The sequence below is a fragment of the Biomphalaria glabrata genome, chromosome 15, assembly GCF_947242115.1.
Source record: "Biomphalaria glabrata chromosome 15, xgBioGlab47.1, whole genome shotgun sequence".
NCBI lineage: Eukaryota > Metazoa > Mollusca > Gastropoda > Planorbidae > Biomphalaria > Biomphalaria glabrata.
Window position 1 is genome coordinate 21,649,599 of NC_074725.1, and position 63,852 is coordinate 21,713,450.

The 63,852-nt window shown below is 33.7% G+C and overlaps 3 protein-coding genes and 1 long non-coding RNA gene across 6 annotated transcripts; 2 read left to right on the top strand and 2 right to left on the bottom strand.

Moving 5' to 3' along the window:
* Positions 1–5,149: 5,149 nt before the first annotated feature.
* Positions 5,150–27,909, bottom strand: LOC106056488 (uncharacterized). Of its 2 annotated transcripts, XM_056012808.1 has the most exons (8): positions 27,717–27,871; positions 22,479–22,653; positions 19,102–19,352; positions 16,608–16,727; positions 16,058–16,225; positions 14,434–14,526; positions 9,753–9,812; positions 5,150–8,623 (listed from the first exon to the last, which is right to left on the bottom strand). In XM_056012808.1, exons 3-8 carry the CDS (start codon positions 19,333–19,335, stop codon positions 6,263–6,265), a joined length of 3,036 nt encoding a protein of 1,011 aa, XP_055868783.1. In that variant the 5' UTR covers positions 19,336–19,352; positions 22,479–22,653; positions 27,717–27,871; the 3' UTR covers positions 5,150–6,262. The 2 variants fall into 2 exon arrangements, with proteins under 2 accessions (XP_055868783.1, XP_055868782.1); XM_056012807.1 differs by lacking the exon at positions 22,479–22,653 and having other exon boundaries at positions 27,717–27,909.
* Positions 9,803–12,811, top strand: LOC106056489 (uncharacterized). Its single transcript, XR_008775060.1, has 4 exons — positions 9,803–10,268; positions 10,932–11,026; positions 11,596–11,671; positions 12,424–12,811. It is a non-coding gene; the product is annotated as an uncharacterized LOC106056489 (long non-coding RNA).
* A 134-nt stretch (positions 27,910–28,043) lies between the features above and the next one.
* LOC106071836 (peptidyl-prolyl cis-trans isomerase NIMA-interacting 4-like) lies at positions 28,044–31,595 on the top strand. Its single transcript, XM_013232019.2, has 3 exons — positions 28,044–28,793; positions 29,646–29,765; positions 31,274–31,595. The coding sequence occupies exons 1-3, from the start codon at positions 28,680–28,682 to the stop codon at positions 31,430–31,432; spliced, it is 393 nt and encodes a 130-aa protein (XP_013087473.1). The 5' UTR covers positions 28,044–28,679; the 3' UTR covers positions 31,433–31,595.
* A 546-nt stretch (positions 31,596–32,141) lies between these two features.
* LOC106071835 (lysosome-associated membrane glycoprotein 2-like) lies at positions 32,142–55,294 on the bottom strand. Of its 2 annotated transcripts, none has more exons than XM_013232018.2 (10): positions 55,136–55,294; positions 49,771–49,853; positions 45,578–45,690; positions 43,376–43,559; positions 40,346–40,525; positions 39,120–39,310; positions 35,945–36,161; positions 35,576–35,682; positions 35,358–35,433; positions 32,142–34,372 (listed from the first exon to the last, which is right to left on the bottom strand). In XM_013232018.2, exons 2-10 carry the CDS (start codon positions 49,805–49,807, stop codon positions 34,227–34,229), a joined length of 1,251 nt encoding a protein of 416 aa, XP_013087472.2. In that variant the 5' UTR covers positions 49,808–49,853; positions 55,136–55,294; the 3' UTR covers positions 32,142–34,226. The 2 variants fall into 2 exon arrangements, with proteins under 2 accessions (XP_013087472.2, XP_013087471.2); XM_013232017.2 differs by having other exon boundaries at positions 43,376–43,562.
* Between the last annotated feature and the right edge of the window lie 8,558 nt (positions 55,295–63,852).

The window sequence follows — 63,852 nt, forward strand, 5'->3', positions numbered from 1 at the left end:
TATGGTGTTGTTATGGTTTTATATCTCAGTGATACAATAAGGTGGGTTTCAACTCTAGCTGCTTGTGACAGCACTAAAGTAAGTGCTGCTTGTTAGATGACTGCACACTATGTCTGAGTGGTCTGATGAATAATTCAACCAGCTTTTACAATGTCAACTTAACCGGCTGCTATACAGTCATGAACTGAACCTGATCTTCATTGATTGTCATCAACACTGCAGGAGGTTGTTTTTTTTTTTTTTTTTTTTTTTGGGAGGGGGGGGGGGGGTCCTATGACACAAGGAAACTATTACTTCCAAAATAAACAAAATCATTAGGTAGGAGGATTTTTTTTTTTAAAGCTAATTTTAAAAGGATTAACATTACACGAACAACTGAAAACTTAGGTATATGGGAGATAACTTCTAGGTGTCTTTATTTTTTGTATACTACATCATTATTACTATTTGGGCCACCTGTTTTAATTCTTCATTTTCAGTTATTTAAAATAAAGAAAAAAAAAAAAATTCGAGTGGTCGGGCAATGTACACACAATCTACTTCAACAGGCCTAGTTACTCTACAATCAAGGCATGCCTAAAGACAGTGGCTAATAAGGAAGCAATAGCTCCAAGTACAGTGTCCCTAGAATGCAAAGCAGCTCTAACACCCTTGGGTGCAACAATGATAAATATTTTCTGATGTTCCCTTCAACATAAAACCACACATGGAGGGACCAATGGTGTGTTCAATTTTAATAACATTCCTTCATTAATATATAATTTATGTTAAAGTTTCCAATGTTTCTTTCAAAACTGGTATGCTCTAGAAGCCTTTTCTTAAACCATCCCAGTACAGGTAGCAATAAATCTTCTCAATCATGCATGTACACACTGGTCAATCAAAAGAGCAGAGTGCATCAAGGTAGACTATTTCTGCACTCAGGCTATTTAAAACTACCCAAAATTACATACACAAAATTTTATTGGGAAAATGAAATTATGAGATAGATACTTAAATTATTAAAAGAAATGACTATAATATTAACGGGCACACTTATTTAAGGGTATTGTTACTTAATCTTTTTTAAAGGTTTGATAAATCTTATGGAAATTCTTTTCGATTTATTCTGAAAGTGAAATGATCTGTGGAACAAATAAGTATCACAAATCAGAATCATCCTGAAGTTGTCAATAAGATTGAATCTGATGACATATTATACAGGATTGGAAAGATTGAAACTTAAGAGGTGATTGAGAGAATGTATACACCATAAGTATATAAGTAAACCCTACATCCCTTTATCTTATCTATATGATGGTTAGAAATCAAAACGCAATTTGACAATAAAAAGGCTTGGAAAAAAAAAAAAAGAAAGTCACTAGCGTCAGATCAAAATCATTCAACTATTACAGAAAAGACACATGCTAGGTATTACAATTTTAAAAATATAAAATAAACCTAAAATATCTCAATTAAACGCCTTTCAAACTCAAAACAGTAACCAGAACTAAAATATGTTGGCTCTATTATCAGCAATTTTTCTGACATTATTTTCATCCTTCTACCATGCACCCATCAGAGGTACATGTACCATGTAAGCCCAGAACAACATTAAGACATAATTGTCACAAGAACAGGGAAAAATGAGAATACAAGTAAAAGCACTGCAGTACTCTGTAGCAGTGTTTCCCAAACTGTGTTCTGTGGAACCCAAGCGTTCTGCCGGGCCTGAATGTGTTCCACAAACTACTACAATAATTAACTGCTAGGCCACCACATGAATTTAACTCTCTAAAAAAGAAAGCAAAAGTGTTCAGCTAAACACTCAGAATGTGTAAAGTGTTAGGTTAAGGAAAATGTTTGGGAAACACTGCCAGTGCCACATCCTGGTAGCGGTCGCACAATATATAATATATATAGTTGATAATATATATTTTGACAAAAAAAAAAAAGGATGCACTGGATCAAGTCTGAATTCAGCAAGGCTGTTAAGAATCACTGCTTACAACAACAACAACAACAAAACAATTAAAACTAATCCAGTAGTTGGTTGTATGTCTATATATACGGCCAGTCAATGTACAAGAATGAGTACCAAAAAAAAAAAAAAAGAGAATGTCCATTAACAATGCTTCTCACTTTAAAACATCAAATTTGATCCACTTTTGTGTATATAATATCCAAGGGCTGTGTCAAGAGATACACTTGACAGCTGGAGATGTTTGGAAGAGTCCACTTATTTTGGCTAACTCAAATGTTCACTTCATCATAAATGATCCTCTGTGTTAGTCAAGCTTTAGTTTCTAAAGCAAAATAAAATTTAAAAAAAAAAAAAAAAAAAGGAACAGACAAATATATCATTTGTACAATAATGAGGATATTGTATGTATATATCATTTTTCAACAATGACTTAAATACATCTTTTTTTCAATAATAAAAATGACATTGAAATAGTAATACTACAACTTCTCAGTTAAAATACCACAATATATATACCTATGTCAGCCTAAAAAAAAAAGTGTTTGTGCTACAGAAAACAAAAAAGATCATTTCTCTTTCTATCCCTAAAATGAAGAGTTAAAAAATAAAACAGCCCATATTTTTACATGTTACATTATACTGATTATTTTTCAAGGTATAGTTAGTTTAAAATTTGAAAAGAAAATCACACACAAATAAAAATGTTTATGAATATTTAAACATCTTACTCACAAATGAACACAATAAATATAATTAGACTATGTACATTGAAATATATATATAATTTTAGAAGTAACATTTCATTGACTTATTAGGAGAATACCTTTACATACACACTGACTTCCTTAACTACATACTAAAAATATGTACTGCATTTTAAATAAACACACCTCTTGCTGTTAAAACAGAAAGAGAGAGGGGGGGAGAGAGAGAGAGAACAAATAAATGAAGAAATGACAACAATATAGAAGACATTTTAGAGACAAGCTTCTAATAAACAAAAAAAAAAATATAACAGGAATTTTAGACAGATCTAATAGTTACTGCTTCATAGGAAGCTATAAAAGAGACATTGCGTAGTAATCAATCTATTTAAAACCCAATTACTACTACTGCCACAGAATACAGAATTTACTGTAGCTTACTAATGCAGCAGTTTAATCCGATAGAAAGTTTCCTATAAGAAACGATAACCTTGTCTCTGTCTGAATGAGAAAATTAGCAAGCCAAGTGAAAACCATATTTATGGCTCATAAATGTTTCAGAACATTTTTAAAATAGAACTGCTGACAGAGCAGTGTGCAAGGCTACATGGAAAATTTTAAAGATTGCTATAATTGTCACGGTATTAAAAGTAAAGGATATATTTGAAAAAAGAAATAAAAATAAAATTATTGTTCAACAGTTTTCTCTTTGATTAAAAATTAAACTTCTTTTTAAAACACAGAGTTGTGAATGGGTTTAAAAAAAACTTATTTATATATTTTTTTTAAGCAAAAATAAAATTATAAATTAGGTCTACTATTGCAATTGAATGTGCTATTTTGGGTAGACCCTAATGCAGTACAATGCAATAGAAAGTTAATGGCAGTACTTACAACTTTCCAAATAGAGACTATCCTGACACATTTATAATGAGTGAATAAAGTAAAGGACTTTTTTTTTTGTGTGAGTGAAAACTGAATACCGGTATCTATCTATCTATATATATACACACAATTTTTCTCTTCAAAAAATTTTAAAGAGCCAATCCTCCTAATTATATGGCCATTCATAGAGATAGAGTGTTTATGCTTCTGTTCTATTGTATTGAAAGTAAATATTTATATGCCTTTTTGTAACTTTTCATATTGATCAAAATTTCAATTTTTATTACAATTTATTTATATTTGATTCTCTCTGTTTGCTTATGAGTTAGCTATTACATTTCAACAACAGGAAATAGGAGCTACTGGGTAAAGAAAAATCAGACATTTTTCAGAAGTTTCAAATGAACAAGGTGAAATAAAGATTGGTAACAATCTATGTATATAATTCTCTTCATGGCTGAAGAGTTTGGACAAGAAGTAAAGGAAAGATGCACTCTTTTATTTCTAAAAGTCGGACTAGAGTTACCCTACGAAAAAAAAAGAGGGGGGGGGGGGGGGACAACAAGTAGTATTCACCCGTCACAAAATAGCAGGGCCGGACTTAACCGTTGTGACCAAGAAGTCCTGGAAAGATCACTCTTTTTCATTTCTACCCCACGTAGTTTTAGCAGCGAAAAAAGAGGGGGGGGGGGGGAGAACAAGTAATCTACTCTGTATTCACCCGTCACTAAATAGCAGGGCCAGACTTAACCATTGTGGGGCCCTATGCGAAACAGAATTCGCATGGCCCAGTTTGGGAAGGGATAGGGATTATAAGTGAAAATTAAGAGTTTATATTAGAAAATACATTCATCTTTGCATTTTATTCATTCTTTACTACGTAGAATTACTTTACGAGCCTTGAGTGTAGCGAAGTCATACAGTATATCATAAAAATTCTATTTCCTACATAGATCACGCTCAATAGCAAGAATAACCAAAAGTTTCAATCTATCCACGAGAATTGTTGACCTCAAGTAATTCTTCATTAGTTTGAGGCACGAGAAGCTTCTTTCACAAGATTCCAAAATTCAAGATAATGTTGTTTTTCTTATAACGCGTAGGATTGTCGTTTTCCATATTGAATGACATCCCAAAATGACAATTTTTTACTATATATTTCAGGAGATTTGTATGAGTTTTCTAATGATTTAAAAAATTTTCAGAGATTTCCAGGACTTTTTCTTATATTTTGCAATTTCAGGAGATTTCCAGGAGCTCCTGGTAAATCGACAGGAGGCAGCGGGAAATCTGTTATAAGTTATAAAATGGTTTCATTTAATAATTTATACACCAAGGATTAGTTCAGGTCCTATGAAAGTGCGGGACCCACTGCGGTCGCATAGGTTGCAGTGACCTAAGGCCGGCCCTGCAAAACAGCGGTGTATGCTACGCCGCCGGTCGACTAGTATTCTTTGAACAATCAACTAAGTGCACATATCAACTGAACTTTTTGTTTTTTCAAAAGCAAACATTTTCAATGTTTTTTTTCTTCTTATAAACAAGTATAGTAATAAAAATAAATAGAACTGAAATCCACTAAGTGGTGATAGATTGACCTGCTACAGGCAATGTTTATTATTTAGCTAAGTATATAGCCTACTCCCAGACTATTAAATTAAAGCTTTTTCTGAATCTATGACAAAAATCTTATATTATACTCTACAAATGTACCTATGGCAATTATAGCTCTTATTAAATATAAAAAACATTCTATATGGGGATTGTGCATGGCAATCAGCTAACATGTATCATTTACTAATTATTAGCAATCTGAAGGTAATGTTTTAGTAAGATTGAGAAGCTATAGCATTAGCTTTAAGTTCTATTATCATTCTGACAAAAAAAAAAAAGACTTGGTTTTAACATATAAAGAAGCTTAGCATTGGGGCATTAGGAATAAAAAGTGTTAAGGTAGGATCTACTAATGAGCTTTTACCATATATGTAACATAAATGGAAAAAACAACAATAAAAAAACAAAAAACTAGCAAACAAATTTTACCACAATAGTTGAAATGTTTACCTATAAAAGAATTTTAGTTGGTGTCGCTTTTTCCAATCAAAGAATAGTTAAACTTTATGTGTCCTTTATATATATATATATACATCTTTAATATGAAAACATTTTTTTTTACCAAGAGAACTAACAAGTGTCTGTTCTACAATAACCAAAAGTCACACATACAACAAATACACCAAATTATACATAAATATACACAGGATTGGAGAGGGTGAGAATAGGAATAACACAAATAAAAACCACAACATATTTTTTTAAAAGTCATTCAATAAATGCACAGTAAGTTGTAGACAACAACCAAAAGTATCCAGATTAGTATCCAGGAATAGATAAGAAGAAGTGCTGCTCCAAATGAGTTCACACACTTAGTTGAATGAATCCTAACAGAGCAGTGCAAGTGTGCAGACCTCATGCACTCGCTCTAGTCATTATGCAAAGTTGTTTGATTAAAGAAAAAAAAACACTTTAAAATCTGAAACAATAAATCCAGAGGGTTTTTATATGAAATGTATTGTCAGATATTAAAGTCAGCCTCCTTGTCCAGTTAAAGATCTGTTTGATTAATGTTTTCACAGAGCATATATCTTGGTACAAGTTTAAAATCAGGTAATTTAACTCAGAAGTACTTGTGCTTGGGTCTGCACATAAATTAGTGCATCATGATGCTATCAGTTGGCAGCTTGTCGATGATATTATTCACATCCACAATTTTGTGGATCCAATTGTAAATCCTCCTCAGGGCATCATTGATCCTGTCCACACAGTTTTTCCACACCAGCCTCTCCAGCCGTGGGTTATCTACCACACTGGGTGGGTACTTCATTACCAGATAGTGAATGGCTGCCATCTTGGCAGGGTCCAGGGCTTTATTCTTGTTTTCCATCTTCTTACCGTTAATGTAGAAAACACCAGAAACGTTTCGGTCGTACACCTCACCCAGGGTGAAAATGCGAAAAACAAGCTCTTTAGCCAAACGCTCTCTACGCCCTTGACAAGCAGACTCTGCTTCTTTGAGGACTGTAGAGCATATGCTGATTTCAGATGTGCCGATGCTGCGAACCAAAGGTTTGCGAGTTGAAGACATGGCAGATATGATTTGGTCTGAACTCATATTCTTCTGAAAATCCTCAACCAAAATTTCCCAGAAGCGAGGATCCAATATGACAGTTTTGGGGTTAGAGGATGTATTCGAGAATCGAGCATTAGGTTCTTTACTGCTGCCAGGGCCCAGCTCAAACTTTTGGTTCTCATTTCCTTCATCATAGACAGTGACGGCTATTCCACTCTGGCTATCCACTATTGGGACATTTATGTCAGAAGTTTGGGCATTGCCCAGAACTACAGGCATCATATCCTGCTCATTGGGCAGCTCCTGGACTGTGCTAGAAGCCGTTTCTGGTGTTTCACTAGGACTAGGTGCTTCCATCATTGCTTGGCCTGGCACCATAGAGACAGTACCAACAGGGATGAAGAGATCAGAGTTGGAGTCACTCCTCTTCAGTTCCTCTGTGGCAGTATATTCAGAGATGGTGAGGTAGTTAGACAAGGCAGCTTTTAGGCTGGCTTTTGTCACTGCAGCATTGGTGATGGTAGTGCTTGGCATCTGTGCCATTGACGTTCCAGGGATGATAGGCTTGGGCTTATTCATTGGCTTAATGTTTTTGTTAACTGCAGCTTGAACAGATGAGATGGCAATTGGATGGGGAAAGAGGTGACTCTCTATTCTCTCAACTCTCTTGTTTAAATCAAACAGAATGGTTTGGGAATCTTTGATCATATTAGTCATTTTGTCAATCTTAGCGCCAAGCTGCAAGAAGGCCTGAGGTGTAATCTGTGCAGCAGGGGCTTGTTGAATCTGAGGGCCGAAAAGAGAGTGCATTGCTTGGGGAAGGACTAACGACACTTGGGGAATGTGTCCCCCACCAGCCTGGAGAGGGATCCCTTGTGCTAAGAGATGCTGCTGCTGTGCTTGAGGGTTTGGCTGGATCTGTCTTGTGGCTTGAAGCTGGTGCCTCTGCTGCCCATCAGCAGTCGTCAAAACTACACTCTCTCCACCTGCAGTAGTGAGCTGACCATCTGGTGTCAAAACAACATTCTGGCCAAGAGCCTGCTGTAAGTTCTGCTGGGTGAGAACAAGATTGTGTCCCATTTCATCTACCTCTGTCTTGACAATGAAATTCCCAGACATGGCCTGCTGCCCTGGGGCAGCAATAACAATATTCTGACCATGATGGGCGCCATGAGAATGAATCACATAATTCTGCCCTGCCTGCTGTGTATGGGGTGAAGCTATGATCATGTTCTGACCACCTGCCAAGGAAAAAGTAACCACTTGACCACCTTGCTGGACAACAGCTGATTCTGCACTAACCTGAGCAGCATAAGCCTCAGCATAATTCTGGACCTGCTGGTTAGCGATTTGAGCTTGAGTGGCAACCTGAGCTTGAACCTGCTGACCATTGACCTCAATAGTCTGTTGGGGGTTGTTTGCAGAAGAGTTATCCTGCACCTGATTGGCAGCCACTAAAGTCACATTCATGTTGCCTGCCAGCTGGGCAGGGATGCTCTGCTGGTATGTGTTGGTACTAGAAATAACTTGATTGTAGGTTGGTGTTGAAGCCAGCTGCTGGGCATGGCTATAAGCCTGAGCAATCATCTGGCTATTCAAGGCTGGTTGAGCTTGGGAGAATGTGACACCATCCTGACTGTAGCTCACCACGTTCGGGTTCATCAGAAGGTCAGCCAATGGTTTGGCCTCATTATATTCCCCATTATTGAACTCAGTAGCATAGAACTCTGTATTCTTTTGCTCTGTGAGCAGGTCCAGTGATTCCCGAATGTCATCAGTTATCTGGTAATACTGCTGTATGTGCTGCTGCGGAGGCTGCTGTGGTGCAGGCTGAAGATTCTGAGCTACAGGCTGGGTTGGTGGAGCCTGGGCAGTAGTAGTGGTTGTTGGAGCAGTTGTCTGCGTGGAGTCAGCTGGTGTGCTTGTTGCAGCAACAGAGTTCTGCCAAAGATAATATAAAAATTTTTTTTATGTATTGGCAGAACAAATGCATTTGTAAGCAATATCTCATATTTTAATAGCTTATGTAATAACAATTAATGCACCATTGTTGTCTAGACAAATTAAGTTTTTATGTGACTTTGGCTCACCTTCTCTGAACTTGGCCAGGTCAACATAGCACCAACAGTCATAACTTCCAACACAAATTACAAAAAAATGCTCAAAATAATTGACAAGTACATTAAACCATTATCACATCTGATTCGTTTCAATGTTTCGTTTCATTCAATTTAAATAAACAAAACAGCTAATGATAAGTATAAATAATTAGGATAGCTGTTTTCTTTCTTATTTCATTTAGCCCTTATTTTGACTGTAAGTATGAAAACTAGAAACAATGGTGCATTTTTGTAAACATGTATATTTTATTGTATATAAATATTAGAAATCAACACATAATTAAGTATTATCTAAAATCAGTTTTATTTCTTAAAAAAATAAATGAAATCAAATATTTTTACAACAAATGTATATGCACAAGAACATATAATAGTGACATGAAGGAGAAAGGAAAGAAACCATCTCAAACACATTTTTAACTCCACAGGGTGAAACATTTAAAGCAATTATCTATACAACACACACATATAAAAAGTGGGGAGAATGCACAAATAATGCACAACATTTGCAAAATTATTCATGAAAAATATTCACAAAATCAATTCTAATGTGTCTTTTAGTGTTAACCAAAAAATATACAGTCAGGTGAATGTAAAAATAAAATAAAATTGTAATTATCAACAAGAGGTTTGCAACTAGAAACATCATGCCAGTATTTAGTAATTTTAGTTGGACAAGGTATAAATGAATGTAGAATAATAGTTAATGCTGCCAACTAATTTTCATTTAAAAATTATATCAGTTTACAACCTAGAGAAATAATAAGTAACGCAAGTACGCATACACACTTTTCTGTTGCAGGTTTTGTATATGCTAATTTAAGGGTTTCTTTTTACTTTAAAGCTATTATTGTATTATTAATTTAAATAGAACTACTAAATATGGACTATTTCTATTTAAACATCCAAAACAATATCAGAAATTTCAGAGCAACATGTTGGCTACTCACCTTTTTCTTCTTCAGTTTTTTTGAGTGCATGTCCATGAGTGACTCAGGACGTTTAGATTTCTGAAAACAAATGACATCCAACTTTTAAAACAACTTATTTCATTGTCTGTTAAGTCTGATTCATCTCTATTGATTACTACTTCAACTAAATCAATTTTCTTTTTCAAGCAGCAGATGAGGTTATTATAATGCTAGTGTAGGGATTCAACAGGCTATCAAAATAACCAGATAATGTAATCTTTATTTCAAAATATAATCTGTATTTAATGAGTGTCAATTTATTGAAAATGGATAATTGTAATAACACTACTGAATTCCAGGACCTGAAAATCTTTATTCTAAAATTCCTATTCTCTTATAAAGATTCATTATAAAATTTTTTTTTCCACAAACAAACCACACGAGACTACAGTTCTAAAAACAAAAAAAAAAACAAGATTATAAAAAGAATCTGCTGTTTGCTAATGAATGGAAAGAAAAAAAGACAGGTTTCAATATTTTCTGCTCTAATAGAAGGTAAGAACTAAATAAAAAAAAAAACAACAATCCGGTAAGAACTAAATATAAAAAAAAAAAACAATCCTAGAAAATTCAAAGCATAATTGATCCCGGCTCACACCAAATGTCCCCTGTCTGAATAAGGCCTTCATGAACTTTGCATTTCTAAATGTAGACAATTATAGGAAACAATTCAATCTGGTGTATGTAATCTTTTTCCAACCTCTTCATGGCACCCTCAAGGAAACCTCCATAAAAGGAAATGGAGAGGCACAAAGGGGAAAAAGAGTACATTGCATTTGGCAGGAAAGAAAGAAAAGCTAACCCTTGTTCCATGCACCTTCAGAGAAGGAATTTAAAGATAAAGGGCAAAAAAAAACCCAGCAATGGTTCAAGGTGCTGTGATCAGGCAAAACTGATTTTTTTAAAAACTAGTTGATGAGGGGGTTGTCAAACAAAGAGGTTGGTGAATAGTAAATTTCTGGCCTCTGGAAATCATTCCCTAGGCCAAATGTCTCAAGAGGCTTTGACATTTTTTGTGTGTGAAATATCAATGAAACCTTTTAGTAAATAAAACAAACCACTAACCATTAAATTGTGTTTAGAAAAATGTGTATATATGTCAGCAATGTGCATTCTTAGTTTTTGAAAACAAAATTATTTTTTTTCTTTTGGAAATAGCTTTCGTGGCTTCCTTCAGTCCTAGAACAACTATGGTTCATAACATAGAGAGTAAAGAACTATCCTGGAAAGACATTCCTGTTTACATAATGCAGGTAAAGGTGGCACAAGCTTTTGATGGTAGATGAACCCAGCCACTCACTTTTACTTTTGGCTTACTTTACTTTCAGAGCTAAGGTCATATCTTTATCACTGTCCATAGCTTTCTTCAACAAAATCTCTCACAACGTGGTCTGTCATCCCAAAACCTCAACATGATGTTCACTGCTATATGATCCTGTTTGACTGCTTCAACATATTGGAGACCACTTTTTCTTGTGCCCATCACAATTTGCCCATTGAGAATGAATTTAGGGATAATTCATCCTCCATATAATCAATGCAGGGGCATTGTTGAAGGATTGTGAAGATGCCAGGAAGACCCATTAGAATGAGCATCTCAGTGTTATAGTGATTTTCAGGATTCATCAGAGAATTTTACTTAATTCACACTCTTGATTGGTGCAAGTAGTCTATGACCAACTGCTGTACAATAGAGTGCTCAAGACATTGTAAACCATTTTAGATTTTGAGGCGAGTTTTTGGTTTTCCCAAACTATTATGAGTCTAGCAAAAGATGAAGCAGCCTTTCCTGTGCACTTTTTAATCTACTCTTCCTCTACAGGACATCTTGCATTGTGGAGCCCAGCTATCAGAATTCATCTACAACAATTAACTTGTATTCATCAATGAGAAAAGAGGTCAGTATTGTAACTGTTGACACCTCACATTTGTTTTCTTCCTGCTTATAGTTAGCCCATGATCTTTGCATGCCTGGGAGACATTAATGACTAGAAATCCTCCTGCTGCAGTGGCATGTGTTCACAATGGTGGCTCTATTTTTTGTTTTTGCCCTCAACCTGGCAATATTCACCAACTGACCATTAAATCTGAAATGGTTGTACAAGCATTCAATGGATTAGCCAAATGCATGGTGGATGAGCAATGTAAAGTGTATTCTGAAGTTTTTGCCAACATCTGCTGAGCAGTTCATGCTGTGGTTGGATTAATGTAGTTTTGCATTGTTTCAGGAGTTTTAGGGACATACCTATGCTGCCAGAGGCAGCATCCATCTATCTTCTATAGCTTTGCTGAGTTCTACTAGGGAGAAGCATTAGATATTTAAAAAAAAATGTTGTTCCTTCTGATACATCATCTGAGTGGAGAGGAGGAACTGCTGAGGGGAATTCCAAATAGCTAACGCCAAGTCATAAATGAGATTATCCATCCCATATACTAGGGTGGGTTCTTCAACAAATCATGCATGATGGGCAGTTAGTTCTTTGACAGTGTAGTAGTGGCTAGTTCATCAGAAAAAAAAACAAGATCATTTAGATGATGTACTAATAACAAAACAGCATCCTTGTTATTGTTTCATTAGCCCAGCTTTCCCCCCATCTTTTTAAATACACCCCAAAATAAAATTATTTAACATTTTTTTTTACATCTGAAGGATGGCAAAGAATGACACTGCTCAGGGTTTAAACTTGGTAACACATATCATATGTGTTAAATCAAGGCTGGGACAACTCTGTACAATATACAACATACCATAAAGAAACTTAAAATCTAATTGCATAAATACGGACAATAATAAGCAGTATAATGTGCACTTGGCTCCATGATGCAGACTATTTTCAAAATTGAACAGGTTGTTAAAAAAATTGGATGTTTGTCTAAAAGAGGGAAATCTGCAAACAAATTGTGGAAACTGAAATACCTGAAGATCAATATTTACATCTAAGAAAGAACAAAGGACAGTATGAATGCAACACAGTTAAATATTCTGTTACTGCACTTTTTATTTCAAAAGTTTAAAAATAAAACAAATTGGGAAATTTTTCATTGGGGTGCTTCATTTAAAATATAATTTCTTAATTAAATGTTTGCTTAAAATTTGTATAAAATTTTTAGCTGCCCCCGAAAGGGGAAAAGACACTATTAGTTTTGTGCGAAATGTCTGTCTGTCCGTCCCGTTTAGATCTCGTAAACTAGAAAAGATATTGAAAATCCGACATCACAATATTTTAGACCATTCAAAGTTCTAATGCAACGGCTACTTTTTTTTTCTAGCGAAAAATCTAATTTTTAAAATCAGTTATGCAAGCAGTTTTTTAAAGAGAAAAAGCTAATTAGTATGCATTATAAGTTAGACCTAATTTAAAATGAATAGTAATCTTATAAACATCATTTTTATAAACATTTTTTTTATTGCGGAATTTTTTTTTTTTTTTTTTTTGAGGATTCGAATAAGAGATTGAGCCTTTTCAAAACGATTGGATCAATTATAAGACATCAGTTAGGCCAAGGGAGGCGCGGTGGCTGAGCGGTAAAGCGCTTGGCTTCCGAAATGGGGTTCCGGGTTCAAATCCTGGTGAAGACTGGGATTTTCAACTTTGGAATCTTTGGGTGCCTCTGAGTCCACTCAGCTCTAATGGGTACCTGACATTAGTTGGGGAAAAGTATAGGCGGTTGGTCGTTGTGCTGGCTACATGACACCCTCGCTAACCGTAGGCCAAAAAAACAGATGAACTTTACATCATCTGCCCTATAGACCACAAGGTCTAAAAGGGGAACTAGTTAGGTCAGGTTCACATCTAACTTTACATTCACTTACACCTATCCTTTGATCTGCAGGACCGTTGGGGCACTACACAAGATCTGTTAACCTTCTTTCTCCATTCTTATCTCTCATTTGTCTTTGATATAATTTCATTTGGATGTTCTTTCTGAAAATATTGAAGCCTGCCTGGGTGGACCTTTTTGGGGGCCGATTTTGAGTTTGTGTTTCCACACAAACTGTCTTTTGTAACCTTGTTTTCTTATCAGATGATCAAAATATTTTGCTATACATGTAGACTATGATGATCTGAGTTTTTAATGCACATAATAATTAAGACATCTAAAAAAAAATCTGCTTCTGGAAAACTGTTGAAAAAAAGGCAGCACAGTTTTCTGTAAGAATTGACTTGCCAAAACATGCTCACAATAATAAACTATGTTAACACTCTAGATACACACAAAAAAACAACAATAAATAAACAAAGACTCACACATTTAAAAAAAAAAAAAAGCAATAACTTGTTACAGAATGGACTAGCAACAAAAAGCACAGAAGAACTATTGGACATAATATTTGTTACAGGGTGTGCAAGAAGAAGCAAAAATACATTTATTTCATTTTTTTTTTTAAATATCTCATGTTTTAATTGTTTACTAAATTTAATACACTATTTATATTTTAGTTAATTTTTACTGAGTTCTTAAACTCCAATCGCATTTTTAGTTTGATATTATCTTTAAAAACAAATGACCAAGTAAGCTAGAAACCCTTGCATTTGTTTTTTTAGTGTCTGTGAACTGAATGCCTGAAATCATGCACTACAACACAGAAAAATCTGCTACAGGAAGGTATATAACATTGAGCAGCAGACACTACACTCATAAATAGAATTTTACTTACATTGTATTCATCAACCTGCTGCTGCATCTGATCATCCCTTGCCATTGTGACTTTGTCATCTTCTCTCTTGCGCTTCTTTCCTTTACCGTTATCCTAGAAGAAATAAGCAGAAAAGAATGTTACATTTCTTGTTATAGCTAAGGATTTCTTTCTTGTATTTGTGTAAGGAAGTGTTTAAAGGCTTGATACATTCTTATTAATAAAGACATTCTGATTTTTAAAAACGAAACTGTCACAAAATTGATATAGATTAACAGCAATTCAAAGATTTTTTAAGAAGCTAGTTCATTAAAATTATGCACTGGCATTTTCTCTTGAGCTTATCAAGAAGACAAGGTGATTTTTAGTATTGCTCAGAACCATTTAATTATATCAAATTAAGCTCCAACTATTAAAAAAAAATAAAACAAACAAACAATACATGTTCTCTAGTAGACACAGAGATACAAGTTAATGTGTTTCTTCATTAATTGTCTACAATGAAAAGTACAGTTAATACATTAAGAGAATCTTGACAATTTCCAACCCATACTTATGACAGCAGTTTTAAATGCATTAAAAATTGGACAAATTAAGTTTTGAAATAGATGTGACTGTGATTCAACTAAGACTTATGAACACCAGAGACTCCCTTAATTAAAATAATGACTCTTTATATAAATATAAATAAGATTCTTTTTTTCCTTTGGTCAAGTGTTCTATAGTGGCAATATTGCACTGCAGTTCATGCGATAATATGAAAAACTACTAATTAATTGTTGTTTTAAATTATGCCCAACATATATGCATACTAAATAGATTTTTAATCTTTTTTCTCTTTAAAAAAATTGTAAACATTTTTTTTTGTGTGTGTAAATATAGTACTTAGTACAACAGAACTTACATAAATTAACAATACAAATGTAAAAAAAAAATTTTGACAAAAAAACAACTGTTTGAATAAATGTGTTAAAAATATGGCCAATAGTCACCTCATCTAATAGCCTCCCGTGTTTGTTACTATTAATAGTGAATAGTTGTAAAAGTGGTGTATTTTTATGGAAAAAAAAACTGCTTGCATAACTCATTTAAAAAATTAGATTTTTTGCTTTCAGAAAAGAAAAAAGTAGCCGTTGGGATTTTCACTATCTTTTCTAGTTTACAAGATCTAAACGGGATGGATGGACGTACAGACAAACATTTCACACAAAATTAATAGCGTCTTTTCCCCTTTCGGGGGCTTCTAAAAATTGAGTGCAAAGTGATTCAGGATAAGAAAGATATATATATATATATAAAAGATTTAAACATAAAAAGATACACCCTCTGATTCAGGAATTAAACATTTTACCATCACAAAAACAAATAGACAAAGTGACTTTTGTTTCTTGAGCATTTAAATAAGAGAAACTGTGGTATGAACGTATATTTGTGTGCTATCATAAACATTGTTTGCTCTAATAATGTATTGTTTGTTATGTGTAAGACACTATAGCCAAACATATTTCCTAACTGATTTTAAAGAAAGCTATTGTTATGTAATTCAATATCTTAGCAGTCATGAGAGCTTTGATATTGAGGTCTGACAAAATGTAAGCTCTATAAAACTTATTAGCAGCGATATGCCCTTCATTTAAGAATTTACCTTTTCTTTTTTAATAGGAGTTTCTGTCCAAGCAGATCTGTCTTTGTCTTCAGGGGCCCCAGCATTTTTACTAAACTGACGTGTCTGCAGACCAAAATTTTTCCCCATTTCTGGGGGAAGCTCTGTCATCCACTCCTCCCTTTTACAAGGACCTTCTTCAGCTTCAGCCTAGTAATAAATTGTAACAGCAACTCATGATAACAAGGAATAACTATCCATTATTTATAAAGCCTACTTAAAAATTAATGACATAAAAAAATCATTTGAATCATCTTTTAATTTCATTAATTAGAATTCAATCATTTTTTGTTTTTCTATTTTGAACAACGGAATTTCGGCTTTTAATTACATTTTCTCAAAATGGAATAATGTTTCAATATTTGCATTTTTGTTTAAAGCACCATTTTACATTTCATATCATTTAAAATATTATTTTAGAACAACTATAGAAACACTTTTTAGCGCTAGGAAACTGTAGCACAAACTTACTATGACAGGAAATTGTAATAACAGTGGATTACAAAAAAAAAAAAAAACAACAACAACTCACTTTGACTGTAAGTTTATCTTTCATTCTTTTTGATCGTCTCTCAAACTCTTCAGCAGCCTGGACCACCTCTTCGCCATCTTGATTCATTTCAGATGGCATTGGACCAATATTTCCCCTTCCCTGTGTTGAATTGAAAAACTTAAGGTTAGCAAAGTATCAGCTGATTCTGTTGAAATAATTAGTGCAATATACAGCAACATGTCAGCTTTAGGAGACACACAATTTTTTGTCACAGGTGCTGACCCACCTTTAGAAAAGTTTGTGAGAATTTTACTCGAGTTCAACACAAGCTGACAAAACTGTTGCACCAATTCCAGCAACATTTATTTTCCACCAAACATTCCTATTCTTCTTATTAAACTTATTTTAACCAATATAAATGTTGCTGGACCATGCACTTCAACTATACTTTTGTAGAAAACAGCACAATTTGAGCTTTTGACTTAGTCTATTGCTTGAGGCTCATCAAAGTAGTGTTCTATCTTTCAAATCTAAATATTTAGGATGTATCACTTAAGGCTTTGTATTTTCATTAGGCAGAGACAGTGATGGGAACAGACTTTGAAAGAAATTTTAGGAAATTTTTGTACACCCGTGTCTTTTAACTGGCCGGTTGCAACAACTTAAAAAAAGAATTTGCTGAATTTTTAAAAATTATGTAGAATTAATTATATTTAATATTTTCTTTAAATAATGTTGTATTACATAATAATTACACTGCATAAGCTTTACTGCACACAAAATGCATACAAGGCACTATTGTTTGTACATAAAGTTGAGAGGCAAAAGCTTTCTGCAGATGATTAATATCTGGGTCCAGGCAGTCTGAGCATTCTATATTAGATAATCGCTTAAATGGTATGGTCACAACTTCTCTCTCAAACAACTATAAAGAATTAATGTTTGAAAATCAAAATATGCTTGAGTTTTGGAAATACTTCAAAAGTATGAGCTACACTTCTGTTTGTTTCAGTGGATATTAAATTTTGTACATTAAGTCCACCAAAAAATGCTTTGAAAAGCAATTGAGAAAAAGCTGATGAAGCAAGATAAGCAAGAACAATCAGATGAGGAGCAATGCTTAGGGTTTAGAGGAAGAGAATGTTTAGCAATAAAACTGCCATTTGAAGCTTCCTTTTGTGACTCTTTTTCATGCACATACAAGTTGTTTACAAGAAGTGGATCTCTAGAACTCTGGCACTACCACACTGGGCTTTTAAAGCATTAGTAATGATTAGTTATTAGTTAGATATATAGAAAAAACTTTAATATTTATAATATATTACTCACTATTAGATCTAGATCTGTATGTCTAAGTAAAAGCCTATTACTATAAATAGAAATAGTTTTAAAAAATTGTAATCTAGATCTAAATTCTAGCTGTAGCCTCCATAGGTGCTAAGCTTAATCCATAAATTTTGTTTTGTGATTTGTGACCATTAAATGGTATCATTCATTGTCAATAAAATCTAGGACTAGACCTAGATTTTCTAGGCTTTTAATCTCCAGTTTTATCTACTCAAAATCTCTCAGTAGATAGCTTCTTGATCAGTAATTTAGATTAGAACTCTTGATCAATAGGCAATCTACTAACTTAGATCTATTTCTCTAGAGCCAATCTATTTTATAAGACTATGTCACTACTATACTCAGTAACGCACTATACTATAGTAATGTAAAGTAGGCCTAGATAATCTAGATAGAGATCTAGAAGGCAGTAGGACATTATCATCTTTTTGGAAGGCAGGGTTCAAATTAGAAAAATCTAGGGGCCATCATAACAACAGGGCAAAAAGCGCATAGGCCATAGGCATAGTGCATACAAGTCTACTAAGATAGCGGCCAGGCACAATGATTTTGAGCAGCCATTGAAGTCTAGACACTCTAGATCTAGATAATCTAGATCAAAAGTATTCAAATTAAAGAATCTAGATAACTTATCTAGAATAGATCTATCTAGAATGATTCAAATACTCTAGATTCTAGATCCAGATTAGATAAAACGAGGTTTTGTTAAAAATAGAACTTTAACTGGGTCAATAGAACGGATGTGCTCATGTTAAAAAAAAACAAACTTATTTCGCATTCTTCAGAAAATGGAAAATAATAAAATCAGATTTTATTTCATAAAAAAAAAAAAAAAATTGAAAAAAAATGTAGGCTTTTTTTTTTGTTTAAAAAGTGGATCAGTTGAAAATTCCAATCACTGAAAGATATATATTTTTTTTGCCATGGCTCACATTAGTTCTATAATTATAACTACCCATTAACTTTAAAATCAAGAAATCTAAATAAAACACAAAACCCCCTGGCTTTTCTAAACAGGCATGCTGCGACTAGTTGAGTGCCTAAGCATGATTTACAGAAAATAAAAACTTTTTAGGGCTACGTGTAAATCTAGAAAAATAATATATATAGGATGTGTATCCCGAAAAAAACAATGACTTATACCAAAGATCCTATAGCTGTGTAAATACTTTATTTACTAGCATACCTGGTTGTCTCCATCATCATCATCTTCATCGTCATCATCATCGTCGTCATCATGAACAACATATGTTGGGGACAATTCAGAATCCATTTTGACAGTCAGCTGACCCTCATCACTATTGTCATCACTGTCAGAAGATTTCTGCATACCAGGTGGAAGGGTGGGACCGACTACCCTGCCCTTTCTCTTGGACGAACTCTTTGCTGCACTCTTTCTAGATTTGCTTGTTACAACCATACCTTTACAGAGAAGATCTACAGAGAATAAAAAAAAAAAAAAATTGTCCATTTTGTCATTGTCAGAATTGTCTAAATTAACAAACAAATAGCTTAAAGAACAAGAACACTTGCATCTAATAATGTACTATGAGACAATATATGTAACAGCAGCTCAAAATTGGAACCAAAGATATCTGCCCATGTGGAGTGTCACCAGAGAAGGCTGACCATGTTCTCCAAAACTGCTCTCTTTAACAAGAGGCCAGTACAAGACACTGGCCCCAAAACACCCTGATAGAAAGAAAACTATATGGAGAGCACCCTAATTTGGAAACCACTGTGCATCTCATTTTTTGGTCTAGTTATCTGAATGCTCCAATATAAAAATGAGAAGGAGGAAGACGATTATTTTGTTCATGAAAGTTTTTAATTGCTTATAAGAGAGTGATATTGAAGCTATTTTTAGGTATTTATTTTAATTTTTTTTTGTGGCTGGTATCTCTATATTTATTTTTCATTTGATTTGTCTCTTGTGTTATAAATGTCTTTCCTGCACTCATTTGCGTAGTGATCTCTACATAACAGTAACTGCATTCTATGTCTGGTTTTGCTTTTTGATGCATAGAGTCCTTTAAAGTTACAGTTTGAGCATGTTGGCGTTTTTTTTTTCATTTCTTGTGAATAGATAGTAGTGCTCTGGCTATTTTTGAATAACAAAATTTTCTACTGCAGACTGTTAAATAGGCTAATATTTAGGTTTATTTTTTTGCTACGATTGGTGTGAAGCGTAGGTGAGTGTGAATGTAGAATCATACAAATGCACATTAAAAGAAAATGTCAGAGAACAAGAAGAATTACTTTTGGCAGATTGCGTGGACAGCATATTTTATGCCAAATTTTAAAGAAGCCATCTCTGCTGACTAGATTGAATGCTTTAAGCAGATCAATTAATACAATACTCAGAAGAGCATTCTTTAATATCTGCATTTTCCTGCAGCTATCAAAGAAAAATATGTCGATTGTGGATCTTCAAGACAGAAAGCCACATTGGAATTCTGGGGAAAATCCATCCGTTAGTTTTTTTTGTAGCCTAGATAATATCACTTAGGCAAATACCATGATTGAGGAGTACAATGCTTAGGAGGGAAGTTTCCCTGTATTTGTTGCAGTCGCTTCTTTCACTTTGCTCTTATAAAAGGTGACAATCATCGCATCCCACAGATTCTATGGCACAGCACCTTCTTGTCAACATTTGCAGAGCAGTTCATTTATTGGTTGATTTAATGCAGTTTGCAACATTTCAGTAGATCTTGAAGCGGCCATAGCAGCCAGAGGTTTTGCTATCAGCCATCTTGTCTATGGCTCTGTTGAGTTCTTCTTAAATCAGTCATTGTGTGCAGGTAACTGATAGCATCCAGGGCTGAGGCAGAGCTTAATGATGCACAGAACTCAGAGTAGTGTTCAAACCATTTGTTTGTTTGTCTGTGATTGAAGTAGGTACTTCGATAAACTGACCAAGATCCATTTATTTTATCTGCCAAAAAATGCCTAAAATGTGTGTCAGCATGGAAGACTTTTTTGGAGGGATGGTTATGCCCATCAAAATTTTAGCTCATTGTATTTGATTTCAGTTCAAATTATGATTCCTTTTCTAAACATAAGATATATGAGAGATAATTTTTATTTGCTTAAAAATTGCTTATTTGAAGTCAATCTGTCAAATTTTTCTTTTTAACAAAGTTTATGAGAAAGTTGACATGTTAAACATTTTTTTCCTATAAAAGATACAGCAATGCTGTTTGGTACAATAACTGATCATATTTAGAAATGTGTCTTTTTCAAATGTCATTAAATTTAGTTAGCTCACTTTATAGATATTACAATTAACAAAGACAAAAAAGGGTCAAAATATTTTCTTTATATAAAATAAAAGTGTTCAAAATTACAACAATCTCACTAATTCTATTGAATTTAGCATGTTAATCTATATCTGTGTGCTAAGTTTGAACTTTGTAGCTTGGTGCACTCTTTAGATATTCATTTTCAAAGTTGATGGGTAAATCTATTTTTTGGTAACAACCAAGGCTGTGATTTACTGGTAATGGTAATTTTTTTGTATATCCTGTCCTATTTTTTGAAGCACATATTATAAGAATTTGTCATTTTAATAGCTTTTATAAGGTTTAACTGCTAGGCTATGGAGAGTAATTGTGTATTTATTATGAATTTTGAATGTGCAAATTTTCAAGTAAATAAATATTAAAAAAAAAATAACTTTAAATATTAAAACTTGTTTCAAATTTTTAGGTCAGTCGAATCAACTATTTATTAGTTATTTTTCCTCATATATTGTTTTTTTCTACATATATACACATAAATTAATTGTTAATAAATGAATATATTATATTTTTAAAATGATGAGCTATTACTGCACAAAAATTCAAGCAAAAAAATCTTTTTAAGTCTTTTAGAAAATCGTAATGTTTCTCTTTTCTTTTTTTTTATTGTCCAAGGCAAGCAATTTTTCATTTATAATATAATTTATAAAGCATTCAAATTCAGGCATTTTAAAATGATTACTTGCCAGTGAAGTACAAAAAGTTTTAAACTGTTTTTTGAGAAACTTATGAAAAGAATGGTCATTAAATACAAATATTTTTCTGCGCAGTGTTATTTCCATTTACAATTTATAAAAATTATCTGATGCATAAAGAAATATATTTTAACATACTATAATTATAATTTTAACAAAATAAAGCACATCACAGAGATCTCAGATTTGTTTTAATTATAATGTTTCAGCTTATATGAAGACAAAATCGCATAAAGTTTTATTGCTTGTCAAATGCGTTTGTTGATTTTAATTTTTTTTCTTTCGAAGACTTTATCGTTGAGTCTTGTTTTTAAAATAAATTTAAACAGAATACACGTTAATGAAAAAGAATGAGAAGTTTCAACCCCATATTATATCTTCAAGACTTTTTATAATGCAGTCAATTATAGTTCATCTGTCAGTTTTTTCGGTCACATATTTTTTTGGTTTAAAAGGCCTACTTTTTGATGACTAAAACTGCAATAACTTTCCTCAAAATAAAATGGGAATCATTGGAAAGCATTTCTCAAGCTCTAACATTGCATTGTAAACATTTTTTATTGAAGTACCTAATTTAAGAGGTGTTAACTTGTTTTGAGAGGGTCCAAGAGCCTTTTGATTCCCGTGTTCATTACTCTGATGTTGCCTATTTGGGCTGCATGCTAAATGCTTTCACTAAGCTCCACCCAAGTACTCATTGGCACAATTCCATGTTGTTCTCTGCACTGTGGCTCTAGCTAGATTCTTTCAGAAAAAGCAGATTTTTTAAAATTGGTTGTGTCTTGCATGCAATGAGTGTATATATATATATATATATATATATATATATATATATATATATATATATATATATATATATATATATATATATATATACCTCTTTGCTGTGATGAAAGGTTGTATTAAGTTAGCCATATCAATCATTCTACTTTTAATTTTCATTATAAAGGTGTCCAGGGAAATCTTTTGTATTAATGGACATTAGGTTAGCAGCATATGGCATGCAAATAAATGCAGAAAAAAAACAAATTATGGCCAATAGCCATCAGGGCTTTAAAAGAGGCATCAGTATTGGAGGTGAAAAGCTAACTAGTATTAAGAGCTTCAAATACCTCGGAGCTATTGTCTCAGATGAGGGAACAAAACCCGAACTATTGGCCCGAATAGCACAACCCACAGCAGCCCTTTCAAAACTTAAAATAAGGCAAGGGCTTAGCCCTCGGCACCAAAATCAGACTGATGCGCTCCCTGGTCATGGCCACATTTTTATATGCTTGCGAGTCATGGACGTTGAATGCAGAGCAAGAGAGGAGGATCCTAGTAATGGAATTGAGATGCTACAGAAGGATCCTAGGCATCACATTCAAAGACCGCATCACAAACCAAGAGATCAGAGACAGGGTTACTGCAGCGATCGGAGCCCATGATGACTTGCTATTGTAAAAAGACGAAAGCTTAAAACCTATGGCCACATTACAAGATCTATGGGGCTCGCAAAGACCTTCCTTCAGGGAACAGTGCCAGGCAAAGGAGAAGAGGCAGACAGAAAAAGCGATGGGAGGACAACATTAAAGGATGGACGGGCCTGCAATTGAGAGAGGTTCTAAACAAAGCAAAAAAAAGGGAGGAATGGAGAAAGAAGGTCAAAAAGTCTTGCCTGGTGCCCCAACGGTCCAACAGACTAAGGGATAGGTAAAGGTAAAGGTGAGCACTACCATTTTTTCTGTTGATGAGTTACCTGATCTACTTTTGCAATATACGAAGAAACCAAAGTGATGTTCTTGCAAGTGGTCAAAACAGAGGCATTTACTTTACTTAATCATTCATGCCACCTCAATTCTTATTCAATTAAATGAACAGAATCTTTTTGTAGATCTAAATTGTTTTCTAAATTCACAAGAATTTCATTATTTCCATCACTTCAGGACTAGATTAAACTTTAATACAATGATTAGATCTAGGTAGCCTGGATTTATAGATGGTGACATAGAATCTATTATTTATAATTATAATCTAGATTATTATTTATAATAATTATAAATTATATATTATATACAAAGATCTCTACAATATTTAATGTAGCTAAAAAAAACCCCGAAAGTTCAGAAGTAAAAACTTAAAAAACGACGGATAATTTAGAGATTGCACTTTTGATGTTGTTTTTTTTACATAGGCTGCACTTAAAAATTTATTACACTTTTGAATGAAATGTGAGAAGTTTTAAAGTTGTGTTATTGATTACTTTAGACAATGGCCTAATTAATGCTTAATTAGGATTTTTATAAAAAGTTAAATGTTTTTTAAATTGATTATCAAAAATACCTCTTTTCGAACATTAATATTTTTTTCACCCTAGAAATCATGCCTGGCTATAATTCTACAAAGTTTTATCGTTCTATCTTATGCACGCCATATCGAAAACTTCAAAATACGGTTAGCATTGTTGGCTATAGGATTTACAGTTTTTGATAACGAAATTTCGTCATAGACATAAAACCACTTCAGGTTATGTAAGGCCTAATATTCTGGATACATTCAAATAGTTTTTGTGTATTAAACATATGCGCACAAATTTGAAAGCGCATTTGAAAAAAAAATTGTTTCAGATGATTTTGATCCCACTTTTTAAATATTTTGTTATTTTCTACCATCAACTACATTTTGTCCACACCCCTCTGACATTTCTTGAAGCTCAAGATCTGATAATTTATTTAATTCCTTCAATATTTACATTCTAAACAAGTAATGTTCATAAATATAAATGAAAGAAATCAGCTTTGTGAGCTAGAAATTTACTACTAATACTAGATCTACTATTAAATTTCTAATTTCGTCTACAAAACTTGATTCCAATTTTTTAACTTTTGACCTGGGGGTGTCTCTTCCAGCTTAGCCAGTAAGACGCTCTCATCTTACTTATTCCATGTCAACCAATGTTAGCTCAAAACGCCACAAAAAAAAAATCATAACTTTCTAACTGTTAAACATAACTTATATTGGAAAGTGTGTTCGGTACTGAAAGTTCTTTTAAAGTATTTTAATGATGTCTTTAATGTCTGAGGATTTCTATTAGATCTCTATCTATAGTCTAGAGCAGTGATTCCCAAAGTGGTCTATATAGACCCCCAGGGGTCTACGAAGACTTCCAAGGGGTCTACGAATGTGAAAAAGTAAATTGGGGGTCTATGAGATGTTCATGGGGGTCTTTGACTTTAATTTTCACACCCCATTAATGTAACTATTTCAAACACTTATAAATGATTTGTACCTTAGTTATAAATATTAATTTCATTATTCAAAAGTAAATAGCTGTATTTAATTACAATACTAATCTAAATAGTTAATTTTGTCTACATGTAACTAATATTTAACAAAAAGAAATCTTGATTTTAAAGCGTTGATTATTTATTTCCTTGTTAAATAAGCTGTTGTCTATAGTAAGAGCCTTTTTATAACCATATGAAATCAATTAAACTGGAGCATTATTTGAGACGATGCCACCCTGATAAAAAGATAAAAGTGAGAAAAAAATGTCAGAATAGACTCACAAAATCTTTCTTCAACACCATAGAGAAAAGATGGTGGTTTGTGAGCGTCTCACAAGATCTCTATACCTATAGTCAAATAGGAAAAACACTATAGATAAAACATTGAAGTAGTTTTAAAAACTGTTTTACACAAACCTTCATCTGATATTATGAAACGAATTTCTTTTAGTAACACTACAGTTCAAGGGCACATCGGTGGGATGAGCATTAAAGCTGCAAACTACCTAGTGGTCTTCAGCTCCATATTTTTCCCCAGGGCTGACCCATGAAGCCTTTCCCATGTTTGGGTGTATAGCAAAGCAGCAGAGGTTTGAATTCTATTTGCCTTCTACAAGGTGGGCTGCAAGCCAAGGCTAATGAGTTCCTCCTGCCCGAAGCATACTGGTTTAGGCGCAAGTAACTCAACTTTGCCTCTTCTCCTGTTAGTGAAAACAGCTCCGCAGGACCAATATTTGAGCCAAATGTGAAAGATCAAGAATAACACGAGAAACTGCTCTTTGCGAAAACTTGTACAATAATACAAGAGGCAAATTAATTAATTTATACACTGCTGTTAGAAATTAGTTTTGAAAAATTAGTTTATGAATGTGCAAAAATGCAATATAAGTTAAGCAAGGGGTGTACCGAAAATCAGAAAACATGGCAAGGGGTCTACGAGACAAAAAAGTTTGGGAACCACTGGTCTAGAGTCTAGATTACTCTAGATCATCAATAAAAATCATTTTTAATCTCAGTCTGTAATTATCTACACTCAAGTCTAGTGACAGTTAGGGAGGTGAAATTCCAGAACTTCCGGTGTCCAAAAAATGACATAAAAACTTGAGACAAGAGTTTTCCTTACTGCTACATAGGTCTTTGTTTGAAATCGATTATGCTCACTATATATAAAGATATCATTGCTAAAAAGATTGAATTCGATTACTTTTGATGATGGAGAACATTTTTATCTTTAACAATTTAAAAAAAAAAAAAAATTTATTTAAATATTTTGCATTGAAATTTACTACGAATACTACTAGATCTACTATTAAATTTCTTATTTTAATAAGTAGATCTATCGTCTACGAAACTCAATTCCAACTTTTTAACTTTTGACCTTGGGGGTGTGTCTCGCCGGCTGAGCCAGCGACAAGCTCTCACTCTCACTTTTTCCATGTCAACCAATGTTAGGTCAAAACGGCACAAAAAAGATCATAACTTTCTTAATGTTAAACATACAGTCATAATTTATACACCATTAGAAAGTTCTTTTAAAGTAATTTAATGATGTAGTAACGAAAAATTGTTTTTTTCCAATCCAATGTATTGTTGGTACTGCACCTGGTATTAGCTTCATTTTATTTTCAAATCCCATCTCCACAGCAATAAAGTTGCTAAAACAGCTTCTCTCAAAATGGTTTGAGCATAAACAGGAATTAGCTAATGCCTTTGTAAAATATTTGCTCTTCAGACGAATAAATTTTTCCCATTTTCCCTTTAAAACTTCATCTCTTGGAAACATGAAAAGAGACACTAATTTCTGTGTCAGCATACTTGCTGATTTTATCTTTGTGATTGGAACTACTGCAACAAGCTGAAGAACAGTATTTCATTTTCTTCAAGTAGAAATAGAGGTTTAGATCTAGAATATTATTTATAAACAAAGACCGATTATAAATCAACGTGGAGAATACATCTAGCTGTGAAGCGTAACAATAAATGCGATCCGATAGGTCTAGATCTAGACTAGAGAGTTTATCGGTTATATAGGTCTAGAGTCTAGATCTAAATTTAGCCAGCACCCTTGTGACGTCACGTTTTTAAAAACTAAAAACATCTCGCAGAACCCCGTTTTTGGGGGGGCGTGAAGAATTTTCGGTCTAATTTATTAAATATAAAATTTTCTGAGCATTTAAATAAAAAATGATATAATGTTTACTATTACAACTTTTTACGCAGAATTTAAATATGTCAATAACTAAAATTTGAAAAACTATCGGAGTTTCCCTTTAAATTAAGTCTTAAGTAGTCACTTGACTCACTAGGGATAATCTTAAGCGGACTTAGGAAAACATTAGAATTAGATCTAGATTTTCTAGACTAGATGTCTCTAAATAGTTAATATAGATCTAGATCTAGTATAGCATAGAATGTATAGCAAATTTCTGATTTCGTGCACCCCCGCAGTCAGTCAGACTCAGTGTGTTCCCTTACAGTTACAGAGCAACTGACGCTTTCCATGACCCATAACACAGTAATCTTACGACGACGCATAATTACCTGGTGGCAACGCAGGCCCATATTGGTCTCCACTTTCCATAACAATCAACTAAACAGTGAATATTGGCTTCTTTTAGTTTTAGGGGGGTAAAAAGATTAATAATTATATGCATTCTTAAAACATTTTAACAAAGGGTTAACGGCACCATACCGCCATCTTAGATTTACCTTTACGTTTACGTATAGTAACAGCTGAAATGATTGGTCCATATAGAAATATAAGCCAATGAATACAAAGCTTTCATAAATATAGCGGTAATTATCTAAAATCTAAAGACTTGGATTCTAATATCTTCCGGCTAATTTTTAACAAGTTTCTCTGTAACCGAAAAAAAAAAAAAAGGCAAACACATGTTACTGTTAGATCTAGATCTATATAAATTATCTAGACTAGATCTAAATATGTAAATCTAGATCTATGCCTTTTATTAATAGATCTATCTAGCTGTACTGTAGATCTAATATATATAAATCTTGAGTCGTGTAGCCCCTCACCACCTCAAGAAAAGACAAGATCATATATTTATAATATTATATAAATATATAAGTATAAGATTATATACTTCATATATATATTATATACTGATCAGTGATATATTATTTTATTATTAGTGATATATCATCTAGATCTAGATTTAATAGATCTACATATAAATATAAAAAATATAGATCTTGACCTAGATCTTCTAGATATAGATCTAGAGTCTAGGAATCTAGATCTCCAGCCCTGGCCTTCCACTTCCATACCAGACCAGACTCAGAGTGACCAGTGGCAGAGCCATTACTTACTACTTTATTTCTAGATCTAGGCATTATTAGTCATTAGAGACTATTTTCTATAAGAGTAGTAGATCTAGTACTAGTATAGACATAGATCTATTCTAAAGCTAGATTGAATATATATATATATCTAGATCTAGTATCTGCAAGTGATTAATAAAAAAAAAAAAGGTCTCAAGAAGAATGCCCCCTAAAGGAAAAGGTGGAGGTGATGGAGCCAAAGGGGGTAAAAGTAAAGGTGCTGAAGGAGGGGCCAGTGGAGAAGGAAAAGCAACAAAAGGAGGAACGGCTGTAAAGGTGTTTAATAATTTACTGTCTTAGAGATAGAATTAATTATTTTTTTGTTTCATATGTTCTTTCAGAATTGTAGATTATAACATCTAAAGCCCCTGAAACCATCCACAGGGCGGTGGGCAAGACACAGGACACCATTGTGATGAATTGGCAGCCATCTGGATCAGCCTTTAATCATGGCTTTTAATCTACGGACACTATGGTCTAGACCAGTGATTCCCAACATTCATTAACCCGCAGGTTTAATGAATACGGGTACACTCTTGTCATGGGCTGCATCACCCCAAAAAAAATGCCACAATAGAAAAATAGAGCAGAATTGTTTCCAACATTGATTCTATAGCCCAGACAGTCTTCTAACCTCTTTTATCTAGCTCTGTCAAACATGGCTAGAATGGTTCACACAGATTTTGTGTATTTTCAGAGAACTTTTTGACAAGTTGAACTATCTATAGGGAGCGAACAAAAACACACATAATTTACAACAAAACATAATAAGGACCTGTGTGTAGTCACAGAATGAATTCTTTATGTTGTATCTGATCTGTTCTATTTATGTGTAGGTTTCTGTTGTGTTGTCTTTATATGAGAAAAGAGTCCTTGTAATCACAACAAATAAGCAATCTTAGTCTTAGAAAAAGGATATATATATATATATATATATATATATATATATATATATATATATATATATATATATATATATATATATATACAAAATGAAATGCAATATGAACTTGGCATTCAATCACATAAGAAGCCAATAATGTTGTCTTATTTAATTATTTGTGATTATATTTTCTCAAAATTGAATTTTTATGTTATTTATTTACTAATGGTATTTGTAAAATGCAGGTTCGTCATATTTTGTGTGAGAAACAGTCAAAGTCTTTGGAAGCTCTGGAGAAATTGAAAAGTGGTATGAAGTTTAATGAAGTAGCTGCTCAATACAGTGAGGATAAAGCACGTCAAGGAGTAAGCACTCTTTTTAAATGTATTTATTGTTGAAAATGATTTTTTTTTTTAAGGATGTACTTTTTTTTTATAAAAAATAATCAGAGGTTTATTTAAGTCTCCCATTTAGATTCTCTGTGGTTTCTAGAATAGATAATCTTTGTACATGTTCATTAAGAGTTAAGAAAAAGCTTCTGGAGTTATTTTGAAAGGCTTTCCAGAAAAAGTCTTTGTAGGGACCTTCATCAATACCATTGTGACCTAATTCGACCAGTTTCTAGAAGCCCAGGTCAGATCATAGATGACCAGAGTAAATACGTTAAATATAGTCATCGATCAAAGAAAGAGGTTTTTTAAGTGAAAAAAATAGCATACGTCAGCTTTTATAAGGTCACAGTTAATAAAATAATGATTCTAGGATTCTGGAAAGTACGATTTAGAATTGTATAAATTAGGGGTAAGTTAGTTAGTCAGGGTCCTCGCATTGTAACGGTCTTTGCTTAGTAACGGTCTTGTGTTACAATGAGTTTGCGGGTCCATTAGTTGAAGTTATACTGGTTGAAATTGTTGTATTTTAAGTTATTTCAGTAATAAGTTATATCAGTTAAAGTTGTAGTATTAGTTTCATTTTATGAAGATATTCAAGTGAAGTTATTGAATTGAGAATTTACTAATAAGTGTAATTTGAAGAAGTTTATTAAAGAAGTTAAAATAGAACACAGATGTTTCTTTAGTGCAGCGGTCCTCAACCTTTTAAGCTTGTGACCCCATTTTAGAATCCCCCCACTCTGCCGCAACCCCCCCACACACACACACAGCAATAGAAGAATAGATAATAACAATTAATATTTTCAATGGTCTTAGGCGACCCCTGGCAAAACGTCAATCGACCTCAAGGGGTCGCGACCCACAGGTTGACAACCCCTGCTTTAGTGTGTTATCAAGTCATTCATATAATCTCCGGCATAATGATTCTGTTTGAACCATAACTAATATTAGAAGAAATACCCAGAATTAAATAAACAGAAATCGTTACACAATGAAAGGAAAGCTATTGTCAAAGTGGCACGCCCTAGAAACATTGGGGTGGCTGAAAATTGGGGGTAAACCAGCCTTTCTTTAATCCTAACCACTAGGTACTGTGATAGCTTAATGTTATTATGTTAAGCTAATTTTCCCTGTAATAACCTAAAGATATTGAAAACTGGATTAAAGCTCAAGTTAGCTCTATGCACCCTATAAAAATGATTTATTTTGTGAAAACAGATGGATTGTGCACCATTATTTTTTTAAATTCTCATTCATGCTGGCTTGAAGGTTGGTGCTCTGCACTTCAGGCATAATAAGACAGCTGCTTTAATACAAATAATCCCACAAGTACAAACAACAACAAAAAAAAAGACTTGTAGTAAAGGTAATCATTAAACTGATCACTACATAATCTTGGAGGATTAAAAGCTGCTACATTAAAAATACAATGGTTAACATATTTAATCTTTTACACCTTTATATTAATGTTTTCATTGCAGGGTGACCTCGGTTGGATGACCAGAGGGAGCATGGTTGGCCCATTTCAAGATGCAGCTTTTGCTTTGCCCAATAGCACAGTGGACAAGCCAAATTACACAGATCCTCCAGTGAAAACCAAATTTGGCTATCACATCATCATGGTTGAAGGAAAGAAGTAACTACCAGTTGATGAAAAACTTTTAGAATAAAAAATTGTCTGTTTTAGAATCATTTTAAATCACTACAATTGGCAATGATTCAAATGGTTTAACTGCAGACAGAAATGAATGGATCATTTGAATACAAGTGCTGCTTAATTCACAATAAAATTATTATTTTTTATTTTTGTGTACTCCGTGAGCATACTACTGATGTGGCTATATATATATTTTATTTATCTGTTGTCAGAATGAATGTATATACTGGGGGTGGTTGCTTGGTGTATTGTTTATTAAAGTCTTAATAAAGTAAATGCAAGTTTTCTTCTAAACATTATTCTGTGTTGGAGAAGATTGCCAGGTAATGACAATTTAGGTTGTATCACATGTTAAAGAACTAGCTTAGAAATGTAGTTATAGTAAATAGTTTTAGTAAAAATAACATTTATTTTTGCATTTCAAATTCATTTTTTCTCCTGTTGGGAGTCATTCATGACTTCCATGAGGGAAGATTTTCCTTTTATGGAGACAAACTCCATAAATAACAAACTATTTGATTTATCCCCTGTTCAGTAGTATATGGAAGCATGATTTACTTGTGCTCTTTTGCTTGCATCACCATTTAACTATTACCTTCCACAATGATGTTTCAATATGGCGTTTACAAAAAGTAAACTGTGAAAGTGCAAATAACTGAGCTAATCCTTAAGTGTGACAATTAAAATTCCTGAACTTTTAAAATGAACAATATTTATTGAACTCAAGTCTAACAAGAAGATTTAACTTTGTTATAGCACAAAACAAAAAGCAATCATTAGTATGAGTGTAATTATTTGAACGAAACAAAAGCAGAACAGAATTCAAGTTTGGCTATAACTAAATACAAAAAAGTCTAGCTACTTTATCACAAGAACAAGTGAATAGATCATGGCAGCTTTTGTGCATGTTGTTATAGCATCTATACACTGAAGCAGGAAAAGTCACTTTTTTAAAGTTTATTATGTACTTTATATACGCAACTTTTTTTTTGTATATTCATACAAAAAAATGTGTATTATCTCCATTATAAGGAATGTTTACAATCCTAGTCAAAATTGATACCCATATGTAACTTACAGCTAAGAATTAACTACTGGTATGGGTTTGACGTTTACACCATAATGGGGGGGGGGGGGGAGGGAGAGATACCTAAAGACTAAGACCTATACAGAACAGCTTTAAAATCAAAGTTAGTTAGAAAAAAAACCACTCTGGGCTGCTGTTCATCAATCTAATTGGGTTTGACTAGTATTGGTTTGATCAGTTTCAACCAATGAACATTCCTGAATACAATTCATTAAAAAAAAAAAATGGTTGAAAACTTAAAAAGAAAGAAAATTACAATCATTATTCACAAGTTGATATTTTAATTATGTTAACATTAACAAGTCAATTCTTCTAAGAGTTTGAAAAAAACACATTTGATAAAAAGACAAGATGAATGAAAGAAAATGTGAGGAAGGGGAAAAAAAAAAAGCACTTAAATTTTTGCATTGAATCCCATGAATAACAGGAACATCATTAGCATGCTCACACAAACATTTCGCATCAAACAGTTTAATACTAATTACATTTCAACATACAAAATGGATGGCATACTGAGGCAGTTAACATAACGTTTGTCAGCTTGGGTTGCTTGTCAGGCTTCATGCAATAGTTTACAAACATCAAAGACTTCATAATGGAAGTATCAATATTGTAAGTGATAAATAAAAATTTCAGTAATAAATATAAATAATATTAAAACACTTGTTGAACTAAATTTTCAAAAGGAATAAATCAAGTAATTTCAACTTTGAAAGGATGTCATAGTGAAATGAAAAATGTATCTCTTGGGATAGATCTAAAGAAAAGTTGTTTTTTTTAAAAGAAACATTTCAAATTGAATTTTTCCATTTAAATATAAAGGACATGTTTGTGTTTGATCAAATCATATTTTTTTTTGTTAGTTTCAAAACATAAAAGCTGTAATGTGTTACTCATTGTAACAATCATATATATATAACATCCGCCTGTCAAAACAAAATGCTATTGAATGTAACCCTTTGACTTCAAACACGTGAGGATGCCAAGGCACACCTTCATTACAAAACATTAAGTAAAGGTTGATAGACAAACTACTTTTCTGTCTAGCCACATGGAATATAAAGACAAAGGGGCAAACACATATTTTGTGAATATCTACAAAAATTATGAGGAAAACCTACACTGAACAGTTAAAAGTCACTCTCTCTCACTTTCAAAATTTAACAGTAAAATCTTCAAAATTGTTGCACATGATACAAGAAAAAGGAAAAAAAAAGTCTCACTCCACAGTCATACAATGAGAATTACAAAACATTTTTGAAAAGGTGTATTCCCACTACAGATTTGAGTAGGTTGTTGTCCTTACCTTGTCCTTTGTTCATTAAAACAAGCACAGACATAAACAACAACAGATAATTTCTAGCCAGTCACAAGGTGGTGAGAAAATTCTCAAATGCTAAGTCAACACCCTCACTAATCATGGCTTTAGTAGGTTTAGGACAAAATAATAAAAATCTTAGCTGAAATTGTAGAGAAAATGTGTGAAGTCTATTAATACATTTTGTTTTAAACAATGAAACTACTGAAACATATTCAAAATTTACATTTTTTTTAGAAAAAACAAAAACTAAAAAAATTTATTGATCCATAACTTTTTTTTTTGTCCATTTGCTGGTAGAAACCAAACAAAAAAATATCTTTACCCATTTTGTTTTTGTCGAAATATTTATGTTTAAAAAAAAAGGATCAATTAAACGGACTCGTATCCAGATTTGCGAGATCTCCTACGTCCAATTAAGTAGGCAATCAATACAATGACAACAAGTCCAGCCAAAGCAGCACCAACAGCTATTGGCACTACACTGTTGGTTTCTTCATCCTCAGAGCACTCAGTGGCTACAAGATGAAACAAGAATTTATGTTAATTATTGAAATCTTCAAATGTAAAAGGGGTTTAAAAAAATAGTAGTACTACCACTAATTTTACTAATTAGCCTTTTTGGGGGACAAATGTTTCTTCCAAAAACCATTCTCCTCCCCCCCCCCCCTTTTTCCCTCAAAAAAAAAAATTGCTGTTTTGAAACTACTATATTCACTGCTTAATTTTTTTTTTTCTTTTTTTAACACTTCTTATAATCTATACACCATAAGGTCTGAAAGGGGAACTCTGCTTTCTACTTTTACTCTTATAATGTGACTCAAAAAAAAAAAAAGAAGTTTTTATTAGATTTTTTATTATAGGCCTACATATTTTTTATTTAATGAAAGATGAATTAGAATAAACATCAAACATTAAAAAGTTTTACTTTCTTTTGAAACTGTCATTTTTCTTTATGTAAAATGGAGTGTCATAATTTTTAAAAAATTAATTATGATTTTTCTTTTCAACACAATGTTATGAGGGATTTTCATAAAAGTCTTGTGCACAAAATATGGAAGTAGTGATAAGCTACCTAAAAAACAAAAATTAATATTAGCACTGCAGAATCTAATCTTACACTTGTAGCCTGGAGTAATTTTGTATCATTTGGTTGTAACAATGATCTTTCAATAGTGTCCTTGACATAGTTTATTTTGTCTATTTTTTTTTCTTTAAAATCTCTTCTAATCTTCCTCTTTTCATTTTTCGTACATTTTTCTTTAGTTCCATTATATTACCCCAACTTCTCCATATCTCTCTTACTGTATTTTATTGCTTAAAGAAAGTCAACCGGATCTTAAGAATCAAAATGTAAACAAAGAGAAAATTATTGTGATTGACTTCACTATGAAAATTCACAATTTACTTTGCCCTTGGAACTAATGAGCCCTGTTATGTGAGAGAATTAATGTGTTCACTAATCAAACAAATCAAAATTATGTTATGAAAGACTGAACTCACCATCACCACTAAATGTGATGTTTCCCTTCTCGTTGAAGGCTTGGTATCTTAGATTTGATGTGTACAAGGTAACATTCTGAAGAGGACATAAGAAAAAAGTCTGCTTACAAATACACTTAAAAGAAATTATTTCAAAGCTAATACAAATACAAAATACACATGTAGTTTTAAGCATGTTTCTCTAAAGGTGAAACTAGAATAGAAATAAAATGACCAACCTGGCCAAGAGAAACAGAAGTATTAGATTTGCAACTGTAGTAGTAGCTTTGTTTCTCTGCTTGCAAGTAGTTACTCTTTGCAGAAGTATAATTAACTTGTAGAGTCTCTGTGAGGATTAAAAAGACATGAAACTATTAGGGTTAATAATTTAAAATTCACAGCCTTAATTTTTTTTATTTTACCGTACCAATGCCTCAAGATTTAGGTGACCCATTAACAATACCAACCCTTAGTCCCTAAACGAGTGCACTATGCCTGAGCTAATTTTTCTAACTATCTTTCAAGCGCTGGATCTAATAAAAGTTTAAGATTTTTATCAATTGAGCTCTCTTTCAACTGCAGTCAAAACATTGTCACAGAGTACTCACCATTCACAGCTGCATCCTTGAAAGCACTGGTAGAGTAGGTCAGAATGATGTTGGACACAAAGTAAGTATTATTATCTTTGGTGCGCTGGAATATGTACTCAAGGTCCCAGCCAGGTAAGAACAAAATTTTCAAGGACTCTTCTCTGTCTTCACTACAGGAGACATTAGCTGTGACATTGGAAGGGACATCTATGTTAGCAGTGGCTGCCTTGGTTTTCTGTGAAAAAAAGTTGAAACATTCCAATTATGTTGGGAATAATAAGGCTGTATGCTTCTTGACCTTGAGTTCTGACCTATGAGGCCGACTTCTTGGGGAGATGTATAAGGATTAAATAGGAAGTGAACATTTTTTAAAGATTTTTTTGGTTTTGTTTTTTAATTTGCTATGAGCTTGGAACTGACCATTATGTTCTACTTTCGCCACAAAGAAGTCAGGGAGAAAGTTGCTTTTAAAATTGAACGTTTGCCTTGTCTTTGCTGGAAAAATGTGACAAATTCATCTGATAAACGCTATCATACTTAATGTTACCTAATTAGCTGATATATTTACAATCTTGAATAACATGAATCTAACCCTAGGACCTAGCCTTGATGTCTGCTCAATCTCAAATATTTCTGAAACACACTTTTAAAGAAACTCAATTTCCATGTTATAATTTCTTCAAAAAGGGGTCAAACATGCAGTCAAACATTCTGGGCACAAAATGCAATGCTAAGCTCTTAGCTCTCAGGATGTGATTGTCATAGACTTTGATGGGCAACCTGACTTGTCTGAGTAGCTCAACTATCACTAATTTGGACACAATTAAAAAAGTTGATTTTATCGGAAGAGTTTCCTCTTAATGTGTTCTATTACAAAAAAACAAAAAAAAAAACAATGTTTTTTAAACTGATGTGCCAAAGAAATATATGTATGGAGTCTTAGTTGTAGAAGGGAGTGTTTCTCTCTGATTGTTCCACGGGAGATAAGGATGAAAATAACTTTAAAACAATCTGAATTTCTTTTTAGATTTCTTGAATTTAATTCCCTATACCAACTTGTCATAGAAAAGAAGCCATGAAATCAACTGATTAAACATTCCAAGCACAGAATTACTTATCTTGAACTTCCAATACATAAAAAAATACATGATTTAATTATTGACTACAAATGACCATTGCAGTTATCTTTTCCAAATCTAATTTATTTTTTTCCTTTTTAAAACATTTCTTTCATTTTCTAAAACTTGAACAAACTAGATGGGCTGGCAAAAACATTTCAGGGTGGATCTCAACAGGAAATACAGATACACCAAGAGGCAAGGACAGCCCATTATCACCCAAACCGCAATGTGCACGACAAATGGGACCAAAAAAAAATGGTTTAAGCATGGGGATAACATTAAACAAATCAGTGGAGAATACTAGATGCTGTTATGACATGATTAGGAATATGGCGCGAAAAGTTAATTGTTTCATAAAATGGGACATGGTTTTTGACTTAGAGACAATGATGCGAATAGTAAAAAGAATAGCAAAAAGTAAACTAATACTACTACTTTTGACAGCCTTAGAGAAAGGCAGGTTTTATGGAGTAGAGATTTAACTTGATGACATTCTATGGTTCCCTTCATTATTATTAAACTTGTTAATCAATATTGTTCTTCAGCATTGAGCACCTTTGTATTGTTTGAACTTTTGTCTGTGTTATTTCTCTATTTGATTGTTACCTCCATTTGGAAATATCCACACAAGACACAGCGTGGAGGTGCCTACTGCAAAATAAGGATTTGAAAAGGTCTCATTCTTAAACAAAACTGATACATTAAATGTAGGGGAGCTTAAATATTATTCTATTGATATGTTCTCAGGTATGGAATAGCAATTTGTGCAATTAATTATCTTATCTTATATAATACAGACGTTACTTCAAAAAAGAAGATGATTACATCCTACGCATCATGCATTTAGTCATGCAAATTAACCAATGACTTAAATTCTGCCAAGTCACTGGTTTTCCTGGCTAGCTCAGGCAACCCATTCCATGCTCTAATAGCACTAGGGAAGAAGGAGTATTTGTACAAATTTGTCCTAGCATATGGGACGAGGAATGTGCCTTTATCTTTGTGTTTTCAGAGTATTTTATTAAATTTTGTTTTTGTATTTGAAGATTATGGTTCAGTGTTTTATGTATAATTGCTACTTTACTTTTGAGTCTTTTGTCCTGAAGGCTTTCTAAATTTAGTGATTTTACTAAGGGTGTTTCTCTAGTCAAATGTGAATATTCATTTGTTATGAATCTCACTGCTCTATTTTGTGTATGTTCCAGTTTCTTAATGTTTTCTTGAGTTGAGGGGTCTCAAACGAAGGATGCATATTCTATTATTGGCCTGACTTACTTGACTTAATCCTGTGCACTCCCAGGGGAGCATAGGGCCGCAACCACACCTTTCCACCGAGCTTGGTTCTGAGCAGCTTTCTTCATCTGCTCCAATGTCATTCCAGTACCCTCAGCTTCACTGATGACTGACCTCTTCCAGGTTTGCTTGGGTCTGCCCACTTTCCTCTTTCCTTGTGGGTTCCAGTCAAGTGCCTGCCTTGCAACATTGGTAGCTGGTTTTCGCAGGGTGTGTCCTATCCAGCTCCATTTTCGTTTTGTGATGTCTTGGGCTATGGGCTTTTGTCTAGTTCTCTCCCACAAATCGATAGTAGTTATCTTTTCTGGCCACCTAATTCCTAATATCCGGCGTAGGCATCTGTTAACAAAAGTCTGGAGCTTTTCCATATTTGTTTTAGTGACTCTCCAAGTTTCTGAACCGTATAGAAGGACAGACAGACAGACTTATTGGCCTAACCAAGGTTAAATAACATTTTAGCTTTATGTTCTTATTTGATTTATAGAAATTTCTTTTAATAAACCCTAATGCTTTGTTTGATTTTTTTTATAGTTTCATCAATATGTGGATTCCATGACAGTTTTTTATTTATTATAACACCTAAGTATTTTGCGTTTTTTAGTCTGTGTTACTGGTTTGCCATGAATAAGATAAGTGGAATTAATTTGTTTTAGTTTTTTTGTTACTCTTAACAACTGACATTTTTTCTGGGTGGAAAGATATGCTCTAATTTGATTCCCATTTCTGTAATTCATCTAATTCTCTTTGTATTAGCCTGGGATAGAAGACAATCAACTTACATTACCATCCTTAGCCTCATAGTTGATGGTTAGCGCGAACGTAGCTTCCAGGCGAAATTTGGTTGTATTAGTTTTGCTGTCCCAGCAGGACAGATCATCTTTATAGGAAGGAGCAGTTGTGGTGGCAGGAGTTGGAGTACTAGTTAAGGCTGTTGATGTTGTGCTAGTCTTATCCTGGTCACATTCATAAGCTATTAGAAAGCGTAAAACAATGATTGTTAGGACATAAATTACAAAACATAACATTAAACAAACAATTTACTAAAATATATTTTTAAAAAGTTTATAAATGAGACAACTGCAGAAAGGATGAAAATGATATTTGGTAACAATTGGTCAAAGGAGGAGTAAAATAAATCTTTAATAAACCATAGATACAATAGCAAGTTCTGAATAACAGACTAAATTTTGTGACGTCCATTGATAATATTTGGTATGATAATTTTTTATCTTCCTTTTAAATAGCTTTATTGTGTGTACATTTAGACGAGAAAGGTTTGACAACTTTTGCACTTGGCATCAAGCTTTTTATATCTGGTCTGAATAATAAATTAATGCTTAAGTTGTGTTTTAAAATCAAAACAAGCTTGAGATTTTGAAATGCTTAGAAAATATGAGCTACACTTCTGCTTCACATTTCATTCAACTTTCATGAATGAAAAGGAAATTAACTCTGGGTTCAAAAAAATGCTTAACTAAGAAAATGTGAGAAAGCATAGGAATCTCTGCTGAGTTCTTAAGCACAGCAACAAGATGAGGAGAAATGCTTTAGAGGGAGAAAATGTACAATACAAAATATTGAGCCTATTAACTTAAGTTTAATGTAAGGTTTCCTTGTGTGACACACTTCTTTACTTCCTTGCTAGCAGACATGGCAGTCGTTTGCAAGAAGTGGATCTCTATGCCTAATTCTTCTAGTCAATAATTAGATTTAAGACTAAGATCCAAATTCTAGATAGTTTAAGATAAGTAAATACAAGCGGCTGAGTACACCACACGTACAGGCAGAAAGTATTCAAATTAAAGAATATAGAATAAAGAATATCACTACAGGCCTTGATCGATATACAAATACAATGTATTTTTATTAGAACTATGTAAATAGAAATATACTTGGATGTGCAAATGTACTAAACAAATAAAATCTTAGTTTGCATTCTTGTGGAATTAATGTTTTTCTGTCAACTATTTCAACTCTCAATAAAGTCAATATAAAAAAGACCTACCAGGTTCAAATGAATCATTCTTATAAGACTGTATCTGAAAACCAGATAGCTGGGCCACAATTTCATATGTGGAGTTGAACTTTTCTTTAGAAGTGAAATTGTATGATACAATAGCTTTGCAATAATAGGAGTTATTCTGCTGGAAGGCAGGCAGTGGAGCAGCAAATGCACTAACAGTATCTAGTTGAAAAAAAAGGAATTAAAAAAGATAATGTTAACAAAATCTAGTCAAATTCAATGCAAAAGCATGACAAACATTATAAAGCTAAGGGTGCAATAAAATTCAAAAAAACAGAAATGGAAAAGTAGTTTTGAATGCTGGGACAGTACCATCTAAACAAAATAAATACCACACACATACCCCTTTGTAGACACAGCGCCCACCCTTATAAAACCATATCCTCTTTGAATGCCCCTTCCTAATCCACCTTAGGCAGACCCTACTGCCACTACAGCCCAACATAACCAACACTCTGTATGGCAGTGCTGAAAAACTGAAAAGAAAAGCACACTATTTTTCCTTGGCACAGTTTGCAAAAGAGCTCACAGCTCAGCAGCATAAAGCTGGCTTGAAGAATAAACCAAGCATATATCACAAAAAATAAAACTGTTTTAGAAAAGCATGCATGAGACAGTTTCACTTTTATGAAGTCAATAAGGTCCCTTTTTTTTTTTTTTAAAAATATTTTTACTTCAGTACTAGAGTAGTATATTTAGTTCGGACATTACATGAATTCTGACATTCGCTGTTTTGGTGGTCATTAAATAATTATTTTAATATTTATTATAAAACTAGCGCACTGTATAATGTGCTTGTCCATTTTCCAAAGATTCTGACACAATTTCCTTCCATTTAGCTGTCTTTTTATGTAAGAAAAACGAATTTCAAATTTGTTTTTTCCATTTACCATGATGACTTTATCTCTTCCTAGGGTTAAGACTATATTTTTTGATTGGCTAAGTCTATATTAATGAGCCCGGCAATATTTATTCTATTTTTGGAGCTGATTTATTTGATTCATAAGCCAAGTTGTTTGATTCCATAAAAAAAAAAAATTACTATTTTCTTACCAAAATTTCAGACAGCCAGTTTTGGACATTAATGTTAATCTATATATATATAACTTTCTTCCCTCAACAGTTTAAACGAGAAGAAGTAAAGGAAAGATCCCTCTCTTATTTCTGTGGATAGTCCACGAGAAAACAAGAGTAGTATTAACACTACGGATGAATGGCTGCGCGCTTGACTGTCGTTTGAATTTATCAAACCCTGCATGCACCCATTCCCCTTTGTCCTGCGGGTGGTTTGGACTAGGAACTAATCTAAGTAATCTACTATGTATTTATGTATATATATGTGTGTGTAAATAGCAGGGCCGGACTTAACCATTGTGGGGCCCTATGCGAAACGGATTTCGTGGGGCCAAGTTTGGGAAGGGAAGCAGATAATAAGTGAAATTTAAGAGTTTGTATTAGAAAATACTACGTACAGAATTACTTTGCAAGCCTTGCGTGTAGCAAAGTCATACAGTATATCATAATAATTCTGTTTCCTACATAGATTACGCTTAATAGCAAGAATTACCAAATGTTTCAATATATCTTTGAGAATTCTTGACCTCAAGTAATTCTTCATTACTTTGAGGCGCGAGAAGCTTCTTTCACCAGATTACACAATTATGGCTGATGCATAATGCCGCAAGTAAGATTTGCATTTTACATATTGAATAATACCCCAAAATGACAATTTTTGTATACATTTCCATATATTTTAAGGACTTTTCGTATATTTTGTGATTTCTGGAGATTTCCAGGAGCTCCTGGTAAATCGACAGGAGGGTGCGGGAAATCTGTTTGAAGTTATAAAATGATTTAATTTAGTAATTTATACACCTTGAATTAGAGCGAATCCTATGAAAGTGCGGGGCCCACTGCGGTCGTATAGGTTGCAGTGGCCTAAGGCCGGCCCTGCAAAATATCGGCGTATGTTACGCCGCTGGTGGTCTAGTGATCTTTCATTATATTAGTTCGTTTGTTGTTGTTTTTTTTAAATAGAGAATAAATGGCCAAATGTTTGGAGTAAGCTTGGTACATTGAATGAAGTTAAATGCTTAGATCTAGACCTACTAGATAGATCTAGATTTATAGAGAGAATATAGAGGATTCAGCTATTTAGGCAAGAATGGCCATCCTAACCTATACTATACTACAAGAGATCATCTGTATTAGAAATTTATTAAATTAATAAACAAAAAACACAAACATTCCACACACATCTAATCATGCAAACATAAAATAAGTCTAAAAGTCGGTATAGCAGTCAGTGTCCCAGTGACCTAATTTAGGTAGAATAAGTGTGTTCATATTTTTATTTTTTTTGTTCGTATTTATGCATAATTTGAAAACATCTTAATGATTTAATGTGAGGGGCTATGCCTGGGGATCTTAAAATTTAGTTAATGTTAATATAGAATTAAAATCTGAGTTTATTGATGCCTAAATATAGAGACTGTCCGAAATAAAATATTGTGTCTGGAATCAAATAATGTGGGTCAAATTTGTCAGAATTAAATGAAAACACGCTGCCTCTTTGACCTTAAATATAATAACAAATATAGGTTAGGGGTACAAATATAAGTAGTCATCCTTATTCTCCTTAAACTAAAGAAGATTTCGATACTTCATTTTCTTTTCTATGTCGAACCATTGTAAAATAATGCACTGTCAAAGTCAAACTTTCCAATTTGGGTCTATAGGTGTCAGAATAGCATAAACTACTCTAACTACTCAATCTATCAAGTTTATTATCAGTAAGAAACTTATTTAGAAATAGTTTTTAACTATTTAAACGGGTTAAGGAACACTGAGTTGTCTCCAATCCTATAGCCAAGAGTGCTTAGATAACTTCAAATGCTACAAAAAATCAAATATTAAGTTCTCATAAAATAATATGTCAGAGGAAATACATTTTGTGTTAGCCCCACAAATGGCAGACATATTTTTGCAGAGATAAGTAGAAAATGTACACACCATTTTCAAGATCCAAAAAGCTTTTGGCATTGAATTGCACACCAGGCGTGACTATCCATTCACTGTTGCTAATGTTGTTGAATTGGAACCAAACTTCCACAAGCTTATTAAAAGTAAGCTTAATTACCTCACAAGTTGAGTTGACTTCATCCAATGTTGCATTGGCAAAGTCTACAGTTTTGCTCTGCTGAATTAAAAAAGAGCAAAAAAAAAAAAAACTGTTAAGCAAGTGTATAAAGCATATGAAAAAGATTTGGTTTCCATTGGTACAGCTGTAAAGTTAACATGTGGCAAATGGTTTGCTATTCAATAACAGTATTAACATTTAAACAACAATGCAAATTGAGCCATGTTGCTTTTCAAAGCAAGATGAACTTCTGTAAAGGATTCCTATTTCCTACTGAAAAATATCTAGTGACTTAAAAAAGAAAAACATAACGCTTTTTTAAACAAAAAAGTAAATGTCTCTTTTATACAACTTATAGAGCAAATATTCTGCTCTTAATAACTAATGAATGTTAGATAAAAAAAACCCAAAGGAACATTTTTACCCCCCACCCGAGAAAAATCCTTGTTAAGCTTAGATCAAGATTTAGAAGACTGTTCTAAATGTTTCTGAACATTAATTTATCAAACTCTTGAATGAATAGGGCTTACAATGTGGAAATATATTCTGTTGAAGATAAATATTTCTTAGTTCCATAGCCAAAATTTTAATTGATTTCTTTTAATACTTAGAAAAATTATTACAATCAGACTATAGTTTTCCCAGTGTGGCCAACAAGCTTTTCCCAACAATATACATCAAATGTCTAATTTCTAGGACAATCGTTAGAGCCGTTTACAAGATCTGAATTCATGAGGAGTGACTTGAATAGAGGTATTGTAATAATAACTTTTGGCTAACCAATTGACCACCACACCACTTACATAACAAACATTTACCATGACACCTGAAAACAGGTTAAGAGATTCAACAATCAACAGAGTAATTTGGAATATATTATTGAGACTATTGTAACTTAAAAATGGGTTCCAAAGGACTGTCAATGCCGGGAGTGAAAGTGGGGATAAGCTCCCACTTTCCAAGAAATGCTCCCATGGCTTGTGTCTCTAAATGCCCCTGACAGTCAAATCCAGCTCCTGGCCTTCATGTGTGATTTTCCCAAAAATCCTGCAGAACCTGTTCTTACAAACTGACAGGAGAAGGGATGAAAGGCGGAACACTGGTGCCTCAAAACCAGTTTAGCTTCGTGTTGATGGGGCATGTCAGCCTAAATAACGCAACCCATCTAGGCGATACTCCCCCGTGTGGGTATCATCGAGGCTTGGAAATGACCAAGAGCAATAAATAACCTCACTGCCTTTTCCACTTGCATTTCACTAAGCAAATAATAGTGGACCTCCCCCCCCCCCCCCCCTAGGTGCTTTTTGACGGAGGTCTGGATTGCACTACTCCAGGCGGAGGTCTATGTCTCACTACACTCTACTACTGGATATAAACCCATTATGAAGTTTTATTCTGGATCTGGTGAATGTGATAGCGTGAAGGGGCCTGGACCAAGGATGTGACAATTCCACAGGGCATACCCAGGGCACAGTCCACCTTAAGCTTTCTAATGCAGAATAGTTTCATTTGGAGAGCTCTGTGGATGGCGGAGAATGGGCCAACCCCACCTTGTCCCATGGATATTCCGGTTACAGTCTTTAGACCCAGATGTTCTTTTTATGTCAGTATTGGAGAAAATTGCCAAGACTGAAAACTTCCTTAAAAAGCAGGGATTATATTAAAAAAAAAAAGCCAGAGGAAACAACCAGCCTAAAACAGCACACTATTTTTCCTTGGCACAGTCTGCAAAAGAGCTGACAGCTCAGAAGCAAAAAGCTGGCTAGAAGAAGAAGAAAAAGAAGTAACTTAAAAATGTATGAATCTGTCTTTTTAGGATTAAACAAGGAACTGTTGTTTTTACTTTGATCCTCTGACTCTTCTTACATATTTAGTCCAATGTGATCATCTCTCAATACAAAATACACAAATGCTTTGGGAGCTGCAGACACACATTCTCAATATTCAATGATGTGAAAAATATTTTAAAATTCTCACTTTGATTTTGTAGCTCCTCAGATCCACATTAGAAAATAAATTAAATATATAAAAAGCAGGCTACTTTAATGTCTTCCTCTCAAAAACAGAATACTTACTGTTTTGTTCTTCACATTATCTGTTGCTTTTACTTCTAAGCTTCCATTTATATCTAATAAAAGACATGAGGAGTTGGTTTTTGGTGCATTCACTTGAAAACGTATAGCTTGAGCTTGAGAGAAAGAAAGAAAGCAAAATTTAATTAAAAAACAAAAAAAACAACTGGTTTTCTAAAGCCAGCCTGGGCTTCAGTGAGTAGGTTATTTGACTCAAGGATCCATGTGAGCCTGCTATTTATCACTCTTTCCATCAGTTTGCAAGTACAGCTAGTGAGGCTTGGGGGAGCTACCACCTTCTACCAAGCGCGTCCCCAGGTGGCGGATAGGGGAAAGACCTTAGATATAAGGGTTAGCTGTGAATAGCAAATAAACAGTCGCGGACCTACTGGTTTGCAGTCATGGAGGATGAGGTGAAGTATTCCAGTGGTTGGAATATTTACTAAAAACATCTCAGAAATCCAGGGAAATGATTGCAAAAAAGCGAGTATAGGGCGCTCTAACTCTAAACCAGGGTAGATGAAACTCGTTAGCTAGGGATAGCAGTTCATCTAGGAGAGAAAACTCAGAAAATAAACACCTGCAGCCTTTCTCAGAATGTGAAAAAGACATCCATGACTGGGAAAATGCTAGTTTATTGCTCTTTGTGGTGTGAAGCAGTGAATGTCAGTATTTAGAGAAGAACAAAAAAAATAATCTGAGAAGGGGACAAATCTGCAAAAGACCCCCCAACCTTTCCATGCCTTGTGTGCAGCCTGCTTTTCAAAGTGAAGACAGGACTCCACAGCCATCTCTGAATTCATGGGAAATGAGATTGAAAATGTGTTTTGTGTTTTACTATGTTTTATTGATCCTAGTAAATGCAGATAAAGTGCACGACCTTTTCAGCTCAAGAGTAACACAAACTAACAAGCTTTCACATTACAGAGTCCTATACAGTGGAGAACATAATAATAGTTATGAAAGTCTGGCATTTCTCATTGGTAGTTTCTGATTAAAACATATATTTTATATATTGTCTTTTAGTAGAATTCAGAAACTTTGATCTAGAAGGGATCATTGTTCTCAAAAGGTTGGGGGATGCTTATGAACATGAAACTGAAATCATCTGACACTAAATTATATAGGACTGACATAATGCAGGAAATACTGATAGGAAATGCAAACAAAAGTGATCTAAAAAAATAAATAAATAAATAAAAACTGACAAGGAAGTATAATCACAGAGAAAGCACTGTGCACAAATCACAGTCCTTTAAAAATAGTTTCCTTAACCATGTTGATTACAATATTATTTCCTCTAAACTCAATGAATGTATTCTAAAGGTCTCATAGATACAATGCAAGTCATTTGGTGAACTGCAAACAATACAAAGTTTTATAGACATCATTACTCTACAACCAGATTTTCCATTTTAGCTTCAATAATTTTCTTGTGCCACATATTTGCATGTATCCAAGAACAACTAGATGTCAGAGTTCCACAGTTACTAGAGCAAAAGATGCATAGCTAAATACCACTGTTACTAAATCATAGGTATAATCTATGCTCAACATTCACCAGAAAAATAAGTATTCAGAGCACATGATTGGATGTTCCTCCCACTTGAGGGATGGCTAAAACTAACCTTCACAGAATAGGCGGATCCCCCTTATCACTTCATCTTACCACTGTTTTTGAAACAAAACTTTCAACTATAAATGTAAGCCCCACAATTTTCCCTTCAAGACCATCAATCCACTTAGCTACTAATCTTAGTCTACCCATAACAGGATCATTTCATTTACTTTTTTATTCAGAGCCACAACTAAGTGCTTAAACATTTATTTGACAGGCCAACAATAAGGAAAGCAAAAAAAAAAAAAAGGCAGGTCATCATGATTAACACAGGAGACACACCAGATGAAACCATATGACAGGTGTACCAGCTGTGATGGTGGACTGGGAAGAGTGAGATAGATCAACTGTGTAGGTGTGTTGATGGATGATGGTCAGCACTAGAACACAGCAGTGTCAACACTGCATTCAGCATACCATTCAGTTACATGGAAATGACTAGATTAACAGTTTATAACACAGACTGATTAGACAAGGGACATTAAAGGCTAATAATACTGATAAAACCTTGTGGACCAGTCTCCATAAGGCCTAAGCCTTTTATTTGCCAGCAACACCTCCATTGATAGAAAAAGTATTCTTCAATAGGTAAAAAAAAAAAAAAGTATCGCTACTCACTATCAGATAATAGGAAGATAAACATCTTATCAAGATATTTAGTAGCCTGCATGACTCAGTGAAAAGATATCCCAGAGATTAAAAATGAAAAACAACCTTTGACATCAAAGGATGCTACACATTTAACTCTCCCCCCAGTGTCTATACACAGATGACAGGTAGTATCCAATAGGTATAACTATTTGATTTTTTAAGGTGAATCTCCTAAAAGAATGTTAACATGAAGACGAATTACAGGTTTCCCTCTCAGGGGAGAGAAAAAAAAAAAAGACCTACCCTTCCTACTCATTTGGAAAGTGAAACTTCTTGAATAATCACTTATTTAAAAATGCAGATTCTGGGAATATTTAATAAAACCTAAATCTATTACTTCTTTGTATGTAATGCCTAGGATCTTTCAGTAGCATCTCAATTCCATTGTTAGGAATTACACATAAACAAAGAGATTAGAGACAGGATTAGTACAGCGATTGGACCCCACAATGACCTTGCTAACAAACACAGGAATTGATAAAGGTGAAATCTATTACTTAAAAAAAAAAAAAAGGGTATAATTTTGTGCAATGTCCAAAATTATAAAAGAATAATTTTTCCTTTAAGATAAAACAATCAATATGATACATAGTGCTATGCACACAAAAAAGCTGATTAAACAAACTTTATTTATGAATTTTCATGGCCATAAAAAATAATTTTCAGAGTAAAACTTTATTTTCTTCTTTCTACATCATAAAAGGTGGAGTTACACTACAGGTTTGAAAAAAAAATAGATCCTCTCTATATAAAACAAGAACTTGTATATATATATATACTGAAATTAAACACCATTTTTAAGTTGTTTTAACACAAAACAGCTTTTTTTTTTCTTACAGCTGTGCTATAATCAAATGCAAACGGACATGCGTTGTGTATGTAATTAGTGACCCCCAACCCCTATCCCAAAAAAAACAACACCTTAGTTCACCCCTGTAGTGTCAACTAATTTTAACTCCTCCCCCCCTTTCCTTGATGGCACTCCATTTGCAAGAAGAAGGAAAGTGTGTTGTGACAAGTACCAATTAAACAGGTCAAGGCCATTTAATCAGTCAACAGATACAAAAAAAAAAAAAATTGTTTACAATAAATTAATTAAAATCAGTTGAGAAGGGGGGAAGAGGATTGAGGCAGGGAAGATTGATTTCACACCTTCAAACTTTGACAAAAGAATATAGATATATAAAAGTACACTTTAACAGAGGCACACCACAGACAGATAAAACAGCCTTGTTTATTCATTGCTATCTAGTGTTGTTAAATTATAACTTATTAGAAAAATACTTTAAAAAAAAAACAAACAAACAGGAAGTTGTTCCTATTCTAATTCCAAGAAGAATCATTCTAACTCTTATTGCTGATTAGTAATAAGAGAAATTATATTGCAGAAATTAGTACCAACTCTGGAGAAAATTCTTTTACACCCACTTCCCACCAAGGACTTTCCTCTACTCATTGTACACACTTTACACACAGACAAAACACACACATTTATGCAGTCTGCAAGATAAGGCAGCCTGCCAACATGAAGTAGTGATATAATTTATTGAGTCACATGGCTGGAGCCATTAAAACATTTTAATAGTAAGAGAAGAAACCCAGTCACATGATGGTTATAAATAGACCTCACCACTCTGCACTAATGCCTTGGCCACTGGCCTGAAGCAGATAGCTTCTAAGCCTCATCAACATACCGATCACCAACCATGACTTTACTCTCATAAGCAGGCATTGTTTCCCAAACCAATTATACAATCATATCTCACAGAGATAAAAGTCATTTTATCAGTCATTATCTTAATGTGCTCCAAACTTATTATAAAACATGATCTCATAAAATAAAATTTAAGTGAACAGATGAAAAGGCGATAACACACCCACAAGTAGCACATATAGAACAAAAGTACCACATGACAATGTAGTTTACCTGCTACAATAAGAAATGTCAGAATAAAAATCTTCATCTTCTGTACTGGCTTGTCTTTCTTACTCACGTACTATTGAGTCAACCTGAAAAATAAATTTAAAAAATAATATGAACATAATTTGTTAGGAAAATTTTTCATTCTAGTTCCTACTTCTATTTTTAGCCTGCTAGGTTTGGAGGATTACAGCAAGGCTATTTCAGATAAACCTTGAAATGACCCCTTAGAAAATTATGAAACTAAGGAATGGTTTTAGGCCATGCTAGAATGCCACTAGCTTTAAAACAAAAACTTTCAAACACTTCAATTTTTAGAAAACAAAACAATAAAATGTCTTTCTATACATCTTCCTATGCCTTAACAAAACATGGCAATGAATATTACAAATTTGGATTGCAGGAATAAGCATGATATATCAACAAGAGTGTACTTGCACGAATTAGTCCTAGCATATAATATGGAATAAGAAATGTGCCTTTATCTTTGTGTTTTTGTGTATTTTAAGTTTAGTTTTGTGTTTAATGTATTATTGCTACCTAGTAGAATAAGAAAAAGAGAGTCATAATATCTCATACACAAAAGACTAAGCAAAATGTTGAAATCTGAAGCAGAGTATAGTTTCAAAACTATTTAGCAAATAATTGATAGTAACAGTAGTGTTTAATGTAACGTAAACCTTTTTTTCTTCTTCTTCTTTTAAATTGTATTTGACATAAAAAATAATGATAAAATATTTACAGATTTTGTTGTAAAGATACTTGCAGTTATGAAATTTAAACTACCAACATTGGTATTGTTAGAGAACAAAACATACAACTTTTTTGTTTAGCACAATATCTACAATTTTATGTGTTTTTACTGTTAGTTAAAAATACCTTAAAACTTTAAAAATAGAGTGTTTAATGTTGGTATTGATTTTTTTGTTGTTATGCGTCAGTGATTCCTCCATTCATGTTTTTTCAATACACTTTCAGCACTGCCTAACAGTGACGGTATAGTTTCTAGACAAACATTTAACACATTGAACTAAAGTTAAGCTTTTAGACCAACTCTCATAAGTATATATATATTTCTATATTTTAGCATTACACCAGCTACACCAGACGCCAGATGATTTGTTACAGGCTTTATATGGTTTATTATAGTCAGAAAATCCCCTCTTTTTTTTAAATTTTAATTAACAAGCCATATTTGAACAATCTCCCTAACACACTTTTTAGCCTGTGAATTATATATTTATACATATTTATATATATTTATACAATGAAATGAAAGAGCCCCACTCTTTTTCTTTTTCAGCCAATGCATCATAATGTTCTCTGACATAGAGTTGATTTGGAATTACCTGTTTTATAATACCCATGCCCCCCCCCCCCATGACACAGACAAGCACTTGTTATGGCCGGTGAAAACTAGGTACCACTTTCTTATTTGACCCCCCACCCCAACCCATTTCAGTTTCAATGTATTTTCTGAAGTCTCCAATTAAATGCCTAAACTTCTTTTTTTTTTATGACAGTGTGTTTACTAAATAATAGGAAATATTATGGTTTTATTAATTGTAATAGTTTATAAAATTTGACCCCTTTTGAATATAGAGAAATGTCAGTGCAAAATAGTATCATACCTTGCTCTTGAAAAATAAAAAGATATTATAAACTCTAGAACTATATTTTTGAAGCTATTAGGATTAGTTTTGTTTTTTTGTTAGATCCCATCTTAAAGGAAGCAAACATGATGTATAAAGCAAATTAAAAATAAGTTGATATTTAGAGAAATTGCTTTTTATACTGAATTTTTTAAGCTATCTGTATTTATGCTTTATATACAAACTGCGGAATTTTGGAGAAATACCAAAAAAAAAATACAAAGCTTTGGAAGAAAACTTGTGCAAAACTGTGTTTAGGCTGCGAATCTGTCAAAACCATAACTTAGCAAGCACCTAAGAGGTAAAAAGGAACCTTTGTTTACAAAATTTCATGTGAATCTGTAAGGTAAATGAAGATATATAATCTCTTTATCAATCTGTGGTATTTGCATTGCACATCAGCTATGCACATTGATTTTTCCCTAGACACACATGCACAACAAAAATTTATACTTAAATAAATCTCTGACTTTTCTTCGACTTCTTAATCCAATATCCAAATATTTAAAAGGCTCTATTTTGCTCTTTGTTCTTACCACCACAAGCCTAAAATTCCTTCCCAAAAATATACATGCACACTATTAATATTTTATTGTTTTTTTTTTAGTAACAAAAAAAAAAAAAAAAAAGAAAATATATTAATTTGGTTTCGTTAGTTAACCTTTTAAGTTATGCACAAAAGAACTATTGATTTCATTTTGTTTTGTACACACCAGATAGGCCCATTGATTTGTTCCAAGGCTTTGTATTGTTTGTTATGGCCGGAATGTCCTATCTTTTTTTTTTCTTTTTATTTCAATAAACAGAACACATTTTTAGGATCCCTACCATACTTTGTAGCCAGTGAATTAGTGTACATCTGTTAAAATGGAATTAAATGGCCTGCTTTTTTTTTCTTCTCCCTCTTTCTGAAACCCACATTTTTTTTTTCAACCTACAAACCATTAAAAAAAAAAAGAAAGCTAGGAAGGTACTTATCAGGGAACTCCTCTATGTTGATGATGCAGCAATTGTGGCTGACTCTACTACTCAGCTTCAGAGCCTGATTTACAAACTATCTGCTGCTTGTCAGAAGTTTGGCTTAAATATTAGTCAAAGCAAGACAAAAATACTAGTTCAGAACATTTTAGCTATCTTGGCTCCATCAAATCCAACAATGTTCTACTGGATAAAACAACAACAGGATAGCCAATGCCGTTGGCACTATGTCACGGCTTCAGAAAAGAGCGTGAGACAATACCTTGCTGACTAACAATATCAGAGCACTTTTCTACATGGAAGTGAATCATGGTCAACCTACTCTTGGCAGAAAAAAAAAAGCCAATATATCTTTCACCTCCGATGCCTAAGGCGGATCTTTAAAATAAAAGCAGGGTGCCAGGATATCAGCTGTGTTACCAGCAGCAGACGCCTTTGCTGGCTTGGCCACGTTCATAGAAATGCCAGTAGATTGACTTCCACAAGACATTCTGTATGCCGATCTAATAGAAGGCAGGAGAGCCCCTGGTCGCCCACTTTTACAGTATACGGTAGTATGCAAAAGCTCATCAAAAACTACACTAACAGCTGGGAAAAAGTGGTACTGGATAGATCCACATGGAGCGCCAGCATAAAGGAAGGGTTCCGGTTAACAGTTTGTAATAAAAAGAAGGGCGCATGGTGATTACAGATGCCCAACCTGTGACGCAGCTGTGTACCAAGGATTGACCTCTAAGTCACACAAGAAGTCACAAAGGGAAAAGATCGTCTCTCAAGAGATAATATGCAACAGATATTATTATAAAATATATATATTTGTTTACTTTAAAACTTTTATAGCTATTTAATTTTAAAAAAATAAATTATTATTATAATTATTAAGTATGCTCTTCCCTGCCAAATCTATATAATTGATCATTCCTAAATTTTGAATTATCACTGTGATATGTGCAACTGAGGCTTTTTTTCCATTCCTAGCACGGCCAGCTACACATAACACTGTTGTGTCTATTGACCTTAGTGTGACGTCAGTTACAAGATGTGAATGAAGTTGTGGAGCGTGGGAAAGGTTGCAATGGCTGATGTTCTTGAGTTGGAGTAAGAAAAACAACAACTTCATAGTGAAAACTAAAGATTAAACCTTGTTTTAGATATATTTTCTTTGATCTGCTCAAAGCTTCCATTAGCCCGATTGAGCTTACTAACCGGGGGGTGTGGGTGTGTGTGATTGAAAGAATTATGCTTGGCAACACCCAACTTCCCCCTCTTTGACCTCGATGAGCAATTCATAGATACCATCAGTTTTTTCATAAGTCAGACGGTTACGGTTTGCGGAGGTGAAAATGGATACCAGTGGGCTTAATTCGCTTAAACTTCGCACATTAATATAATCTAGTAACATAGTTAACATACTGCTCATTACTCTTACTTTTACTGCTGATAGATCTAGATTCTAGATCTACTCTGCAATAAATGTGAATAAAATACTCAGGGGAATCTGCATTTAAAATTATTTAAATTTAAAATTATCAATCATTAAATTAATCGGTAATAGTTTAGATGCCCAGAGACATTTACTGACCAACATGTTGTTTTTAAGCATATTTATATCCCTTATCTATATTAAACTTTTTTTAAAGAGATTTTTGTTCTTATGCTGTCAACTTATATGCATTTTTAAGTGTATTTACTGAAATGAAGGTCTAAAAAAAATGTTGTTAATAAATTGATGAAGTTGTTTCTTCATTTTTTCAATAACTTTTTTAAACACTGTTTTTTGTTCTTATGCTATCATTTTAAATGAATTTTAATATTAGATCTAATAGCTGCTAGAAAGAAAGACAAAACAGCAACAGAAAAATGTTGGCAAGTAATTCAAGGGAGATAGTCTAGTATTAAGCCTTAAAACCAAAATGGCTATTTCCAATGACAATATATGGTAATAAGAAATAAAACTTAAAAATTTATATTTTAAAAACTATTTATCTCAGAGGAAATCAAATTACATATTTGTAATCTGCATTTTTTTCTGCATATTCTTAAAATATAAGAGAAACCTGATTTAGCGTTTCTAGTCTTGTATACTAATACTAATACCGTATATTCTACTAATTTTTTCTAGTTCTATTCTAGATATATCTAGATGATAAGATCTAAAAATCTAAATAGTTAACTGTACTTTACAGTATATAAAAGACTTTACATAGTCCCTAGATTTGCCTAGAGATCTATTTTATAGATCTATTACGTAACTAGACTAGATCTATATAAGTATATTATATAAACTATATTGTCTATATTGGATATAAATAATGAATCATGATTAAATCTAGTCTTCTAGTTCTAGATCTAGATCTATCTACTCATAAAGCCATAATTAATATACACCTGGATAATTAATAGTGTCAATAGTGTCACTTTTAGTTTTAGAGAGATATACTTAACACTAGTGACAAGTTCCACTAGTGACACTATGACTACAAATAATTTGTAGACTAGATCTATCATCTAGATCTAGTAAAGTCAGTAACAGTCACAGTGGACTTAATTTATGACTGTCTATAAAAAGTATAATTAATATCACAGTCACAGTTATACACCTAACTTAGTAACTACACTGACTACAGTACTGATTCACCAATTTCATGTGATTGTCAGATAAAATACTAAAAAAGCCTTGATCTAATATTCTATAATCTACTATTTTACTTTATCTATATCCAGATCTATCATCAACATACCTTCCAGTTTAAGATTTAGACAACAAAAAGGATTAAATTCAAGTGAACAATCCAGAAATCGCAGAAAAAAAAGCAACAACACCGTCATATGACTAGATTCTAGGTCACGTGCTACAGTAACGGGTTACGAAAAACACACCAATATTTTTTTGCCGAAACCTAGATCTATTTTAGATCAAGATCCAAAGGTTTACCAAATATTTTCTTTAAATCTAGACTAGATCTAAATCAAATAAGTAAAATACAAATTATATCTAGATAAGTAATAGTATTAGAGTATGGTAGATTTAAAAAAAAATGAAAACATAAATGAATTTTCTTAATTTTAATATGGTGTAAATAATTCAAAAAAAAAAAAAAAGTAAAATAAGAATCGGGCATATGTCAGCCTCACGTGCTAAGAAAGTGATGGGTTGACCATGGAGTGTCACGCGAAATGATGAATTTTAAATAAATGCATTCAAGGGACCCATTATTAGGTTGATCTATTAAAAAAAAACTTTAGATCTAATAATCTGTAGCGTGGAATGCAGATACCTAATCTGGGTGAGACCCCTATCGTGACGAGTGGGCCTATTGTAGCGGTCGCAAAATGCGGTTTCGAGTCGCATGCGGCTCTTTGACTCCTTGGCTGCAGCTCTTCCAAGAAATGTTTAGTGCAGCACGGAATGAATATTATGTATTGGCTTGTAAGAGACAAATAACTTTGAAACCCAAGCCTCTAGAAAAAAAAAAAGGCCCATTTTTAGAAAGGAAAAACATCTGTATAATTATTTCCGTCGAATAGCGGCTGTGAATCTAAGTGTAACTGATACAAAAATAATAATAATTCTGCACAAAAATAAGGAGAGCTGCGATCAGGAAATAAAAAAGAAAAGACATGAGATAAGGAATGTAAAACTACAGTAATTTCTTTGACGTGTCTTTTACCCAAGATCTGTGTATTTTTTAAGACGCTTTTTTTTAAGTAGGCCTACCCGTCATTTTTCGATACACAGTGTCACAGACATAAATATTTGTAAAAAAAAATAAAAATGACGATATCTTTAAAATTGTATTAGCCAGATCATTCGAAAAATTAAACTATATGACTAAAGACATAAACAAGCAAGTAGTCCTCCTCATGGCATTCATTATGAAGCTACCGGCGAATTCTGGCATTTCTTCCTTCTTCCAATTTCCTTCCTCGTGTTTTCTCCTAATGTTTATTCCTGATTGCTCCAAGCAGCCTAGATCTGGATAGATAGACAGACAGATAGATAGATTGATAGATAGATAGATAGACAGATAGATAGATAGATAGATAGATATACAGATAGATAGATAGATAGATAGATAGATAGATAGATAGATAGATAGATATACAGATAGATAGATAGATAGATAGATATACAGACAGATAGATAGATAGATAGATAGATAGATAGATAGATAGATAGATAGATAGATAGATAGATAGATAGATAGATATACAGACAGACAGACAGACAGACAGACAGATAGATAGATAGATAGATAGATAGATAGATAGATAGATAGATAGATAGATAGATAGATAGATAGATAGATAGATAGATAGATAGATAGATATACAGACAGACAGACAGACAGACAGACAGATAGATAGATAGATAGATAGATAGATAGATAGATAGATAGATAGATAGATAGATAGATAGATAGATAGATAGATAGATAGATAGATAGATAGATAGATAGATAGATAGATAGATAGATAGATAGATAGATAGATAGATAGAATAAAAGTCAACATTGTTAAAGATAGGCCTAAGCCTATTGCCGTTTCCTATGAATGTATGAATAAACTCGAGGTTGTTGTAGATGAAGTCCTATATATAGGGGCCTATACATAAACAAAAAGATCTAGTTGCTTTGAAAAATTGACCTCACACATGTCAGGGGTATGATCATAGATCTATAATCCTATATTCAAATACTTACTACTAATAGAAAAATTATCTAGACCTAGAAGTTAAGAGGTAGAAGAACAGTAGCACTTCCCTACTTTGTTAGACCATTGGGGCACCACACAAGATTTATTGACCGTCTTTCTCCATTCCTCTCTGTCTTTTGCCTAGGATAAAGTATCTTTAAATGGCAGGTCAATCCATTCTTTTATGTTGTCTTCCCATCGCTTTCTCTGCCGCTTCTTCTTTTTCCTGGTCAGTAGCCTGTTTTGCAAGTCTTGAGGACATTGTGATATGGCCATTAAATTTTAGATTGTGTTCTTTGACAGTAGTTAGGAGTTCATCGTGGGGTTCAATCGCTGTACTAATCTTGTCTCTAATCTCATCGTTTATGATGTGGTCTCTGTATTGACACATAGGAACTCAATTCCATTGCTCTCTATTTCTGGTGTCTCCAAGATTCGCAAGCATATAAGAATGTGACCATGACCAGGGAGCACACCAGTCTGATTTGTGTGTCGAGGGCTACTGTCACGAGCAAATTGGACAGTGTATTTTTCTTTCACTCTACTCTTTTTAATATTTTCCCCAACCTTTAAACACTGTTCGTGGGGAGAGCGCCTTGTATTTTTTTGTCTGATTTGTACGCTAGTCATAAAGTCCGGTGACGTTTATTTTTTGTTCATCAGGCTGTTCACCCACGCTAACTGAAGCGGACCGCTTGTTTGGTCCGTAATTCTTTGTTTCCTTTCCCAGGACTTATTATTCTGCAATATTTGTGAGCCCCTGTTTAGGGCGAGTTACTTCGTATTATTATTATATCTGTATTACATTTTCTATGAGGTTTATTTTCTATTTCTATTCTTACAGTAGACGTTAAGATTTGTGTTTATTTCTTATAGAGTGCCAGTGTAGGTGTTGTACTACTGGACTAAGTACTGGACTAAGAGTCCACTGCCAGTGTGGGTGCTGTACTACTGGACTAAGAGTCCACTGCCAGTGTAGGTGTTGTACTACTGGACTTAGAGTCCACTGCCAGTGTGGGTGTTGTACTACTGGACTAAGAGTCCACTGCCAGTGTAGGTGTTGTACTACTGGACTAAGAGTCCACTGCCAGTGTAGGTGTTGTACTACTGGACTAAGAGTCCACTGCCAGTGTGGGTGTTGTACTACTGGACTAAGAGTCCACTGCCAGTGTGGGTGTTGTACTACTGGACTAAGAGTCCACTGCCAGTGTAGGTGTTGTACTACTGGACTAAGAGTCCACTGCCAGTGTGGGTGTTGTACTACTGGACTAAGTACTGGACTAAGAGTCCACTGTCAGTGTGGGTGCTGTACTACTGGACTAAGAGTCCACTGCCAGTGTAGGTGTTGTACTACTGGACTAAGAGTCCACTGCCAGTGTGGGTGTTGTACTACTGGACTAAGTACTGGACTAAGAGTCCACTGCCAGTGTGGGTGCTGTACTACTGGACTAAGAGTCCACTGCCAGTGTAGGTGTTGTACTACTGGACTAAGAGTCCACTGCCAGTGTGGGTGTTGTACTACTGGACTAAGAGTCCACTGCCAGTGTAGGTGTTGTACTACTGGACTAAGAGTCCACTGCCAGTGTGGGTGTTGTACTACTGGACTAAGTACTGGACTAAGAGTCCACTGCCAGTGTGGGTGCTGTACTACTGGACTAAGAGTCCACTGCCAGTGTAGGTGTTGTACTACTGGACTTAGAGTCCACTGCCAGTGTGGGTGTTGTACTACTGGACTAAGAGTCCACTGCCAGTGTAGGTGTTGTACTACTGGACTAAGAGTCCACTGCCAGTGTGGGTGTTGTACTACTGGACTAAGAGTCCACTGCCAGTGTGGGTGTTGTACTACTGGACTAAGAGTCCACTGCCAGTGTAGGTGTTGTACTACTGGACTAAGAGTCCACTGCCAGTGTAGGTGTTGTACTACTGGACTAAGAGTCCACTGCCAGTGTAGGTGTTGTACTACTGGACTAAGAGTCCACTGCCAGTGTGGGTGTTGTACTACTGGACTAAGAGTCCACTGCCAGTGTGGGTGTTGCATTATTCACTCAGAAGTTTCCATTACAGTCTTTTGAGTGTCATTGTCAGTATTGACGTTCATTGACAGTGTTGAGTGTCGTTTAACGTTACTGAAGAGTTGTTGCCAGTTGTGGATCAGTTGAAGTACTTACTCCATTACCAATGTTGTCATTATTGGAATCTCTTACTGTCAGCGTATTGTCTACGATGACACCATATTGACGAATTTCCAGCATTAGCAAGGTGTTTATTTGTATTATTCTCTATCCTAATTAATATTGGGACACATAGCATTTATGATAATTGAAATGGATTTTTGAATTTTAATCCGTATTTGTGATCGTGATTGTGTCAGCTTTTAACCTCCAACACCGATGTCCCTTTTAAAGACCTGTTGATCATAATTTGAGTGCTTTCGGCATGCATTTATTTGCATATCATATTCTGCGGAGGTCTTGTCTATGCGCATCACCAAGTCAGCTACTTCTTCTTCTGCCCTTGCTAGGCCATCTATGTCACCATTCTTATTCCTCCAATGCTAACAGTACCTCCATAGCCCTGGAGAGCATCTTCGATATTGAAAAAGTTGGTGTAAGTAGGCAGCAATGTCTTAATCCAACTGTGTTTTTAAACCACTATCCCAATGTTATTGTTGAATTACATAGTGGTCGAAGCAGGGCTGTGGCCTGTTTCTGTTGTGGGCAAATAGGTCATTTATACAAGAGCTGTAACTCAAAGTTACACAAACCTCACCATATTGGGGCGGACAAACATATGTCACACAGTAGGGCGTTTATTGATTATTGAGGAGGGGTGGCCAGTCTTTGAAGGGAATGTTGCATCTTTCAAAATACTGCGTTTCTTTCAGGAAGTTCGTTGGTATTGCACCAGACCTATACAAGACGCTACAAGTTTATCAAGGCAAGTGATGGGCATGTGCAGAGAGCTCCTACCACATAGCATGTTTGTAAACACCCCATAATTAGTGGGAGAGCTCGATAAGCATGGGTTGAATAGTAGTGATGGGCAAAAGTTAACTAAAAAGTTAGAAACTTTTAGTTTAACTAAAAAAAAATTAGTTAAGGCCATTGTTTAACTAGAAAAAAAAGTTGAGTTAAAATCGTAGTTTAATTATTTTTTTTAGTAACTAACTAAAAAAGTTTAATTTAAATGTGTACAACGTTTCAATATGTGGCCAGGGTTGAAAAGCACATCCTTGTTTTCTGGTCATGTGATATCAGTAAATTTGATTATCAAAAAAATGATGCAGTTAACAACTATTTAGTCAGTCTGCATTTGAAGAGCGTAAAGTAAGATGCTGGTAGAAGTCATGGGGTTAAATATTTGCAATTGAAAGTAGCAGTATAATAAAATGTTGTTAAACATTTTTTTGCCAAAAGCTTCTATGCAATATTATGAATGAGATTGTTCCGAATTTTTGTTTGAGCCACTTTGTTGGTGTTTAATTTCTGTTTCTAGTGGGAATCTGATTAGTGAGTTAGGTCAATATTTAGTGGTTTTGATCAAGTCATTTGCGGCAAACAATAATTTATGAGCTGCTTGAACATCAAGTACACTCTTTTTATAGTCTCAAGACTTATTATTGAGATCTAAGAATCGACAGTTAGGCCTATATAGATCTTAAAGCATTAGAATAACCAACTCTATAAAAAAAATCTTAATCCACACCCTCTCTTGACCATAAAGTAAATAGACTGTGTCCAAATGATTTTAACATCTGGTCAGCTAGACACACACACGTAGGCCTAGTGTTCTGTACGTGTGTAGTTGGTATGATACTACAAGACTACCTTGCATTTTTTTTTCATTACGCGTTATGCAATAGTGTTTTTGCTTAATGTGGAGTGGTCAGACGAGGCATGGCTAGTCAAGCATGTTCTTTACACTAAAATAGTTACACACCCTCCCAGCCCAGAAAGTAAATAGACGGTCCAACTGATTTTAACAACCCAGCCAGATAGACGTACACGTGTAGGCCTATATAGTGTACTGAGTGTGCAGTCCATAATGATAAGACCACCCTGTTTTTTTTTTCCCTTGCACGTTTAACGGTTATGCAATAGTGTTAGTTTGTATTTTTAGTGGTCAGACAAGAAAATAGCACATCGCCATGGTTAGTCAAGCATGTATTTTACTGTTTTTTTACAGTATGAAATAGTTATACAGTCAAATGTTCCTTTTAAAAAAAAAACAATTTTTAAATTGGTTACTAGATCTATTTTTTTCAACTCTAATTGTATGTTATTTAATGAGATTTTTAACTTTACCGGTATAAGTCATCGGAATTTTATTAGTAGTAGCAGTAGTAGTAAATGTAGTAGTAATATGACAGAACTTACTTTGCTTTGTAAATTTATTTATTTTTTTTACAAAAAACCTACAAGTTTGCATAAATGTGTTAAAAATATGGTAAATAGTCACCTCCCTTACTAAAAGGCCTCCAGTGTTTGTTACTATTAGTGAATAGTTGTAAAAATGATGTAGGCCTACTTTTATGAAAAAAACTGCTTGCATACTTTATTTTAAAAATTAGATTTTTCGCTTTCAAAAAAGAAAAAAATAGCCGTTGGATCAGAACTTTGAATGGTCTAAAAAATTACGCTGTCGGATTCATTGGCGGATCCAGGGTGAGGGGCCGGTAGGGGCAATCGCTTCACCCCCACTTGGGCGCCCCCCCCCCAATGAATCACACAATTTGTATACGAATTTATTAGTTATGTTAAAAATATATTCTTATTATTTATATTTCAACCAATTTTTAGATTATTTCGGCCCCCTCTTATATGTTGGTGGGGCGGGGAGGTGGAAATGGCATCAATCCCGCCCCCACCCCACAAACCTTCGAGTGGAGGGGGGCAGTCCAAGTTATTTGTAGAAATAACAGCTTGTTAACAGAATCAATTAAATATGTATATGATTAAAATTTGTTATTGATATTTTAACTGATCTTTATATTATGTCGTTCCCCTGTTAGCCAATTGGGGGGAGGGTATATATATATATTAGTGTTAGGTAGTGTTAGGGTTATTTATATATGCTCTACGCGCGTTTATGCATAGGGTTAGGGTTTGGAAAAAAATTCGCCCCCTCCCTCCAAAGTTCTGGATCCGCTAGAGGTCGGATTTTCCCTATCTTTTCTAGTTTACGAGATCTTTTCCCCTTTCGGGGGGCGCTTAAAATACTTAAAAAAAAAACAACAACAACACCAAAGCTTATACTACGTGTAATTTTATCAATTAGTTTGGATCAGTCATCTAATTAAATTTATAATAGATCTAGAGAATCTAGAGTCAATCTAGACCAACAACAATAATTCTGTTCGATTAGAAATATTTTTACCAATTGTTTTTATTTAGCGCTATTTTCAGCTTTGATCCTAAAACTTCTCTGGACCAGTTAGGAAAATTGCGGGTGGCGGAAGAAAGAAAGGAATATCCTCAAGGTGACACGCTAACCACTCTGCTAGTGAGATACTTATGCCAACCGAAGATTGTATTTTTTTTTTTTACTATATAGAGGTGATCTTATAAAGGGGACTAATTCAGCTTATATTATCTCTTAAGTCAGTACAATTTCTTTCCCTTGTTCGAGATGTCTATATCATGAAAGTACTAATAAATAATTATTTAATTTCACAATGTATCTCTGGCTATATGGGTAGCATCGTTTGTATATGGAACTGGAGGTGTCAAAGTAAGAGTTTCAAAACCCGGCAGGAGCAAAACAAAAATGTAAAAAAAAATATTTTGCAATATTTTAAATTTATAATGGAGGTATATTGTCTTTAAAAAAAATGTATTTTTAAATGTATTCCTCGTAAGTCCTCGTTATTTATCGTTTTGGTAATGTACCAAGAAAATATTCTTGAAAAAGATTGATGAGTCACATATATTTGTAATGAGTAGCCTAATGATTCTTTCGATGAGTCAATATTGAACAGGAAATATAACATGAAGGCCATTAACGGGTGAACATTAAAAGTAAGAACTTCAAAGTACAACATTGCTTTATGCTTAAAGTTCATTGAGGTAATAGTAAGATTTAGCTACTGCTGTTAAAGCACAAAAAAACAACAACATAAAATAATATATATATATATATATATATATATATATTATAGAATATAGAACGATTACTTTGCACCTAATAACTAAAGAATGTTAGATTTTAAAAAAAAAATTAACATTTTTAACCCCGAACTCCCCTCTCGAGAAAGAAATCTAATGCATAATTCTATAATTTTTTTTTTTAGTATTCTAACTATAGGCCTTTAGATCTAGACTTAATGGACGGTGCAGAAAATGCTCTGAATATTAATTTATTAAAGTCTTACACGAATAGGGCCTATATGCGGATATAGGCCTACCCAAAAACGTAATCTGTTGAAGATGAATATTTTCTAGTCCTCTAGCCAAATTTGAATTATTGTTTTTATACTTTTAAAAATTAAAACGGTCAAACTACAATTTTCCCATTTCTGTCAAATAGCTAGTAATTCTTTTCCCAACGATATACACCAACTGTCAAATTTCTAGGTTTTGCCCATTCCGAATAGCGTCCACCCACCAAACCATTAAAAAAAAAAAAGGGTCTTAAATAGAGGTATTCTAATGAAAGCTTTTTTTCCCCACTTACAATACCTCTTTTCAGTTAATGTGTATTGAATGGCGTCAAATGAAAAAAAAAAACTTGACACCTCTGTCTTTTCGCTGACGTCACAGGCTCA

What these genes read in the sequence shown, in the direction of transcription:
- LOC106071836 (XM_013232019.2), top strand. Translation starts at nt 28,680, where the DNA reads ATGCCCCCTAAAGGAAAAGGTGGAGGTGATGGAGCCAAAGGGGGTAAA. An exon ending in AAGGAGGAACGGCTGTAAAG is followed by an intron (nt 28,794 to 29,645) that starts GTGTTTAATAAT and finishes TGTAAAATGCAG; the next exon opens with GTTCGTCATATTTTGTGTGA. An exon ending in AGGATAAAGCACGTCAAGGA is followed by an intron (nt 29,766 to 31,273) that starts GTAAGCACTCTT and finishes TTTTCATTGCAG; the next exon opens with GGTGACCTCGGTTGGATGAC.
- LOC106071835 (XM_013232017.2), bottom strand. Translation starts at nt 49,807, where the DNA reads ATGAAGATTTTTATTCTGACATTTCTTATTGTAGCAG. An exon ending in GAATGATTCATTTGAACCTG is followed by an intron (nt 39,311 to 40,345) that starts GTAGGTCTTTTT and finishes GCTTTCTAATAG; the next exon opens with CTTATGAATGTGACCAGGAT. An exon ending in CTTCTGTTTCTCTTGGCCAG is followed by an intron (nt 35,434 to 35,575) that starts GTTGGTCATTTT and finishes TGTCCTCTTCAG; the next exon opens with AATGTTACCTTGTACACATC.
- LOC106056488 (XM_056012807.1), bottom strand. Translation starts at nt 27,756, where the DNA reads ATGGAAAGTGGAGACCAATATGGGCCTGCGTTGCCACCAG. An exon ending in CTCCTATTAAAAAAGAAAAG is followed by an intron (nt 14,527 to 16,057) that starts GTAAATTCTTAA and finishes TATTTCTTCTAG; the next exon opens with GATAACGGTAAAGGAAAGAA. An exon ending in AGCAGGTTGATGAATACAAT is followed by an intron (nt 9,813 to 14,433) that starts GTAAGTAAAATT and finishes ATTTGTTTTCAG; the next exon opens with AAATCTAAACGTCCTGAGTC.